The sequence below is a fragment of the Neopelma chrysocephalum genome, unplaced genomic scaffold (genome assembly GCF_003984885.1).
Source record: "Neopelma chrysocephalum unplaced genomic scaffold, ASM398488v2 Primary Assembly neopelma1_25, whole genome shotgun sequence".
Lineage (NCBI taxonomy): Eukaryota > Metazoa > Chordata > Aves > Passeriformes > Pipridae > Neopelma > Neopelma chrysocephalum.
In genome coordinates, this window is record NW_020897694.1 from 36,871,343 (window position 1) to 36,943,431 (window position 72,089).

General features: G+C 37.9%; 3 long non-coding RNA genes across 3 annotated transcripts in view; 2 read left to right on the forward strand and 1 right to left on the reverse strand.

Annotated features, from left to right (window-relative positions):
* The window catches only part of LOC113963630, a 3,242-nt gene extending 3,054 nt beyond the window's left edge, over nucleotides 1-188 (reverse strand). The window contains exon 1 of the long non-coding RNA XR_003532878.1: nucleotides 1-188. This exon is cut by the window's left edge and continues 337 nt beyond it. This is a non-coding gene — a long non-coding RNA (uncharacterized LOC113963630).
* Nucleotides 189-29,515: 29,327 nt separating this feature from the next.
* LOC113963631 lies at nucleotides 29,516-45,302 on the forward strand. The gene is made up of 4 exons (XR_003532879.1): nucleotides 29,516-29,679; nucleotides 30,301-30,388; nucleotides 44,533-44,590; nucleotides 44,737-45,302. It is a non-coding gene; the product is annotated as an uncharacterized LOC113963631 (long non-coding RNA).
* Nucleotides 45,303-48,990: 3,688 nt separating this feature from the next.
* On the forward strand, nucleotides 48,991-68,104 carry LOC113963632. The gene is made up of 7 exons (XR_003532880.1): nucleotides 48,991-49,046; nucleotides 54,452-54,492; nucleotides 55,314-55,379; nucleotides 61,140-61,191; nucleotides 61,707-61,889; nucleotides 66,539-66,703; nucleotides 68,084-68,104. It is a non-coding gene; the product is annotated as an uncharacterized LOC113963632 (long non-coding RNA).
* The last annotated feature ends 3,985 nt before the right edge of the window (nucleotides 68,105-72,089 follow it).

The window sequence follows — 72,089 nt, forward strand, 5'->3', positions numbered from 1 at the left end:
CAGGGGAGATGCCTATGCACACTTCAGCCTGATAATAGTAGCTGGTTGCTATGTCCTGTGGATTTGCCCAAAGGTTGCATACTAAAACCATTATCTCATACAAACCCTGTTAAACTAACTGTGTCCTCTGGCTTTTAAGGAGATTGCACTCCTAAAGAAAACATCACAAATAAGTCCACTTACTAAAAATGGTAGCCTGTTATTTTGCATCTTTTCGTGCCATTTTATGCCTCCATCCCAAGGGAAGAATTGAATTAATGCAGTATACTTGGGTGCTGGAGAGAAAATACGAGAAATGCTGATGTAATCAGGCAACACTTGCCATTAATATTATTGCTAATTTGGTGCAGGACTCTGAAAAACTCCTGTTACTCTTTGGGGAAGAATCTCCTCTGCAGACCAGTGACACCTGAGATCTGAATTTCTTGGTTCCTTCTGACAATCTCTCATTTAATGTCACTGTTGTTTTCAAATTCTCCTGCAGTAACATAAAAATTGTGAATATTAAGACTATATTAAGATAAACAGGATTAAACAAAACAGGTTTTTTTAGTAGCTCTTTGGCATTTGGAAGTAAATTAAACCAAATAATATCTAAATATTTAGACTGTATTCATTAGTAATGAACGTTTTTAAAAAAACGTTGATCTCATGTCACAGTTATCAACACTCATCTTAATTGTTGTGACCAATCTCAAATCTGGTAGCCTTTTTATAGTTATAAAGTGCTAAAATTTCAAGGCTTGTTTTAGTATACTTAGTAATGTCACGTGGTTAAGGTCTACTAAGAAAGTGTGAGTGCTAACATCATCCTGACAAAGTAAGCTCAGCAGGCTAAAAGATAAAAAGAGTAGCATCTATCTATATGTACCAAGCAATGCCTATTGCTATGGAAAAAAAAAATTAAAAAATCCCCAAACCAAAAGGAAAACAGGTTGGGTCTAAAGGGGCACCAAGCAGAAACCTTCACTCCAGAATTTTCTACTTTTTTCCTGTTTGGAATGAAAAATCATCTCTGTAAATTGAAGGACAGCTGGACCCAAAGCTTCTGCCTCTTATCAGTGTTTGGTTGGCAGGAACTTGCTTTTGGTTGTTATAATTTTTTTGTCCATGCCTAAATAAAGATTTTGTCACTGAGAGGGAAGGTTACAAAGGGAAGTAAGGGTTAATGCTTCTTGAAATAAAAATCCAAATGAATTTCTGCAGTGATCTTCTGGAGTCTCCTGAGGGATACCACAGATGGCATGTGATCCTCCTGCCTTGGATGGCACCCAGCAACCACCTGTGGATGGGGCTGAGGGGTGAAAGGAGAAGTGCCAGGAAGAGCATCGGACAGAGAGAGTTTTTTTCCTGCAGACTGGTTGTAAAACAACACCAGTAGCAAAGTAAAACTTCCCTGTTACAAACTTAGATGATTTCATCATGTCTTTTAATACTTCATGCTTGTAATAAGCACCCTTCTTCTCCCTTCTCATCCTTACTTCCATAGTCCTGGGAAACCAATTTATTTAGTGTCCTTTGCTATGTACAGAAACTTCAATTGTGGCTGTGTGGTTTTAGTCAAGTTTTTCAGTGTGTTTCACCCTGCTACTATAGAGTGATTTTAGCCACCAACGCGCTTGCAAGAAACGTGGGTAGAGCCCTTCCTAAATCTTCGTTCGCGAAGCCTAGCCATGATGATGATGATCATAAACTTCATTATGAAAGAAAATGTCAGGTAGAGAATTCAAAGTCCTCCTTTTAGTGTCTGTCTTCATGAACTTCCGACAGTGGATAATGCCATAAGCTCTACTGGTAAAATGGAACGTTATCAAAGGCAGGCATTAGCAAATCAACAGGGAGGTAGAGACTTGGAAGGCTTTTTGTTTTGTTTTTAGGTTTAACTAAGGGTTAAACTAAGCTGGTTGCAAGTATCTCTACGTTTTAGGCTTGTACTGATTCTGGCTTGACTAAAACCATGCTGAAGTGGTGAGCATTATTTTTCCCTCTTTATTCCTAAGAGTTATGACCTGTAGTTTTTGCATGAATCAAATATCTGGACCTATATATGTGGGGAAAAAGAGAAAGTCTGGTACGTTAGTGGGGATCTTTCTGACTATATGCAGAATTCTTCTATTTTGTCCTTGCATAAGGAATACTTCAGTAGTCACAAAGCAATGAATAGACACATTGGATTTTTAAAAGAGAGTTTAAGATTATTGAACACTTCTGAAATCAGATTCACTGTGAAATCAACATTTTATTGCTTGCTCACACAACAAACTTCGGGTCTCAGAATTAGTCCAGTTAGACACATTTTTCCTTTCTCATTTTCTGTCTTATTTTTTTCCCATTTATTTTAATTTCTTTTCTCTCACACTTTTCTTTTTGGTTTTCTATTTTTCCCTTTCCCCTTCACCTTTCTTTTCTCTTTCCCTCTGTCTCTTCCTCTCCCCTCTGTCCTTCACCTATTTTCAAGATAAACTCTATCCTTACAAATTCATAACTGACAGGGCTGACAACTAAAATATTTACTGGAAAAACAAGAATGCACAGCAAGACTTCATGATTCTCTTTCTCATATATATTTCTTTATAGGACATATTTTGCAGTATTTGGTGCATGTGTCAGTGGAGATGAAAAGATACTTTACAGGGAAACTGAAATCTATTTCCAATATCATTGCTATAGCACAAAATGGAATACTATGTGTGACAGTTACTCAGATTTCCATAAATGTGGCTCTTCTATAAGCAGAAGTCTGAAGTGATTTTTATTGTAATGTCACCCTTGGAGGCTCTGCAATGTCATTCTCATTCTTGTCAGAATAATTATATTTAATTTTGGGGTTTGGTCTGTCAGAGGTCTACAAATTTGTTTCATCAGTTAACACAACTCATTTGTCAAAACCTGGCAAGAAGCAATCACTTCCCTGTTTCCCTTCTATCCTGTATGGACATTCCTTAATGGTTAAAATGTTATCAGTAGGGGAAGAAAAGAGAAAACATCTTCTATGAGTCTTTCCCAGTGAACACAACAGTCTTTGTTTGCCTGGTGTGGAAGGCCAGTTGAACCCTGTGCCGCATGAAGATCTGAATACCTTGCGGTCAAAAAGGAAGAGTTTCCTTTAGGGAGCACCATAGTCTTGAAAGTCTGAAGTGTGTATCTAGAATCTAGATTTAGGGATTTTTCTTTAGCAACACATAGTGTAGAGTTTCAAAGTGGAATCAGCGAAGTAAAATCAACCTTCCAAGTCCATTTCAGGTTTTCTTTTTTATTATTTTTTTCTCTTTGGACATAAAACACTTCAAATAAAAGTTCTATTAATAAAGCTCTAACCAGAGATTAAATATTTCTGCTGACATTATTTGACTGATAATATCAATTTCAAAGTTCAAATTTTAATAAGGTATTACAAAGCATAGGAAGAAACAAGCTAATCAAGCCAAGTTTCATATTTCCTCTCTTTGTATAAAATGATAAGTGAATTTAAAGCTATGCTTTGTCTCTTTAATATCTACTAAATATGGATGAATTACTGAATATATATTTATTCTTAGCCTCATTTGAAGGCAAATATTTACAAGGCTTTTCTCTTTTAATCTGATTTTAATATCTCAACTGAAAATGATTCATAACATGTGGCTTCAAATACCCTGTAGTTAAAGAGGCCAAAAATTAATTAGCTGATTCTAGCAGGGGTTTCTTGGAACTGACCTTGAGAGAAAAAAAAAAGCGGTACTGTTTATCAGATCATTGTATATTGTTGTTGCTTGTGCAAAGAATTTCAGGGTAAATAACAGAGAGTGGCAATAACTTGTGTCTGATCCTTGGTGCTGATGTACATGTGGCTCTTTCAGCAGGGCTTCAAGGGCCAAGTATCTTCTGTCCTTTTGGCATGGAAATTGTTCAGACAGGCATCAGTATGTGAAGTGGGTTGTTGACTATTATGCAAGAAATGGAAAGCAACTCCCTTTAATCCCTTGTCCACATTAAAACGCAGTGAGTGCGGAAATATTCGCAGGTCCTTTTTTTTTTTTTTTTTGCATCTTATAAATATACTCAGGAAGCCATCTGGGACCAGAAATACTCTCTAAGTACCGCTGACCTGAAATGCAAGTGTCTTTGTGAAGTCAGTTTCTCTCCTTCCTTTGAAAGACAATCTTGCTGATGCTGACTGCTAAAAATAAGGACACAAAATCTTTTCCAGCATCTGGAGTTTTCTGTGCTTTAATCTGTTCATTTCCTTATGTATTGTTATATAGGTATTTCTGTGCACCCTCTGATTAATGTACAAATATATATTTTACTCAGTAGGATTAGAGTCAAGCGGACCTGATTCTCCACTTCCTTGCAACTTGCATCATTAGCTATAAGTGTAGGTACAGCCCTTTTAAGAACTGTCATTTTTTAAGGAGCTTTAGGGAATTAAATTAACTCTTGCTTTGCCACTGTAGAAATAGTATCCGTCTATTGTAAGATGAAAACAAATCTTTCCTCTGCCTTTTTTTTTATACATGCTTTTCTAGAAACCTGAACTGTGGGCTATCTTCCCATTGAAGCAGCTGCTTCCAAAGGGTATGATGTGGTCCAGGGCTTCCTTGGGGCAAGAGCATTTATGTAACTGTGTAGAGGTATGTATAGGGGTATTAGATAGGTATTTACAACATCTAATTGCTAACCATAAAGGTGCAAATAAACTGTTTAACAGCCCTTGCATAAACCACCTCAGAAACCTATTCTTCAGTTCCTGTCATGATTTGCAGTTTATTTTGGAAGGTCTCCAAATTAGAGGGTATGTTGACTGTCTTTGTGTTTTGATGTGTGTGTTTGTTCTGGACAAAGCTTTACTTGTGTCCATACTCCTCCTCTCCTATGGAACTGGGCATCATGGTATGTGTGTTGTCCTTGATTGCTACAGCAAAGTTTTCTTAATAAAGTTGTGTCAATGGCAAACACTGCAATAGTAGGTGCTCTCATATAATCCTGTATTAGAGTTTAAATATGCATAATCTGCATATTTCTGATACTTCCACTGACATATTAGGTTGGCAGTAATCATCCTTAGAAGAGTCAAATATTAAAAAAATATTTTACATCATTTCTCCAGCAGATATGAGCCTTGGTTTGCCATGAGAAAGATCTTCATGATCATTCTGACTATGGCAGGAGTCTGGTACCAGAGAACTAATTCAGCTATAATTTCATAAATGTAAACCAGGTCAGGAAGCCTTTCAGTATTTCAGTTTTTCACAGAAAGGAAACTGGGACAAGGTTGGTGTATTTAGCCAAACAGGAATGTGGCTTCATCTCTGGGGTTTGGGTTTTCTCAGCAACTTAGCATCTGCTTTGGTCTTGATAACATTAATTAATTTCAAAAAAGCTGATAGAATTTGCTCAGTATTAAAGCATGAGAATTATATATGTAAATACATACTCTGTGGGATTTTACCTTTCCCCGTGGGTGTGTATGTGTGCACATGTGTGTTGTGTGTCTCAAAGAGCCCTGAATGCCCCATCTGCAGGCTGGCAAGAGGGTGTGCTGAGGGTACAATGATGCTGATGAAGCTAAGATGATGTGCACACTCCTGCTATTTGTCCCAGTGTGTCATTCATCCTTTATGTTTCCTATTATAAAAGTCCTGGTTTTTCATGGGTAACCTTTCTTACAAGTCTTAAAAGTTAAGGTGTACTTGCACGACTTTGACAGTTTGGTGTTGCTCAGCGTTGCACTGTTATTTCCTGAATTAATGCATTTCAGTTTTTCTGGCAATGATGGGAAAAGTCAAAACCTTGCCGCTGCCCCTGACTTATTGAAGGTTTTGTAGTTCAAGAAACATGAGGGATTGTAACCCCACATTTAGCACTTTGGATCAGGTTGCATCTAACAGAAGTAATTGTGTTTTTATCAGTGAATGGGTTCACTTTAAATAGATTTTCCTCTTTCCACAAGGCTAGCTATTTCTTGGTATATAATTTGTAACTTTTCATCTTCTTTTAAAACAGTTTCTGGAAATGCAAGATGCATTTTTCCTGGGAATGAAGTTGAGGTACAGTTTTAGGCAATCTCATATGGTTAGTTAAGGGTTCAATATTTGCTCTTTAAAAGCTTCTACTGTATACGATGTCATATCTTGCATTTTATCAGTGTGATGTGATCTAACAGCCACAGGAATGACAGATTATCCTGAGCAAGCAGCAACTGCTACAGGGTGGTATGATTTGGCAGAGTCCTACTTGTAATAATTGCTGATCCTGAGCTGAGGAAATATGAATAGAAAAAAAAATAAATAGAAAATTATTTGTGTCTTGCTTTTTTTTTTTTTTTTTGTAAAAATGTCAGGCATTGCTAGAGAAGTCTGGACTCCTGATTTTTCAGTTCTGTTGCTTTTTTTGAATGATGCTTTCTGTGTACATACTATCTGTGGTTTAGATATGGTCTCCTCATTATAGTAGCCACATCCTTCCCTTCTCATAATATCTCTTTTGCTCACATCCATAACATCTGCATCACTGCTTATGTCCTCCCTCTTCATTGTCTTGTGTAGTCGACTTAGAGAGATCCCTTCTTTACCATATAACTAGATGACCTGGCCTGGGCTCGCAATAAAGAGCATGTGCTGTGCGAATAGTGGAGAGCTTACTGTGACCTTTCTCCAGTGTTTTTCTGCTGTTTGCTACTGTATAGTCCATTTTTCCATAACACACCCTGCCTACTACCATTACCACCATAATATAAAAACCCTAACAAAAATATAAAAAGCAAAGAAAAACAAAAGAAGAAAATATTTCACTGCAATGCTTTGAAAATCAAAGTTTAGAATCTAAGGATGTAGCCACTGGATGGTAAAACAACATAGCTCCAGAAATAGTGGCTAAATACACTACTGAATTAGCAGATCAATCCAAAGAATTTGCACTAATTCTGCTGGTTTTTGGTTTCTTGAATTCTCCGAATCATCAGGTATTAGCCAGTTATGCTACAGAGTTTACAGCACAGCATATAGACTTCATGGCCTGTTATAGCCATAATCCGTATTTTAATGCTTTATGTCAGGCATCCCTGCTGCCCTATAACCATTCTTTAATAATAAGACAAAAATGATATTTTAGGGTAACAGTTAATAAATAACGTGACTTATCCAATCACACCCTTCACTAAAATATTATTATCTTTTGACAGGTTCATTACTGTAGAGACATCAGGGACTGATGAAACATTGTCTAATTCTACCACTAGTACATTTTCTTTAGTTGTCTTTCTTTTAATTTAATTCTCCTACTCTGAAAGCATACTGTCCATTGCAATTATTGAATGAGCATTTAATCTAGCATAACTAAGGCGTTTTAATCTTTTCTTATGGAAAAACGATTAAATGGTCATAACATTGCTATGATGTGCACTCATCTACTCCTGACTTTGAGAATCAAAGTTTTCTCCTTTCTGATAACCGAACCTCAAGTAAGATTTTAGCTTTAGTGCAGAATGTTGGCTGCCTGAGCAAGAAGAGGACTGTTATTTATTTCATGATATTGCAGAGTCAGAAAAACAACTTGTGGTTTATCAGTCACTTTTGGTAGGATTGTTTCTGGGCAAATTCTGCATATGTTGGTGGCTTTTGCTGGGTAACATTTTTAAAAAATTACTATTTCTTAAATTGGAGGTGTATGAATAGTACAAACCCCAAAAATGACAGATTGAAACAAAGGAAGAAGAAAAAGAACTATGCCAAAACTACTTCCTGCATAGTGATGTGATCATATGCCAAGAAATCTATTTCTTGCAGTCTGGGTGTTCTTTTTCTCTGATATTTCATGTACAAATTTAATGGGCGTTCTTTTTCTCTGATATTTCATGTACAAATTTAATGGGAAGTGGATTTCAAATATAGAAACATACATGAGAAAAGTAAAATACTGTTTTCCAAGTTTGCATGTAAAATTTAGCTGGAATCAGAGTCCATCCCTACCAAAAAGGCAATTGGATAAGAAACCCAAATTAACTACCCCAGAACAAAACAACAGCCCTCAAACCTTTTACTTACTGGGATACGCCTGCTATCTGTCTAGGACAGGAGTTCATGTTGACATCATGGAAAGGGACAGTAAATTCGTTGCTCTTTCAGAACATGCTTCAATCTCTAAATTCTCCTGAAGAGAGTGTTTTAGATATTCACAGAGCTCTACTTCAAATCAATTCACATACTTTAAATGAGATTTTAATAATGGGTAGAATTGTGAAAAAGAGAACTAAATTTAACAGGGCAATTTACTGCTCACTTCAGTCTCCCAAAGATCAATTTTTCAATTGCTCATTATTTGGCTCTTAAATAACTAAATTTGTACGCTTTATAATAAACAAGGATATGTAGTTCCTAACCTTCTATCCACATAATAAACTAAAACTTAGGTAAGAGTGACTGTTTTTGCTCAGAACTATAAGTCATACTTCTAAATTCAAGAAGAAAGTGCTGGTACATTTACATACCCTCCAACAGGTATGCACTTTCTAAAAGTGTGACTTGACCAGACTGATATTCAGGTTGTCACCATTCAATAACTGCATCCCAAGCAAGGATAAAACATGTTTTAGTCCACCCTCGCAGTAAAATACAACTGATTACAAAAAAAAATCTAATATTAATGCTTTTTTTTCCAGTTACTTAAGATCTTGATTTTGAAATGGAGTGATCAATCTGAGACAATTTGTGTAGGAGACCATCTGCCCTTTACTGATAGTTCCCATTGCAAGTGGCAGCTGATTCTGACACAAGAGCAGCACTAGAGATTATAATTCTCCAAAATCCAGCAGAGGTAGTAGTGGCCAAATTATATCAGCTCCTATCTTCCAGAAGTGTCTTTTAATTTCTCCCCTAAATTCTTAGTTTATGGTTTTGGAAGACAGAGATTTTTTTTTTAAAAGATGCTTCCCAAGCAGTTTTCCTGCCATGTTAGGCAGAAAAAGGGAGTCAATTCCTTTTGCCATTGAAGGATTCACCTAGTATTTGTCTTTCCAGACAGATAGTGACAAAAACTGTGTTTTCTGTGATAGCAGCCTCATGGGGAAACTGGGTAAAATTTAGTTTTAACAGAAGCTGGAGAAAATCTCTTCTTTAACTTGAAGGTAAATATTCATGGACATCTTCTTTCATGCTGGCAGTGTAAAGTCTGGAAGACTCCTCTATTCTTCTATTGCTATACTAGCAACAAATGGAAAAGAGTATTTCTGTTCAGTTTTGAACCTGCTCAGTCATTAGGAGTTTGCAAGTTCAATTCAGACTTAAAGGTTATAGTGCCTGCATGCTACTGGGAAAAGATCAAAGAAGGGAAAGGAGCAAACACCTAAGTCACATCATGGAGGAGGGACACTTTACAGGCTTGAACATTTACTATGGTATTAGTTCATGATTTTGATCTTTTAAAGAAAAGGGTGCATGACCTTTAAAAATATCAGGGAAAACATGCATTAGCTTTGCATTAATTGATTTCTTAAAACCCAAAATTATTATGAAATAAGCAATAATTGCCCATATCTTTGCTCCCACTAATACAGAGAGTGCATCTGCTTTTAGATCCATGTTGCATGTTTAAACAGAAAAAGGTCTCTCTTTATGAGTTATGTAAGGACACATCAGAAATGGGAAGATTTTGTTAAAAAAAGAACAGGCCCTCTCTACCCCTTTAACTGTGGCAAGGTGAACATCCCAGCTGTCTTCTTTCTTAACATGGAATAACCCTGTCTTGGAATAGACAACTGGGAAAACTGTTCACAGTGTTGGATCACGTAGCTGGAGAATAGGCTTCCTAGCCATGGGCACTGGAGAGAAGGATTTCTTGCTGTCTTCTGCCCCAAAATTTGGCAGAGAACCAGTATCTCTTCCCTTGGTATGTGGTGGACATAATTTTTCTGTTTTTCTCCCCATACTCACTCTTCAGGCAATCAGTGGTCTTGATTTTTTTTCATGCCTATGATCAAGAGAAAGATGACAGATCACTTATATTTTGTTATTGTAATGATAGATGGACATTGGTGGGAAAATCTAAAAGATCCGTACAGCTCTCCACCAGTTAGTAAGCCATATCAATGGGAAGATGCTCTGACTGGTTCCATCATTCTCCACAAAGCTAGCCAAGGATTTGGTGCATTATCATTTCATTCACTGCTCAGACTGTGCTGTTGAAGCAAATCTATCCCTGGCTTTTCTTAGAGCAGATTTTGGTTCACATCATGGGGTAGGGTCTGTGAAACTGATCCTTTTGGTTAAATCTAAACCAGGAGACACACTCAAGGAATGACCTAATGCATTATATGTGGTAATGGGTTTGAAATCACAGGCCCAAATACAAAATAAGGGCAGAGATTTGCTTAAGTCATGACAAAGTACGAACTTCATATTTTCTCTCTTTGCCACAGGTGAAGTCACAGTCCTTACCAAAGCTCCTTTTCTTTTGTGTTCTGTGCTTTGACATTCCCTATTTGCTTATTTTGCTTCTTCCTGTGTTCTGTTCCATGCCTGATTTGAAACCTCTGATCTTATACAAAACTTACCTCTGTCTACCTTCCCTCTCCCACTTTCACATTTTGCTAAGTCACTTCCTGTACTAAAAAAAACTTCCAGTCAAAAAGCGTGCATTATGTTTGTTTGACATGACTTGAACAAGTTTTCAACTGAAATAGCATTTATTTGCTAAATATGCTAATTCATTCAAACTTAAACTTTTCAAAAACCTGTAGATTATCAGTCTGTTCTGACCTTATCTGCCTTAAAAAGATCCCTATTTCCAGCACAAAATAAGTGATTGCTTAGTAAGCTAGAGTAATTTACTGTAAACTTTTGTGAAAGTCTGAAATGTAAAGGAAGAATTTTAACTGCTTTAATACAATTTTATCCCCTGATTCTCAATGTGGGAAAAATTTCAAAAAGCTGACATTTGTCCCAGCTTGAGGATGAAAAAAATAGATATCTAGAAATATTTTTCTTAACAGTAAAGCCATATGGTTAAGAGGAGCAAAATGCGCATATGGCAACAAGATCATCTCCTGTAATTCAACCCATTAGTGCAAGAAATTTGTTCAGACAGGTATGGAGTTTGATTCTCATTTATGTTGCTGCCATCCCATTCTTATCTGGCTATTAAAAACAGGTCCTGAAATGCTAAGGGCAGATATAGCATATGCTCCCAATAAAAGGTGTCAAAATCTTCTTGTTTCCTTACACCAAATTTGTGTGTGTGTGTGTGTGTAATGTACATGTGTTTGGGCAAAAGCTGAGTATATTTCTTTTAAAAATTTTATTTTATTGTTATTTTTCTTGGTCTGAAATTAAACAGTTGTAGAAAAGCCACAAGCTGATTGCGGTATTTTTTTTGGTGAAACAGAATGAAAATCAATGTATACTCTAACTTGTGCATACTCTCCTTTTCCTACAGGGAAATCCCTGTTTTGACAGTTCCTTATGGTGCAAAGGCTTGATCCCAATGCCTGTGGAGAGACTTCTTCATAGTGAAGCATAAATGCAACAACAGATTTATATCTTTAGTTTCAAAGGGTTTTTTGGTAAGGATGCTCATTGGTCAGTAAACCCAACAAAAATTATGTATTTATTCTTTACGTCTAAGACCTACTTCTGGCTTTGAAGACGTTTCAGTATCTTCATCATTATTTCTACATGTTTATCCCCAGTTTCCTGGAATACTGATGATAATTTACCTTGACAAGACTGAAAGATTTGCTAGGTCAACTGTCAGACTGCAGAATACTGTGGTTAGAGAAGCTATGTGGCAGAAGAAATAGGAAAGAGTATCCCTCAGGTCTGATGAGGGGTCTCAGGTAAGTCCCTCCAACTCTGTGCTTCAGATACTGTGATACTGCCTGTCTCTCTAAAACACTTGCAAAGCTGGATAATATTAATGGAGAACATTAAGTAGACCTCATATAAAGTCATGGTCATTGCAGATGGCAATAGCAGTATTGTCTCCCAAAGGGTATCCTCAAACAAAGTTGTACTGCTTACAGCAGGAAATATATATTTCCACTGAACTCCCATAGATTGGGACTTCTACATGCTCTATCTCCAAGTTTCAGCAAATCCCTGTCTTCCAACCTCTGCATAGGCAGATGGAATTAAGTTTTTATTGTTAGAAGTGTAATACTAGCATGTATTAAGTAACTTCATTGCAGAGAAACCAAATGAGAGAAGACAGAGTACTTGACAAAGTCAAATATGGAGAGCACAAGCAATACATGATGCTACCAATGCCCCTCCCCACTCAGTGGCAACTGAACTGGTGGTTAGTTATAGTGACTGTAAATTTTGTGTATTTAGATTCAAAGACTAACCCTTCTTCTGACTTTATATTCTCTATAATAAACTTCCTGGCTGCTGCGAAATTAAAGGCTGAGCTGAAAATCATAAGGCTTCCTAAGCGCTTTCTGAGAAAATTCTTTATCTAGCATAGTTATCTTATTTAAAAAGTAGCTCTGAAAATCACAACAAAAGTGTTTAAACACACTGCCAAATTGTTCCATAGATATATCTAATTTCCTTTTGTTTGTTATTTATTTTCATGTTCAATAGCTTACTACCATTCAGTCTTTGCCCTCAGGTTTGTTTGGGAACACAGATTAAGAAGACTGTCCCAGGAGTAGTTTTTACCGTCAAAACCGTCAGAATCTGTGTAAATCCATTGCATATGTTTTAGGGGACAACTTAACAATACTATCTAAGTCTTTTGATAATGCAATAGCTAGTAGGTATGCATAAAGAAAACCACAAGCACTATCTGACACTATTCAGTAAATGCAGTGAATCAGAAAATGGTTGTTTAAACATAAGAAAATGATACCAAAGTTTGGCTGATTTTAAATGCCCAAGTCCACAGAGCAGCTGAGAGAGTAAGTGAAATTTTTCACAGGATGTGAAGATTTTTCTGGGCAAGAGGCTAGAATGACAAAACACATATATTTTCTGTGATTGTGAAAGATTTTTAGTGGGAGAGATGATGTATATTACTTCTACCTTACATATATATCTATCTCTAGTTTTGCCCTAATGCAGATTTTGAGTTGCTCTGTGCCTGAAGATATCAGGAGGTTGTCTGCAAAGCTTGTGAAAAGTCTCCCCACCAAAATGCTTTCAAATATGTTCACCACATGAAACCAATCAACCAAGAGAAAATGACCACAGGAACAGTCAATATTTAGTCTAATTTTGATTATTCTGTAAACAAATCCTCTTCTGACTAAGAGTATCAAGAAATATTGCCATTGATCCTATCGTAAGTCACTCTGAAGGTATTTATATAACACTGGTCCCTGAATCCTGCTCTAGCCTCTGGACTACGCCAGTTCAATGTTGTTCTGCTTTCTCCTGTTGTTTTCAGAGAGCATCAACTGTGTTTTGGCTTGCTTCCCAGACAATGGGAAGAGATCTGAGAGATCTCTTCCCATTGTCTGGGGGACAGACAATCGCAAGAGCTGAGATTTTGACCCTCAATAGAGAAACAAACATATGAAATAAAAATAAAAATTAAAAAGAGGTAGCAAATAGAACTCTGGAGATGAAGGCATGATAAGAAAATCATAAGTGGTTTGAATGGTAGACCTTACCATTAGTATGACGTCTAAACTTGAGTCAGACTTGCACACTTCCAAATTTGGATTTGCTTTTCATTGCCTGTGCTTAGTCTTGGGATGTATTGGCTTTGAATACCAAATATTCTTAAAGACAAAAATCTTTTCCCACTTCCCAGGAATGGTCACTTGGGTTAGTGGTAAAGGCCCCTATAGTAGCAGATTAAAGGTTCTGTGATGGGTCTACTGAGTCTAGCCCAGCTACACCTAAGTTAACCATAAATGTCTCTATTTTCAAGTGTCTGTCTTTGAAAAGACATTATGTTAGGTGCTTGAGGAGCTCTTCAGTTCAAGCTGTAATGTTCTTGGATTTACATGATTAGAAGCCTTAAGAAAGTCTGGGACTTAGGTGGAAGTTCAGTGCCCTCCCCCTACAATTTATAGTCTAAATTATATGATTTTCAAAAGGATTAAAGATGTCCCACCTATATCAGGAAGTAACATAGAGCAACTCAGTCCAATGAAAAACACTGACTAAGAAGCCCCTCAGCAAGGAAAAGTCAGTAGAATTGGTGTGAGTGATGGCCTTCCAACGATTTTTCATTAATCCCATAGCTGATCCAGTACTAGGAGTAACAAAGCTAGTTGTATATATACACACATATATATATTCATATATATACACATATGCTGTATATATGTGTCTGAATTAATTGTCATCTCCATCAAAAGATACCTGCTGGCACTGCCAACATTTTGAAACATGCACATAGGGATCAGACACTTCCAGGCCTTTGCCTTTTGCTTGTGTGACACTGATGTTAGTATTAGCAGTATGAAAGGTGGGGTTGGGGTAGAACAGTACAGTGTATGGTCAACTCAAGCACACACTTAGGCTCCTAACATTTGCTTTGGCGTAGGAAGATTGAAGTCAGACCAGGATTTCTAAATTTCTGATTGCTAAATATCAGTGTGGCGTGGAAAGGCATTCAGTGTCTTGTCTTTTTTTCTTCATTAGGGAATAGCCTCTGATCTTAAAAGTAATATCAGCAGGAGACTGAATGCTGTGAAGTTGGTTCCCTTTATAGGATAGACAAAGGCCTTTGGTTAAAAGAGAACAGCTACAGACTGGAGAACGGGTTGGCTGAGGAGTATGATGGCCTCCAAGGAATGGTGCCATTGGTTCCCCTCTTCACAAGCCATGCTGTCAGTTCTTCGTTTTCCACCTCTCTCTTTTGTTCATTCCAGTCATCTAATTTTCCCCTTCCTCAGTGTCTTGAGTCAATCACATAAGTTCCCTTTTGCAGCCCTTTTTGTTCATTGATCATCTCCTTGACTATTCCTATCTGCCACTGAACCCTCCAAACCCGCGCCTCTCCGCCCTCATGCTCCACGAAGCCCTCACTACCCCTTACCCTGGGCTGTCGGCATAATGAAGGCTTGATTTCAATACTTCCCCTCATTTCTCTGTTCACTGCTCTGCAGGTTAATGCAGATTCCAAACTTCAACAAGCAGCTGTTAAACATGTCATTAACACTGCTTCGGCTGCAAATGAAACTCTGCTATTGGGATTATTCCGGGAGCTATAGTTTTGTGATGAGCTTTGTCAATCACAGCTGACCTGCTGTGTACAGAATGAAACTCAGATTATCTTCTTTCTTCCTCAGACTCTTGTCATTTTTTCACAAAGAATTACTATTCTACTCCCCGAAAGATTGATTACTTGCACAAATAAGAGAGTCTGAGACATTAATACAAAATTCACAGGCTTTTCTTTATCTCAAACCTGCAACTCCCTCTACATTTCCTCCTGGTAATTATATTAGAATTGTGTACACTAGGAATTGCCATCTGATTATTATGAAACTAGTTTTGTCATGACAAAAATGAGCTTAAGTCTTGTTTTTTTGGAAAATGATCAGTACAGTGCACTGGATGAGAGAGAAGGAGATTAAATCCAACTTGCTTTCATCCATGAATGCTTTCATCTCTTTTTCAAACACAGGAAATGATTACCACTGCTATAAGCTGCAGTTCATATGAGTGAAAAAGGATAAGAAAATATTGAAAATTCTGTAACCAACAGTAGGACATAATATAGGTCTCTGGTACCCACTGAGAGACATGCACTTTATTTTTCTATGCTGGCAATGTCAAGAGTTTCAGATTTTAAGAGTTGCCTTCTACTGAGATGTCATTAAGTACTGTAGAATATGTTAATTAATTTGTCATTTCTCCAGGTTAGAATATTCTTTTATTATAGGAAAGCAAAATATTCTAAAACATTTTCACTCAAAAAGCCTGTCCTCATTAGTCACTTAATGAACCTTACTTTTATTTCTTACAGTAATTCTTGAATTTTTGAATAGCCCAAAACTGAACCCAAACTGTCCTTTTTTCATAGTTCTTGGGGTGTGTTTGAAATTAGGAAACATCTAAGATTGGTCTGGCAGACTGACTTCAGGTCTTTCATGTCCTATTTTAATACCTTTATCTAAATATTGGTTTGTTTTAATTTTAATTCCAAAGTTGAGAAAATTGCTTGACCTCTTATACAGCACTTTCTCTTTTACTGAAGGATTGGTCCCAATGAGCTCTGCCTCCCATGATATAAAACTCAGTATCAGATGCACCTTTATACTTTAAGTTGAGCTCACCTCCTCTAATATTGCAATTCAGTAAACAAAACCATTTCAAGTTTCATTGCCTTTGCCCAATAGATTTCCCTTGACAAGGCCTGCTGAGTTTGTTTTGAAAAGTACCTCCTGGTATAATTTCCCCCAAACTATCATTCAAAGCATTTGGGTTTATTAAATGGTGCGCTCAAGTCAATAAGAAATTCAAACTCTGCCTGGCTTCTAAGCCAGGGAGCTGCTAAATGTAAGGACATGTTCAAAGTCAGATCATTGCCTCATGAATCATGATCACACCCAGAACAAGTTAAAAAAAAAACAGAGAGGAAAGAGAACATGTTTCAGGGAAGGAGCCAGCGAGCAAGCAGCAAGCATAAGGTCTGAATCCAAGGGAGAGGCCAGGATGATGAAGAGCAAAGGGTTGGTGAAATGTGGTTCCTCTTCACTCCTGGAACTGGAACTTGAGCTGCTAATTTTCTTTTTTAACCATTCTGTCTAGAAGAGAAAGAAAGGAGGAGGATGTGAAGTGTAGAGTGAGTGACAAAACGCTTACCAAACAAAACCCCACAATTATTAGTAATTGAATATTTCATATTTTGAGTCATTCAAGCTGTATGAGCCCCAAATAGCACTTTTAAGTATTCAATTTTTTTCTCCATTGACTTTAATTAAGTTTGCCCCAGGCTGGCAATCCTGATGAACGTGGAAAAGATTTTTTATAACGGAGTAAGCTTTCTACCAGTGTGGATTTTTTTTCCTGAAATCATCCAGCTGTTATTTAAACTCAAACTCTTATTATGTCATCAGGTACAATCTTAGAAATATAAAATACAGATATATTAAACTTCTGCACCATAAATATTTTCCACTTGGTGACTGTGAAAATTACCATATTATTTCCTGATTCAGATATGCCTGACGAAACCTAGTATTAGTGATAAGTGACTGTACGTATAGCAACTTCTGTGTAGGGACTGGAATGAAATGCTTTAATGATAGGATTCATGTATATACCTGCATTAATGCACCTGGTCTCACATTTTCTTCTTCTCCGTTATTTAACCACTACTACAGCCTTAACAGCAAAATATCCAAAATGACCATGGGGTAAGACCAATTGGAAGCAAGTTTTCCCCATTATCAGTGACATTCTTTTGCTGGCACATGGTGAATTTATTGTGCCCTCCAACTGTTGAACTCACTGACTAAACTGCTCTTGATGGCAACACACTTGTGTCATAGAAGCCATACAAATCCATGCTGACTGCATTTATCCCCCTATCTGTCACCAAAATGCAGCAATTTTGGTAGCTGTGATCTTTCCCCTGAGTTGTTAGATATTCTGGTGTTAAAGCACGGCCTTAGATCACATAGGGGTCTTATGGAGGCAGTGACACATATATATTGGAAAAGCACTGTCTTCATGTCAGTGAGTTGGATTTACTGTCTGGATTCTCTGTCAATATTATTTGCTAGACTTCAGTCTAGCTATAACTGATTTATAATAGTGGTGAGTTAAGATTTAAAAAGCACCGTGATCTGGAGTGCTAACAAAACTATGGTTATGACAGAGTGAGACATCAAGGGGAAATAATCCCTGCAGTCATGCAAAGCCCAGTGTAGAGACCAAGGGCAGGCTGTCATGCATTTACTGAGACAGTGCTGAGCCCAGTGCTTACTAAGTAAATAGGTGAATGTCTTTGGGGGTCCTAGAAACCCCAAATTCCCCATGAGATCGATAGTAGTGATGTTGAGGTATATGTTAGAAATTGTGTGTTTGGATGATTGAGAAATTCTAGGGACAATGCAAGATGCTGAGGGCTTCAAAAGTGGTACTGGTGACAGCTTATTCTGGTGACTGTTCTGTAGTGAACAGGTAAGCCTCAGCATCTTGTAGCACAGAAGGCTTGCTATGAAGAACTGATTTGTCTCATAGCTTCCAAAATTATTCTTGTTTTACCTAGTTTTATGTTGAGGTAGCTCAGCAAACAAGGGAATACTCTAGGCTCCTCCTGAGATGCTTTCGTATTACATTAAAGTCAGTCTGAATAATTCTACCCCTCTACTCTTTCCCACCTCAGTTCACCTGCTGCAAAGCTTCAGCTCTTTCCAGCTAAATGACATGACATATCAGCAATCACTTCCTCTGGAGATCAACCTCAAACCAAACTCCCTTTATTTGTGACCATATTGAATAGCTTCCTTTGGGCTTCTGAGGCTATGGATGTTTTCTACCCCTGTATTTAAAAACCTGGACTTGCCTTTGCAATCTTTCAGAGACTCTTTTGGCCAGATTTCTGCCTGTGTCGAGGCATTGACCCCAAAAGGGGAAATTAATATTTTCACATAACCCAGCAGTATTATCTGCAATAATGCCACTTACTAAGAGGATCCTGAATCACTGACTCCTCCAGAAATTGCCAAAGATTTTGCTGCTAGAGTTTTGTTACCATGAGCCAGGCAACCTGTGATTGGGCCTCCCAAATGTGGGCTGCATAGGATGGTCTAGCAAAATCTGCTTTCTGCACAACCCTATATGAGTGCTTCTCATTCTGATGTGGGAGTAATCAGGGTATAGAGGCTGTGTGGGGGTCTTCTCCCACAAATCTAGCCTTGTGTTGCATTAGTAGGATACTGTATTAGTAGTAATCAAAAGCAGAATTAACTTTGAGTGGGTGGCTTTGCAGCTCATCCATGTGAACTCATTTTCATCTGTATATCAGTCTGAGCTATTTGCACTGTAGTTAACGCTGCTTGATTTTCATAGCAGGCAAAGGGGTCACACCAAGCATAACACAGGGCTGCCTTGTTTGGGGGTTGTCTGTGCAAGACTGTGGGTGTTTTGCTCAGAAGAGAAGTCCTTGAGCATGAAGTGCTAAAGGTGGCTATGAAAGGTGAGTATGAAAATCTCACTTACTATATCTTTTTGAATTTTTTTTTCAGGGAAATGGGGCTAGTTTCTTTCCCTTGGCCAAAACAGGAGGAGTTCAATGATCCCCAAAGCCTCCTTTTCCTTTTTCTGAAGCATTCAGGAGCCTGAACATTCAATTTCTCATCTTTGCAAGCCTCTAAACTTTTGAGATTGAGTGGCACAGTCAGCAGCAACACAACTCATCTCCGGTATACTAGGCGGGAGGCCAACATAAGAGTCTGAGAATCCATTGAGCAAGCAGAATTTAAATGGCCCTGCCCAGGTTGCAGACAAAAATAGATACAAATACATTCAGTGTGAGAAAAGGTAGGGTTTTTTTGCTGTTGCCCCATGCTAGTTTTGGAATTTTGGGGTTACCCACACTTACAGATCTCATCATACCAAAATTATAAAATGCAAAATTATTTGACTATTTTCTATGTCAAAAAGACAATGAATTAAAAACAAGTCACAGACAATTCTTTTCCTGTAAAGGTTAGGGATCCTCAATGTACATTCAGAGCCATACACACAAGTGCAAATAAGTCAACTACCACAGCTATTTAATCAGGAGCGTTTGTTGATTTGAGCAGAGCCCCTATGCTGTGAAATGAAAAAAGAAAACCAAATTTTCTTGAGCAATCTTGCTGTTCCTGCTTCAGGTGCTAGGCCATTTCACTAAAGCAGCTCAGACGAGAATGTCATTAGTTCCTAAGCCCCAGGTGAATTTGCCACTGTTCCACATGATTAAGCCAGATAATTGTGTGTTGATAGCGAATGTGGTTGGTGAAATACAATTTCTAGGACCTTCCTAAACAAACACAATGTAGAAGTGAGTCAAAGTGCTGTCATTTCAGTCCTTTGTCACAGGCTTTGCACTTGCAGACATCTCTGGTGAGGACGGGCAAATAATTCTGTGGCGTGTCACTGTGCTCTTAAAGGTGACCTGGCTCAGAAAGTGGATCATACGTCTTTTGGCATGCAGTTTAGGGGAGGAGAGGGAAAAAGGCCTCGCTAATGTGCCAAGGAACAACGCAGACTTCTAACTCTAGCCCATTTTAAACTATGCCTGCTGGAGATTGCTTTGTCTTCAAATAACTTTACAATTCCAGTCAGTACTTTCAGAAGTGATTAAAATGCCACAGCAATGTGCAATTATATATCATGAGAAGCAAGTAAGTGAAAAGTTTTTGAGAGCTATTTGAAAGTGTTTCTCTATCAGGGCGATGCAGACCCAGTAAACAGACTTCTGGAGCTGTATCCTGTCTCTGCTTACTTTCTCTGTAACCTTGAGTGGGTAACTAGAGATTTGATTTTTGACCCTGATTCTAGAAGAGGCAGAACACTATATCTAAATTACTTTTTTTTTAGATTTTAGGTAAGTATTCAATGGCAGTGATCACTTTAGTAGGCACAGTACCCTTCTGCTCTCTTGGCCACTTGTTTCTTCCCTGGTGCTGTACTGGCACAAACATATACATGGTGAGTCACAGCTGGGGACTGACTTGGCTGAAACACAGGTTCCTTTGTGCCCAAAGAAAGATATTTTTTCAGCATATTTAGCTCTCTGATCCTGTCTACCGCATGGCTCACCAGCATTTGTGCAAGATGTAGGGGTCAGAACAAACAAACATGTTTAAGGCCTTGGAAAGGGAGAAGGGGAAAGCAAGGGGGTTAATTATGTTGGCACTGCTGCCAAAAGCCGGTTGTGATTTTACTTGTAAAAAAGAGCAGCTAATACTCAGGTTGTCATTATGGGGATTATATGTTGTAGTAGCATCCTCTGACATCTCTAGGTGGAGGGCATTAGCGGGTTGATTCTACACACAATGCTGGTTGCAAGATGTGCAAAGTGACTAACTCGTCATAAAAGAATCCACTTTTATAAAAGGAAAAAACCAGAAAGAGGCATAAGAGAAGCTGATTTTCCTTTTTACCTATCATATACCTTCTGTATCTGGCAGTGCCAGGAAGAAATGGTCTTTGATTTTTATGCTGCATTTTTTCCCTGGTTACCATGCTTATTGGAAGCTGGGAAAGGTGGAATTGCTTCTGGGACAAAGTGGTGCCTCCAAAACACACTCTGTGTGTTTATCCTAGAGATGCACATAATGAGTCCACCGGACTTTGCACAGCAGCCTTTAAAACAAATATCAAATTAAAACACGTGTGCATGCACGCACGCATGTGTATTTGTTTGTATGTGCATACATACTTGTATCTGTATCTCACCTATAAAGACGTGTTTGTCAATTAAAAGGAGAATATAAGCAGGGAAAGGAAAGGACTAGACGTGCAGGAAAAAAAGAAGGCTCCTTGCTTTTTTGAATACTTTAGAAACATTTTTCAGATCATTATTTTTAACTCTCTCATTTAATTCAATAAGCAGTCATATATTATGTACAATCAGAATCCTGTAGTATTACCTGGCAGTCATTGTGCCGGATGAGGAAAGGAGTTTTGTCTTGTGATTTATGATGCCATTAGATGTTGGTTGTCTATCTGTGCAAACTAAACATTTCCACTGTGCATTCCTCATTCCTGCGTCTGTCTCCCCCATCTGTTTTCCAACACTCACTTTCTTAAATCGCACTGATTGTGTATCTCTCAAGACACTAAAGAAGGAGTCCCTCAAAAGATCTTTCAGCTTCATTTCATGACCTGGCTGGGGTTTCTGGGTAGTATGACTACTGTTTTATCTCCTGAAAGCATTTTTCACAAAAAGCCAAAGCAATGAGTGAGAAAAATGTTCTCACCTGCCTTCTCGGTAACTTATTAATATTCAAAGGCAAGTGAAGAAGCCAGAATGTGTGTACTTTTACCAAGCAGGTATAGCTTTATCTACAATAAAACAAACTGATTACATCGACAGTTTGGCAAGCTGGCTTAAAGCATGTGCTTTCAATTAATTTTAATTAGATTGGAGTAAAAGGAAATTTTAATTTTGATGTGATTAATGGAAACTTTGTTCTTTTTATTTTAACTCTGTTCCCTGATTCAGAACAAATGAGATTTGGGGGAAAACATTATTGTATAGGTATTTTTGAGCAAAGGTGCTCAGAACTGCCACAGGGGTTGATAAGCCATATAGAACATAGATAAATTATGTTATGTAACAAGTATATGTTTAATTAATTGGGGGGGGACAGAAATAAATTTTTGGTTTTTACCCTGAGCTGAACTTTGTGATCATTCCTCCTGCTGAAGAGAAAAAAAATTTTGCTAACAACAAGTTTTTCTAAAGACAACTTTTTGTTGGTAAGATTTTGCAATGTAAGTATAGCCATCAGTGTCTTCACACTATTCTTCACAAATTGCTACTAACAATTCTCAAAGGAACAAGACAGCTGTGGATCCAAATGACCAGAGTAGAGTTCCTAAAGCAACTCCAAACAATATTAAAAAGAAAAGAAGAAAGGGAAAAAAAATCCATTGTCTACATTCCTGTTAGAGCTGCCCTAATGGCATCACAATGTGCATTTTAGAAAAAGCAGAAGCGGTTTTTAACAACTTCAAATAAGTGTGTGAAAATGGCCTTCATCTCTCCTTAAACTGTTAAATCTTTTTAATGCTTCTCAAAAGAAAAAAAAAAAAAGCAGCTCCAAATGGTTTAATGGTTTTAAACAGCTTTGACGAATGTGAAACTTATCTCTCTGCTTGTAATATTTCCAGAAATAGTGCTATTAAGTTGATTTGTGCATGGACACAGATCATTAGCAAATTGGAGCCTTTATGTTACAAAGGTTCTAGTCGGTGTTTAACTCTTAGGGTGAAAATCATGTTCTAAGCAGGTGTTTAGAACATAAACCTTGAGTTCGATAAAATCAGGCATTGATCTCTCTTGCTTCTAATATTCAATGTCATGGGTGTTGCATGTTAGAAACTGTGTTGGTCATTGACGCAAACTTGCCTTTTGCTTATGCCTGAAGGCAGTTAGCACCCACGTGCTGAACAGTCTCCTGACACCTTCCGCGGCAGAGAGGATTTTTCCATCTATCACTGACAGTCTTTTCTGCTTATTGGAGGTGACTGTATTCCTTGAATTCACATGGGAACCAACCACAGGACCATCCACAGATACTGTACACAAGCCCACAGATCTGGTCCCCAGACACAATTCAGAGCAGCCATCTACTCCCGTTCCTTCTTGTTTTTCTTTTAGTGAGATAGTTTTAACTTTGGGCACGCAGAAACCTACATTTTCTCTTCTGTGTCTCCTTCTGAATTCTCAGAAGACAGGCTCTTTCAGTGCCCATCTAGGGACCAGAGAATAACACAGTCCACAGCTGCCATGTCATTCTTTCTTATTGCTGTTTAATTAGTCACTACCTTTTTTTTTCCCCCCTGTTAAAGAAAAACAGTCATTTGGCTTCCATAATATTTCATCAGAGTTCCATATCAAAGCCTAATGTCACAGTTTCTTGAATATAAACTAAATGAGCTAGAGCCACACATCTAGTCTGCTACCCTTTTGTCTAGCAGATTCAGACAGATGGTATCAACCAGTTGGAACACTCTTAGTTATAAGCCATTAAGATGAGCAGTGGGTCAGAGCCTTAAAAAATAGGTAAGTACGTATTTGCTTATAAAATGAGTTTCTAACTACTGAACAGTATAATTTAGTAAAATGGAGGCAAACCGATTTCTGTTATGAAACTGTTGGAATACCAATTTCTGACTCTGGTGATCAGAACTATTCTCATTTTCAGTTAGCTTTACTGTAAGAGTGAGTGAATTAGCAGAGAATGCCTTCCTTTCACTTATGGTAGGATATTTCTTAGACATCTGGATAACTGAAACTGAATTTTTAAAAGCATGCTCCAAAACTTCCACGGATTTCAAGAGGTTTTGATTGTGCCTTTAAATGCCTATCACCACTGCTGATTTTCTTGGGTTTGAGTGAAAAGGAGAAAGAAGAGACTCTTACAAGCAAAAAGCAATTCTGTTAAGCTATACTTTCCTCTAGATTTATATTGATTTAATTCAAGCTCTTCAGGACAAAGACTATCTTTCCTTATCTGTCTGAAATGTATGTACAAGCAGTGAAGTCCTGTGCTTGTTGAGGTCTACAGCTTCTGTTATAAGGCAAATAATGAATCCTACTTGGTTTACATTTCTAAAACATCTTGACTTGTTGTTGCCTTTTAAACTGCAGGACCCTTGGGGCAAGGGCTGACTTTATTTATGAAAGATAACATGATAAATGCTGTTGGAGATTAATTGTGAAAAAAAACCCAAAATGTAATGAACCCCTCCAGAGCAAGGAAACAATTCTAAGGAAAATTTTGCAACAGTTTTTAAATGCTGTATAGTATTAGCAGTATTAACAGCTTTATTATAGCCTTGTATTAACAAGTCTTAGTGCAATATATTAGTAGCAGCTGGCTCTGCATTAATTATCTACTAGTTTAAATGTGACAGCAATATGTATTTATAGTGGTCAGAAAACTTGTCATTATCTTAGCTAACTTTATCTCAGTCAAATAATTTATAGTATTCTAATTTGTAATGATAAAGTGGCACTGGTCATCAGTATAACTACTTAGTAATGCACATTATTTTACCCAGTGGAGTCCAGAGTGTCTTTAGGAATGACCACTGTACAGATACACGTCATTCAGTATAACTTTCAACAATTACTTCATCACCTTTAGAAATCTGCGAAAGTGTGTCTTGCTCGCGGTTGGATCAACATGATTCAAAACCCTTTATCTTGTTGAACTAAACTAAATATTTTGTTTCAGATTTGTTTAACATTTTTCTCTGTTGCCCTGGACCGTAGCTGTGCCTTACACCCCGGTGACCAAGATCCATATAGAAACATCTCATCAGTGGATTACACTTTATCAGATGCAACTGGAGGTCTTATCTGGTGATTCGTATGAGAGGTGATGTGTACCTTGTGGCACACTCAGCAAATCTGTCCATAGCAAAAAATTAATAATGCAAGGCATCTAAACTCTAGCTTTTGTGAGGTATGAAGATCATGTCAGGGAGACATACATTGGTATTGAACTGAGCTAAAATGAAATGCTTTGGTTTCATTCAAAAAATGTTATTCAGTATTGCAGTTTTGTTATATTCAGCATTTCCTTTAGATCAGAAATACTAAAGTGGCATGTTTTGACGCTTCTGAACTTTGTGATTTTCAGAAGTTTCAGTAGTCAGTGTTTGACTTTCTGTTCCAAATTGGGATAAAAGCAAATATGAAGACAGTGAAATTTTCAGTGGGACTGAAAACACATGTTCTTTGAGCCCTAGCTGTATCCTCATTCCACATAAAAGAGTTTCAGATATTTACCAGGGATACTGAATTTTTATTAGTTTCACTTTATTTCATGACAATATTAAACAGTGGGGATGCAACATTTGTACAACTGTAATAGGTGACTTTGTTTATTAGCTGACCTTCTCAGAAATAAAAATTTAAGCATGTGAAAATTAAAATTCACATGCTTAATTTGAGTTTTTCAGGAGATATATAAACTTGAACCTTTCTTTTTGTTATGATTCCGCTTCATTTTCCTCAGGGGATTCAGTGTTTCTGTCTGTGGCATCCCTGTCCCTGCACGCTCCTCAAGCAGAAAAAAGGGAGTGGGCGATGACACTTCTCCTGAGAATATCTGTGCCATGTGGGGATGTACCAGCTGCAGGCCTCTTTCTTGACAACATCCTTGGGAAAGGTTCAGCCACAGGGATTCCCGTGGAAGCTCCGGCCAGTTGAAAATCACTTTCTGATTAGTCTGTCATGCTTAGGTGAAATGTATAATCTGGTCTTCAGTGTCATGAATACTGGAAAAGAGTAGAGGTTAAATGTCCGTACTCCGTCTTAAGGGAACAGCAAAGGAAACTAACCCATTTCAGCACATCTTCCTGGTGTGTCCCATCCATGTTTACAAAGAGACATATTTGCAAACAGTCAAGGTGTTGCTCTAGATGAGAAAGAACTTTTTCTCATGCCTGCCTAAAAGGTTGGAAACTTTATCTTGCTCCTGTAGAAAGAAGGATGAGTGCAATACATTTGATTCCAGTGAGCTGTTACCTGTAATATCTGCCATATCCTGACACCATGACACTGATGAAACTATATCACATCTCCAACAACCCCCACCCTATTCCTAAGATTTCAAGATACACTGTGTTATTCTTCATCTCACACACAATACAGAGTCTCATAGTGCCAAGGGATGTACAACAGTGTGCAGCAACTCACAGTGTGCTGGGGAAACCTGTGTGATTTGCTGTGCAGACACCTCATTTACCCCTGGGGCTTTGCTACTTGGGAACATTTCAGACTCCACTGCAGCAGGCAGAAATAATTCCCTTCTCCAGTGGAGATGCTTTTTTGCCCATCTCAGTCTTTGTCTCATATCAGTCATCTCTCCAGCATGACAGGTAGACTTCCTATGTACTGGCAGGAAAGAACAGAGCTGCTCAGATGATGAGATGCCTTTACCTTTGAAAGGCTGGAAGTTTGCTTTCTGAGGAGAAGAGGGGCAGCTTAAAACTGCCTTAGGCTGTGTTGGTTCTGATGTGAGCAGTGTGCTTGCTGTATCACTGGCCTTGTACATCTGTGGTGAAGCTGAGGATGCTGGGGGAAAGCCCTGCAATGCAGACAACATATACATGTATGGGTGAGAACACATTGTAGTCATTTTGGTCACCCAGTGCCTTTTGTATTGTTTTCCTTTATTTATTTATTTATTTAAAAATAAACAGGTATATTCAGGACCAATGCTTACAGATAAAAGAGGGAGTATGACCAACTCAGCTGTGTTCCCGGCTGTCTTGATCTGTGTTCAGTGAAAAGTGCTGGTGGCCTGGACACCTTAATGAACCTTCTTAGTGGTGCTATATGGAGCTGCCGTGGTACACCTAGCACACACCTCACATTTCCCACAAAGCAGGTGCTAAATTTTTACTAATGCCATGTTCTCCCTGCAGAATTTCAACATGCAAGTGTTGCAGTTGCAGAAATTCTCCTGCTATGACCCCTCTGGTAAGACCTGAGCAGCTTGCTTTGCTCTTTGACTACCTGGGAGGTTCACCAAACAAGTCAGTGGCATGCAGCTCTGCAGGCTTCCCGTTTTTATCTTATTTTAAGTATCACAGTGCTCTCCCCAGACGTAGAGCATGGGTATAGCCAAACCTCAGTTTTGTTTGGAAAGTAGTTTTTAATATCCATCTGGAGTCTGGGTGAAGGTGAAAGTTGTCAGGCTGTGAAAAATGGAATTGGTGTTGGCTGACCTGAAATAGGCTGTAAAGTTCTATTCCTCACAAAGGCAAGATATATTATTGCTGTAACGCCATTATTCCGCTCCATCACTTTTAAACCTTGTTCCCATTATCTGCAAGTTAAATATAACCCTATGTAAAAACAGGAAGGACAGCGCTAAGTTGTCCAGCTTAACAGCACACACTTAAAACATAATAGAGCACTTGTTACTGTATTTTATGGAACGGAAACTCCAAATGTAAAGATGTATTAAGGAAATATCTCAAAGTTATTAGGGAAGGATATTTACAATTACAGATTGCTTTATATTATGCTTTTATGAACATCTCAGGAAATGAAATAGCCCTCAGCTGTAGAGAGTGAAGAGGGAGGTAATTTTCCTTAATATGGGTGATAAAATTAATCTGATTGAAATCGCTAGCGATTATTTCACAGAATACTGAGTGGCAGTACAATCACTTACACTCTTTTATATTTTTTTAGTCAAAGCTCGTGTAGATGAAAGCTAATTACAAAGTAGTGATGTGAAGCGCTAAGGAAATAGTTTGTATAGCATAGAACAGGCACAGCTAATTGGGGTTTGTGATTACACAGATTGTTGTTAGGGAGAATTAACTACCAGCAGTCTCTCCTGCAAAGCTTCTCATCAAGGGAAAGTAAAAATAGACACTGGATCTGTTATTTATCTAATTATGCTATGAATATTTTCACAAGCATGTTACACACTCTCAAATGGTTTGTTGTTCAAAAACTTTCAGTCTCATGTTGCTTCTGATCAAAGTATCAATATGAAGTTTCTGACATTTGGGTTTTTTTCACTTTATATTGCACACTGAGTCCTCCCATGAAATTATGCCTGAATGGAACTGAATGGTATGAATTTAGGCATTTATACCTAATGCCGTGGCAACCGGAATGCATCGAAATGATTATTAGAAAGGTGACTGGACAGAGAAGATTGTTTGAGTGACCAAAGTGAGAAAAGCCAAGATAGGCTTGAGATGGCACTGGGAAATATTTTCTTAGCTATTGTAATTTGAATCATTGTACAAACCTATCAACAACTACAACATTGCAAATATGCAAAAAAGGCAGGCCTTTGTTTTATGCTGCTCTATACAGAATGGGAAAGGCTTGAAGGGAGGAGATATTCCATGAGGAGATCCTGATCTTGTAAACTAATCTGCATGGGATACTCCTTATGCTATATGGAGCCTCACTGAAATCACTATGACTCTGGGTGGTGCAGTGTGTAATCAGGCTGATAATAGATGCCCATTGAATTTGTTACGTGTTTTGCTTCGCTTTGTTATTGTCTTTCACTTGCTGACCTGGAGGAGCTTGATGAGATTGAAAACTGTCATGTGATGAAGTTTCAGAGAAATCCTTAAGAGCCAATACAGAAAGCCACTTAGAATTCTGATTTTTGGTGGATTATTGAATTAATGGCTCTTACTTAACAACAGATTCAGCAAACTTTGGTCATTAAGAGAATATCTGTGTGTATTTTGGAGGAAGGCTCCTGAGGATCTTAGTGGTGTGTTGTAAAGCTATGTATTAGTAGTCCCAGCATAAATGTTTGTCAGTCTCCACAATTCTTGGGGATGGAGAAAGCAATAATAAAATGCTTAGGCAGTAGCACTGAAGGAATTAGCAAACATTAATATCACCTCTGAAAGGAGCACCACACCTTCCTGTGAGCATCACTTCCCGGGATTACTGCCTCTTGGATGAAGCCTCAGATACTCCTATCTCCATGCATATAATATCTTCCTGTAATATCCCTCAAAGAACTGCTTGAATGACACCCAGCTGCATTCTGCACAGGAGCTGATGCTCAGTATTTGTAAGACATCTTAGAAGACTGCATCAGAGAAGTATTTTCCATCTGCACAATCTTAATTTTCTGCATTCTGTAGAATATAGAGTTTTTCAGACTCAGTTTAGAAGCCTGAAGTTGAATGGGTAATTCACAGCAGTTTAATAATTCATACACTAAATAAAAGAAAAACATGTTAGAAGCAGCTTTCTGACTTTGGGTGGTCCATTTAAGACACTTGGGTTTGGATTTGCTTTGTGAAAATTCTAAATTCCCACAATCTCCTCTCTGAGTTAAAACTGAAATGCCCTGAGTCAGAGGACCATTTTAGCATAAGTTCATATGGTTTTATTTTGCTCTCCTTTTTTCTCTAATTTTTTTTTCTGAAAAATCATCAGGCATGATGCTAAGCTGTGAGCTGTCCTATAATCCAGGAGTTTCCAAACTTATTTGAATTAACGGCTCTGATGACTTCTGTCAGTGTCCAAAAAATTAATCCTGCCATGGAAATGACCCTGTACCCAGAGGTACTTCTGGCTGGCTGGATGTCATGGTGGGAGCCTATATCTTACTGTAGGCTCCAGGGATATGCTATAATCAAGGTTCCTGGGTGTTTAGGACCAGGTGGCTTGGGGCTGTCCAAGCACCAGCCCTCACTGACAAGTGTAACCCTTCCCACAGCCTTATTGACTGTGCTTCTGTGGAGCACAGTGGGAAAATCTCAGGGCAGGTGATTTATACTACCTTCGTGCAAATAAACCAAAAAAATTTGAAATGCAGCTTACTAACCATCAATATAAAAGACAGTATTTCATTTTCACAGAAAACAATAGATGTACCAAAATCATTATGAAGAGAAAGTTATAGACTTTTATACCTATATAACAACATGAAGGCTGTCATACCTTTAAGTAAAAAAGTTGGCAAGCAACCGTATGTACAGAACCAGACTAAAATTCTTCCAGAGAAGCATTTTGCCCTGGATAGTCAATTTAAAACAAGCTGGGTCTGATTTTCCAACATACTGAATTCCTGCAGCTTTCACTGACTTCACACTGAGATGCCCAAAATCAAAGCAATAAATACAGCAATAAATGCCTGTAGTAATGCTGGTTCCCAAGCCCTCACGTTCCTCTACCCCTTTTGAGGAGCAGAACCGCTGTCCCAGTGGAGAACCCTAAGGAGGAAGACTGGATACCCATATTTTGTAGCTGACACCCTCCCCTTAAGTCTGGGGTATGGCTTCCTGATATGTTCCCCGCCTGGGTCCTGGGTGGAGGGAAGAAGTGTAAGATGCGTGTTACAGCCTAAGTGGACCACATCCACATATAGTACTGTTGGGGACTTCAACATGCAGCTCCCATGCTTAAACCCCCCCAATTTGCATAGACACTGGAAAAACACAGCTTACCCTCTCCTGCTTCAGTAGACCTGTAGTTCTGCCTCAATCCTCTGAAATGTTGTGCCCCCCTGATGGGGGTATGTAGTGAGTTTTAATTAAAGACACCTTCTCATGGAAAATTACTGCAAACACAAACATTAGACAGGTAAAATGGAGCCTCAGGTGAGTCACCCAGTGCTAGGGGGGGAACCCAGCAGAGCCTTGCCTCTGGTCACTTTTTTCTGTTCCTGTGGTACAGCCAACACTCTGCTGAGATACAGGTATTGTTTCCCAGACATGCTATATGCCTGCAGTGTAAGGAGATGTCAATTTACATTCTTCTGCAGTGGGGAGAGGAGTAGGAAGAGGAGAAGGTGTATAGAAAAGGAAACCTTATCCACCAGTTGGTTTAATTTACATTTGGAAAAGTATCAAGAACAGAGTTATAGCAGACAAAACTGCTCATGGTAGGCATAATATAAGAGGCTTTCATTTTTCATGTCAGTACACAGAGGGTATGCTGGATCAGATAAGCTGACCACCTTCTTAAGTAAAGTGTTTATTAAATTGGCTGTCTTCAGATGAGCATGCTGGAAACTCTGCAGTAGGTTGTTACAGAGACTACTTGTCCACAGGGGAAATTTCCTCCTAATCCACAAACTCTTTTATGCCCTGAAGCATATGAATATACATCCTTTCCCTAAAGTTTTGGAATCTTTTTTTGTGTGTTTCTGTTTCTGCTCTTTACTACAATAATGGTGGATACTCTGGTTATTGCCCAGGGAAGTTCAGTATGTGCAGTTATAACAATATCGTGTCACACACTTGCACATAAATATATATTTTGTACATTTTATCCAGAAAATGTACTCAGGTATAATGAAAAATTATATATGTTTTCATACTGTTATTAATGATCTGACACTAGCAACACACTGTATTCAATACATATTAGCAGTTTTGCTGCCATTATGTATAAGCAGAAGACAAAAATTATATATGTGTATGCAAATGATAGAGGATCTGAACCTGTGCTAAGTAATTTTCCTGTGCTACTCCACTTTGTCCACTCAAGTGACAACTACTGAAAATTAAATGGTTTTCAATAAAAATTCTGTAACCTGAAATGAATGTCTACAGAATAATTAGAATATCTTGCACATAAAAAGTAATCATGTGTCCTCCACTCATGAAGAATCCTTCATAGCTATTTGACATTCATGGATCTTTAATGCCCATGAGATGTAACACTCAGGTGAGAGGTGTCACCATGTCACACTGCTTAGGGACATATCTTTCCTCAAGCACAAAGTTTGGTTTGCTTCTCTGTGCAAACTGTGCTCTACCATTTTTACTCCTGTAGTTTGTGGCACCAACACCACCATGACTTCTGCTTTGCTGTCCTGCCAGTCCACCCTCCCTAGCAGTACCTCATCTGGGACAAAGTGGGCCTTCCTGTATTTGGTCACCTATATTAAAAGTTCTGTCATCACTAAGGGTCTTGGCGTTCATTTGGTGGAGACAGATTCTGTTCCAGCCAACTCAAGTCTTAAGCATTTCAAGACCTACTTAAACATACAATTTACAGGATGGCTTTTGAGAAAGCATAAGCCTTGTACCTGGCAGAAAACTGAGAATTCCTACTCCAAAAGCCACATGTTCATAAAAACACTACACTGAGCCTAATTCTCAGTAACACTTATATCTTGGGCTCCCATCCCAGTAATGGGCACTTTCAGTTCAGAGTAAGAGCCAGAAAAATCTAAGTCTTCCCTCAGTCTGCATTGCAGAAATCACCCAAATGAAACAACCAAAAAACCAAAAAACCAAAAAACCAAAGATAACTTTGACTTTACATTCTTAAAGAAACTCTTTGCTATCAACTAATGGGCCAGAACTCAATAAATCTAATGAACTGCAATATTGATATTAATTGCCATAATTCCTGTGTGTTACATAAGCATCTAATTAGGAGAGTGTATGCGATATAGTAAAGACATTCCCAGAGGCTTACAATCCACAAAGGACACATGTGAAGGATAAAGGAAAGAAAAAAATTTATTATCTCATCTCATTGCTTTTAAGATGACAAACTGAGGCAGAGGACTGAAATACTTATATTTGAGCCATTGGCTTGGGGAGTCAGTTTCCACACCCAGTGATGCACACAGAGCTCAACACGTGGTACAAAACCTAAGGAGGATCACTGCTTTGATTTTTTTTCCATGTGCACTTCAGGATCAACATTTCTCACTGTTCAATACAGGTAGTTGGGGTATGACTTTTTTGTCCTATGTGAAGTTCTTAGTGTTTTGGCTTTGCATGGAGGTAACTGTGAGACCAGCTGAAATTTTTTCCAAAGTGTACTTACAGCTCTTTTTCCACTGAACTATAATCCACTTTTGCTCTGTTTTAATTTCCATGCTGGCTGACCTACCCCTATATCGGTCTCTCATCTGTCTAGGGTGGCTCAGGGGAACCTTCCTGCACCAAAAGCCACCCATTCCCAGCAGGGGGTAAGAACATAAATTGTTTTCTTCTGTCCTGGATGCTTGTCTCAGTTTTGCTACAGCTAATTTACAGGTAGTAACTGAGCCATTTATGAACATTATAGAGATTGATGCATACACTTGGAGGATGGCAGGCTGTATCTTAATGTAGACCTTTTTATGATGCAGAATACTGACTCTGTGAACACATGAACCTCCAATTTATTTACACCTTTAGTTTATTTATAAAAAATTCCTTATGCATATACTTTACAGCAGTACTGCTTTTAGTTCACACATATAAATTATCTACTAGCTAGCATGCACCCACAAGCTCTGTGGGATTTGTGTTAGTGGTGAGAAATATTACAAATTGCATCCCCTGAAGGTTTGGGTTCACAATGGGCTCAGACCTGAGGTTTTGCCATGATGCTTCAAATACAATAATATTCAGTAAAAAGGACAAAAAAGGGAAAAAAGCTGTCAGTGTCCTGTGGGAGTTTCTCTTCAAATCTTTGCCTGTGGTGCATTTTGCTTGAACATTGCTGTAGTAAGTTTTATCTACATGTTTATCTAGCTGTCTACACCAGAGGATATATTGACCAGGATATTACTCCCAACCTGCATCTAGCTTTGTCCTGTCTCTTAAATCTTCATTGTTACCTAATCCCTTGACAAGCTCTACAGTGTTCAGCTCCTGAGCACTGCAATACTACAGTACACAAGAGATTTGCATACAGCTAAATCACCCCATGGAAAATTCCCTTGGTACCCGTTTTCTACTTAAACTGGTGATTAAGTACCTCTATCTACTACAATTTGAAAAGCATCAGCATGTTCCTAAATGCATATTTTGGCTGATTAAAGAAGTAATTTAGTTTACATGGGAAATACCAAAAAAATATTGTTTTTTCCCCTTCAGTGTTTTCCATGCTGCTTTGGTTTTTGCCCCCCCCCTTTTTTTTTTTTGGTTTGTTTTTTTTTTCCCCCCTCTAGAATAAAAGGGAGGTAAGTCATATATTTCAATGATAACAAGATTAATAAAAAAGGATAGATGGGAGAAGGATGCCCCTTCTTTTGGGAAAAATTAAAAAAAATCACACCACAATTAGCAAATGAATGAAGAAAATATAAGCATTTCTATTAAAAGCTTAACAATTTCTCCTTTTTTTTTTTCCTGTTATCTCTTTCTGGTTTTCTTGTCAATAGCCTGTGCAACCAGTAGGAAATTTATATCTTATTAAAAATATCTTCAGAGAAAAATTTTCCAGCGTCCCAAGAGTAGATATACACGTATATACAAAGATAAGGTATTAGAAATCCACTTATTTAAAATTATAAGCTTCATAGTTAGAAAATATTGATCTTTCTGAACGCTAAAATTAAGATTGCACATGTATTCTTAATTAAATTATCATATGTATTTGCCTAGCAGGACAGTCTTACACTGACTTTCCCTCTTTGGTCTTCGTACCCATTCACTGGAGCAAAGCAGCAGTAACTGCGGTAGATCGAGACAGATGAACATTTTCTTTGCCTTGAGGGAAGCACAGACACTGTTCAGAGCTGCTCCTATTCCATTTCCCTTTCTGCTTCATAGCACGGAAGTGTGGCTGCACAAATGGGCACCATCAGGGTTCTGCTTCTGGTGATGGCAGTGGGCAGGTCAACCAGTGTGAGAATGGCTTTCTGAGGTGGAGATATTCATACCTGGCTCTGGACAGGACCATGGAAAAACATTTCTATTATATCACAGTGCCCCTCATCAGTTTTTAAGGATGATACAAAATAAAACCACACTTTTTTTTTCTTATTTTACTGGGTAGCATTACACCTCAGATACAGACTTTCCTGAAAACTCAGCCAACTGGCCAAAGGATAAAGACCACCTTAACGTGGTTAGTATGCTTTTAGTACCTAAAGTAGTACCAGGCATGGCTCTACGATCAAAGTCTGTACTAATTAATAAAGTGATCAGAGGCTGTTTTTTGAGATCAAGTAGATGGCATGGTCATGTCTACATGCACCATTTCTCTTCTCCCTACCTTGCCCCTACTGTCACCTGGAGACTGTCCTTGCTCCAACCTGTTCCTTGAACAGTGCCTGGGAGACTAGTGTGCATGTGCCTCAAAATGTGCTGAGGACCATATTAGCAATTAAGCGGTGTGGATGATCATAGGTCTGGTCCCAACCCTGCTTTGTAGCAGAGAGGCAGCTGCTGTGAACCATGTGGAGTGATGGCTTACAGCTGGCTTGTTGCTTTCCAACACAAAGCTATGACCTGTCTACCATATATTTTGTACATTTCGTACATTTCCATGGCTCAGTAGGAAAAAAATTCCCAGGATCGTGGCAGCAAATGAAAGCAAGGAATGAAGACTGTCTTCAATCTTCTCTATAGCCCTAGTCTGTACCCCAGAATTTGAATTTATCCCATGTGTTGGCCTACTTTAGGTACAGACCATTCCTAGCTAAGGGAAGTGGGACCAAATTGACTTCTATCTTCTTCTTTTAGGAACCAGATGATCCAATATACTAACCTGATCAGCAGAATATTTGCAATATGAAACACATAGAGAAAAAGGTGGTATCTGTGTTATTTGGATTTCAAAACAATTGCAGATATTTAAGCAATAACTCAGACTCCACTCAGAAGGCAGCAAGCAGCCAGTTTAGATGTTGACTAGCTAGCACATTCTGGGCTGCTGATTTTTTGTGTGTAGATATCCATAAAATATTTTCCACTTTTCCCCACATTTTCTGCAGCTGTACTGCCTTTTTTATCTGCATACCACCCACTTCCCTCTAATGATTTTTGGACCTGTTGAGTTCAACAAGGTTTTTTAACCAAACAAATTCAAAAGAAGATGATGCCTCAAAGCCATTGAAATACTTAATATTTTCATAAATATTGGCAGCTGAGTAAAAGAGTGTCTTTAACCCCCTGTAAGACAGGTAGAGTTCAGTTCATACATCCCGTTTGATATCAGCAGCTTGCAGCTGATCAGCAATGATATACTGTCTAACAGCTTTGTTGTGTCTTGTCTGGTGTTGGAAAGACTGTGAGGGAAAACCGGGTTATTCAAGGCAGAACCTTAAAGGAGCAAAACACACCAATCTATAGGAAAACTCATTTCATTAATCTGACTGGTCTTAGTCAGCATCTAGTCTAAGCTCTAGAGATGTCCTCAGGGGACAATCAGGTTATGTAGGACATACCAGTTTCTCATACATTGCTTAATTTCATTATGTCAATTAAATGGCCTAAGTGGCTTTATCCTAGAATATGTATTTTAATAGTTTTTCAGGAAACACATATCCTTCATCCCACCAGCTTTGAAGAACTGCTTTGTTGTGCACACTTGCTGGGCATGCCTCCAGTGCATATAAGTGTCATGTTAGCTTCAACTATGATGAAAAGTCCTGTATACAATTGTAAAATTCATTTTTAGTCACAGAGTGCATATTGAAGCTATAGAAAAAAGTATACTCTGAATACAAAACACTGCTCAGTCTGGATAGAAATTATTTTCACAGGCTATTCCTGGCACATAAGAAAGAGCAAACATTACTCTTAAAGAATGTAAAACTTATGCAATGTTTAAGGATCTTTTTCATTTTATCCAAATCAACTGTATGCCTGCACATTGTTTAAGGATGGTATACTTCAACTTAGTGGGAAAAAAATACCTGCTGCATGTTCCCAGTCTCCAACTTGCTTACGGAAAATCAATTTATCCAGAAAAAGATTATGTCCTTCTTCTCCAAAAAGGCTATTTTCATGCCAGATTTCCATGTCAAATCTGAAACATTTAAGATATAGGATTACTTCGAAGACTGAAAAAATGTTTTATATGAGGGAAAACTGGATTTCCCCATGTTCAAAGATGCCACAAAACACATATTCTAGAAAGATGTTTAAAATGTCAAACTATGCCTACCCAACTCAACTAACCCCCCACCCCCAGAAAGGGAGGCTGCTGTCATTTTCTGATTGACATGGATTAATCTGAATTTCCTCAGGTATGTTAGTCCAGGAGCAGCTGAGGCTTACCCCAGTGGCTGCAGCTGCAGTCGTTTCTTACCTCACTCATGTGTTTGCATATGTCAGTGGGAGACAGTGTAGGCGCTACTTCTGACAGCTTTAAACCAGCGTTTCTCCTAGAGTAATTAGCTAATGCATTATTGTGAATTAAAACCAGCTCATTCTAACATTGAAGGATGTAGATGGGAAAATAGCATAAACACTGTTTTGACCTCAGCAATGGAAAATTTCAGCCCACACAGAAGCATTTTAATATGCTTCAGTGGGGTTGGCTAGAAAGCAACAATTCAGTCTAATGAAAAACCATATCTGAATATTTAGTTGATTTTTCACTGGGATGAAGCCCATCTTAGAAAAGTCAGAGGAGAGCAGCTCTGAGCTAGGGAGGTTGCAGAGCAGCAGGTCCGGTTAGAGAGAACTTGCCTTCCTCTCCGCAGGGTGTTTGGCTGCTTCAGATCTTGTGCTTGTGGGGACTAAACCAATGCTGCATTCTGGACATGGGACTGTTCCCATGACAGCTCTGTTGTTTCTGTAAATGAAAACTGAAATTTGAGTAATATTTAATCCCTAAATGTCTCTCAATGTGACCAGTACAGGCCAGGATCCAAAATAGTCATAGTAGCACAGGCACACAAAAGAAAACTCCCCAGTTAACGATGGGTTACATTTTGCCTCTGCAAAACCTATGTAAAATACAAGCTCCAAGCTTGCTTTTTGGAGGTGCAGTAGACCTATCATATGTAAGTTCATAGCTCTGAGACAGGCCTGTGATACTTGATCCTCATCCATTGTAAAGTGCTGTTTGCTGCCGCTGATGATTTGTGGTCAGGTAGAACACATGTTCAGATAACATTCTGTGCTTCTGCTAAAGCATTTATTTATATAATTTCTGGTTTAGCCTTCATTTCTCTTTTATATGTTTCAGGCTATTCTCTAACTTGCAGCCAGGTCCCAGACTGAGAACATACACATATTAAGAAATGGTGTGTCTGTCAGGTATTTATAATCCTGCTCTAAATGAAGTATTTAGGGTTTTGTCTTGGCTCTACATTCTTATTACTTATTTTACAACCTGCTATTGTGTCATATCAATTGTGATCAAAGAGTATCCTTCTGATAATGTGCTATTAATAGCTATGCATTAATGATAATAAACCAATAGCTGAAATCACAGTTTTTATCTGCAAATATTCATGCATCAGCAAGCTAGAATCTCATTTAATAATTAATATGTGAACATTTCAAGCAAAAATGTAAATAATCATACAAGCACTCAATTGCAAAACACGAGTACTCTGTGGGGCATGGAGAATTTAGATACACTGTGTTTTATTCACAGACTTAATATTTTAAATAACCGGAGTTCTGAGTATGTATGCCCACTCATTTTAACAAATAAGTTGATGAGGATTTCCTCATACACTCTATGCTGCTTAGTATCCAGAAAAGAACAGGAACAACAGATGCCAGCTGCTGAATGTTAGTACTGTTCACACTGTTGAAGGCAGAGCCTTCATACCAAGAAAATGATCAAGGACAACACTTCTATAAAAATGAAAACTTTCATATTTTGCCATTCAAATGAGAGGAAAACAGGGCATAATGAATAAAAAATGCATACCACAGAATTGATTTTTATTATCAGGCAATCTAACCCAGAGTGTGCTTCATTATAAGTCACAGGCCAAGACATTGCTTCAGAAATAAGTAACATTTTTTTTGTCTCTGGAATGAAGTATCATGGCTTACCTTGGTACACTGCAACTTGGGAGCTACTGTTTCATGAAATTTGTGGGTCAGATTGGGCTGGCTTCCTCAGGGTTATGGTTACGGCTTTATTACCCTCCTTTAAGTTAGCCCTATTAGGTTAGGATCTTAATAGACTTTTTTGTTTTACTCTTCAGGATGGAGATCTGATGTTTACAAGAAAACAATAATTTCCATCTTAAATAAATTTCACAAGTAGGCATGCAAATGAGACCATAATAGTTTGGAAATATGTCCTATGTCACAACATTAAGCATTTGGATAAAATAAAAGGTGTTCTGCATGGAGAACATGTGTTTGTTTCCTGCATTGTTTGTTCAGAATTCACATTAAAAAGCAGACTTCTTGGCACTCCAAAGTAGAACCTGAACATATCCTTAGCCCATCAATAAATAAAAGAAATGAAACCCATGTGAGATGAATTCATTACAAAAGTTAGAACTTATAGAAAAGTTCAAGTGCACATACTGAGCCATTGTACCATTGCCTTCTGTCATTACGGTGAACTGCACTAAGAAACTAGTTAATGAAATTATCATACAGCTAAGCTGTACTAAAGAAAAAACTCTAGCTAAAGAGTACTTGCTCATAACATATGTAGTGAAATATTGTATGTTATTGCAAATTGCACAACTGAGAAAATAAAGGGTTAAAAAGACCCAGCAGTTCCTCAGCTGAAAAAAAATAGATATTCTTTTCTGTTTTACAGTAGGGATGTTTGTGTTCAGGATTGCATGCAATGAGTATGCATAATATTTAGCTTTATTCTTGTCATTGTTTACAGTGTATGCTGCCTCTGTGTTGGCAAACCATATTTCCCATTTGGGACAAAGCACAATGGATAGCACAGAAAGAAGGGAGTCAGTCTGGTTTTATCATTACATTTAGATTGGGAAATCCCATGATCCAGTACCTTTTTTTTTTTTTTTTTAACCTTTCTGAGTCTTCTACCAGGTAGCAGATTAAATTAAGCAAGGTAGAGAATTTAAAGCAAATCCTCTGTTCCTTTTGCTCAAGTTGCTGGCCGGGTCTAAGGCATTTTATGGGGATTGAAAGGGAACTTCCTTTGGAAGCTTTCCATCTACTTGTGTATCTGCATGTGTACAGATGGTGGGAGTTCTGGAGCTCTCCAAATATTTGCTCATTCAAACACACTAAGGTAGCTCTGCTGTGACTCAGTCCTCCCTAGGCTACAACTGGAAAGAGCAAGGTTTCTCTTATTGCCCCAAATACCTATGATTCAGTAGGATACAAAATACATCCCCAGGTGAGCCTGGTAATTCAGGTAGGAGTAGAAGTGCTTTGGCACAGTGTAGGCTTCTAAGTAACCTCTTAGACTGCTGCAATCTCATGTCAAAGCCCTGCAGGTTGGGGTATACCATCACAGGGGAAATACCACACTAATCCATCCATTGTGCCACCTGCTTCAGAACACTGAGGAGCTTTCAAATCACTGAGTCAATCTGTGCCCCAGAAAACCTTTATAATCTAACCAGACAAAATCAACAGAGATGGATGTGACCAAGGAAGCAATATATGCCAAAGTCACATCGCTGGCCTGTGCAAAGGCAGAGAGACCTTACAGAGTGGTCAAGACAATCCTGCCTGCTCAGTCACACTGTGCAGACAGTGGCCATGTTTCCAGCACAGTCTATCAGAAGTTTATTACTGCATTTACACTATCTAAGTAATAATATTGTGCCTTGCACTCAAAAAACCAGCTAAGGTATTTGCAGCCAGGTATTTCTAAGATGGATATCTAAAAAATTAGATTGAAATTCTCTTAGTTTTGATTTCAAAAATGCAGCTTTTTAGAAGCTTTCAGAAGAGGCACTTAGGCAGTCACTGCCTAAGAAAGACGTGTAGTCTGAAGAAATATGCCTTTCTTCCAATGGAATTATGCTATATGATACAAGTGTTCCTTGCAGCTCACTTATGCACTTACACTCCCACAGTTTCCACAAGTTTGGTCTGCAACCAAAAGCAAAGAATAAATTCACAATTCAATTCTCATTAAACAATGACATGATTTAAATAGATAAGGTTTACTTGTTAAGGAATCCTCCAGATCCTCTACTGGAAGGGAAGATGACCTTGTAAAAGCACGTAGATACATTATACAAAAGGCCTGAATTTGTCTCCTTTTTCCTCACAGAATTCAGTGGAAAAATGCAAACTGCTGTAATGAGGGTTATAAACTACCATTGCTCAAATCTGACTTTAAAATTTGGTTTATTTAGAACATAGAAATACACATGAAATTTAATCAGCATCTCAAGTCACATTATGTACTCTCTGCTGACAGAAACTGAACACATAAATCAGCTGAACTGGGAGCTAGTCCCAGATCCATCCCTACTTGACTACAGCACCTCTTGCTAGGAACTTCCAGCAGGGGAAGCTCTTAGCACATCAGTATCTTCACACTTCTTCAGGCGAGAGCAAAGTTTAGTCAAGACCGAGCTGGGGAGGGGTGGGGGAGAAAAGTGAGTGAGGGGGAGGAGGGGGGTGAAGGAAGGGAAGAAAATAATCAACAGTGTCATAAATAGTTGTATTAGAAAATTAGAGAAAAAAATATTATTTTGATCGGATGCTCTTCTTGCACCTTAGAAGTTTAAATCACATATAGACAGGGTATGCAAGAGTGGGTGGCAGAGTATTTTCGTATGAAACTTTGTGGCTTACAATGCTCCTTCTGTGAGGGAACGGCATCCAGTTCGGGACTGACAGGCAGCCTACAAGCTTTGTGCCAGCACACTAATCCCTTGTCTGTAGGTTACTGAAAAAATACTTGCATTTTTGTTCCCAGTTCACCTTGGTGAAAAAAACCAATTCCACATATGATAAATCCAGTGTCTGCAGAAAGGCAGTCACCTAATTGCACAGCGAAGCAGAAGAAAGCCTTGCAAATGGTATACAATTTTCAAAGTGTTCCAAGCCTTAGGCAAAAGCCTTTCAACTATGTCTAAAACTGAATGATAAAATATGTTGTACAAATTATCTGTGAACAGGAAACATGTGGTAGTGGCAGGGGACTGAAATGTAACACTTGTAAAGAAATGGGAACTGCCAGTCATTTATACCCTTTTACTTTTCCTTCAGTCACAAGTTCCATCATATTTTTTTTCACCATCAGTTGATGTTCAAGTTTATAATAAGACATTTATCAGATCTCACTAGGCCAATTACAGCTTTGTAGCAAAAACAACAAGAAATAATACTCCATATGAAGCTAAAGGTTTAGTTTTGTCCCTTTCTTCGTACTTTTTTAGAATTTCTGTTTTATCATTGTGAGGATGTGTGTGGATGGAATTTTGAAAGAGTTTCAGTACTGCAGAAATGCCTGAGATGCCAGTCATCTGCACGTTAGATTAAAGTAATCAAAAGTTGAGAAAACTTTCTAAAGTCCTGTCTATAAAGCAGTATTAAAAAATGAAATAAAGAGAGAGAGAGGATGAAAAGGGAAATGTACAATTACTGTTCAGCAGGAATAAAGAAACCCACACCAAAACACCTTCTATTCTGAAAGCTCATTTCTGCTTCCTTGCTCTTAAAGTTCCTGAAGTAGTGGTGTATCTTATACCTTCTGTTTTTTAAAAAGTAATCTTTATCACCAATACCAACTACTGTGCACTTTGGTCCCCATTGATGGAATTTTTTGTAGATTACCTCTAGAAGAACACTTCGAGGGGGAGACAAAACAAAAATTTTTTACATTTTGCTTCATCTTGCACAACAAAAGGAAACAGTATTGCCAGGTCTCAGGAAATGTTTTGGCATAAGGTAAACATGAAATTTAAATGTAGTGCTTAAAAATGCCACCTATAAGCAGCTAGAAAAACGAAGACAAAACCACAAAACAACAACAGGATTTTTATCCATGACATTTTTTAGATAACCAGATATGTTTATGCCTTAGTTCTTAAAAATATTAGAATACATAAAAACATAGAAAAGTGTGTGAAAACCCATCAACAAAGAAAACCTCTTAACTGACTAGCTGAAAGACACCCTAACCCTCATTTAAGACTGTATTACTTCTGTGCACTGCTGTCCTAATTAGACCACATTAGGTGTCCTCGGTTTACTGCAGGGCCAGAACCATTCATGCCCATTGTGATAACATGGCTGTTGTAATTGGTGAACTGGTGAACATGCAACATTAGTGTCTGTCAAATTGATTTCCTGCTGATATTTCCCATAACGTATATGGCACAGGGAAGTACTTGAGAAAATAATTAAAATTTTGTTCATATTTGAGATAAAAATTCTTTCTTTCAAGTTCTGCTAAAAGAATCTTTCAGAGGTAAAAGAAATCAAGGTCTTGCAGCATTCTGAGAGACTAATGAAAAGGTTGTGTGATTTGAAGGTTAGCTCATTGGGCTGGGAATCATTAACATAACTAGGCAAACAATCACATGGAGTTTTTTGATTCGGTGATCAAACGCAAGCACTGGAAAAAATCTCAAGCTGATCTTTCAAAACAGTTTTTTAGTAGTTAAAACCAAACCATAGCAAAAATTTTTAAAAAAAATTTGTTTTACTTCGAGCTGTCTTTTTTTACAAATTTGGGTCAGTCTTCCTGGAAGACTAGAAATAGAAAATTTTATATAACAAGGGCTAAAAATTTCATTCTGGACTACTTTATGAGTTTTCAAATAAGTATTTAATTTAAAAATACTGCAATTAAATCTTAGCAACCAACCAATTTCAGTGTTTACCTTCCTGTCCTATTTTTTGGCCATGAATATTTACTGCTGAGAATTTGAAACTAGTTTTGCTCCCTGTAGCTGTGCCTGTACTGCAAACCAGTAAAAACTCCTCAACCTTGGTCTCAAGTTCAGGCTTGGGTCTGATAGAGAACAGAGTGTCTGCTTCCCATGTCTGGACTTACTTTGCATGAAAACCACGAAAGCATGAAGTGGTGATGGTGTCTGTTTGACTTTTGCATTGAGCTAGACCCAGGCAGATCCGAGAAGCATTCCTGGCTTCCCCACTGTCAACATAGGCTTTGAAATACTGGGATTTTTGTTTAGCAGCTTTATTATTAAGATAAAAAATCCCGCTTGTTGAGTTTTGAAATAAATGTCCAGTTCTATTATGTGATAGCTACATGACTTCTGGTCAGTATCTGTATATTTCTGGGCTTAATTTTGCCTGTGTGTACATTGGGAACAATAATAACTGTCCTTTGAACAAAGCTTTGAAATCTTTAGAAAAAAAGGACCATAAAACTGTATTTATACTGTTCCAAATTATTTGTGCCCTTTGTCTTTCTCCTGTTAATTCCCTTTTAACTCTAATTTTTTAAAAGAACAGAGTACAATTTCTGCTTCTGAAAACTTTAAGTCCTAACTATCTCTTCCATTCCCTAGACCTAGGTTCCTAAATCTATGGACAAAAAAATTCATTGAAGACTAGCAGATATAAAAATATCACCTTTAGCTTAGGAAATGTGCGAGCAGTTGAGTGCTTAAGTCTAGAAGAATATTTAGACTTCAGTTGTGATGCTTATCCTGTTCTGACACTCTTCCCTCAGCATTTCATACTCTCTACTTCTTTTCTTTGTAAGGATTGAGCAGGGGTGTATTGATCTGCCACTCCAGAGACTGGAAACATCACGTAGATGTCCTCAGTCAAATTTCATTCTCAACCACTCAAACTTCCATCCAAGTAAGCCCTTTCCTGTTAATTTCAGAGTAAGTCACTCTGGCAAAGAATCAGCATTTCCAGAGGATGCTGGGATTTGTCCTCAAGTTGGTGCTTTGCTGGAGTGGTAGGCATCTCCAAGTATCCCTTTACCAACCCATATGCATAGTGATGCTCTTCTGCTCCACTTTTTCAGTGAACTCACTGGCTTCCCCTTGCATTTCCAAAAACATTTGTCCATTGTTCTTTGCAGGAGATGACGCACCTTCATCTACCCACAATGAACCCAGGGTCCAGCTTTAACTCTGCATTGAACTGTCTGGAATGGAAGTACAAATTGTCCTCCTTCTGGAATAATATTGTCCACTGCTTGAGACAGGGTATTGGATTTGTTGAGTCTTGGCTCTGACCTGGTATGGATATTCTTATCCTCCTTACATCAGGTTGCTCTATCATTGGTGGGTCCTTTAGGGAATGGAGATAGAGAAAGCAGAACATGTTTCACTTGGAATTTTTTGTATCTAAATTTATCCCTCAATGCACATGAACACATGAAATAAGGGGTACCAAAGTCATGTTCTTTCTTTGCAGGCCATCTTCACTTTAAAAATATCATGTCTTAATGATCCTAACAAATAATCTCAAAGTAATGGCATCCTCATGTAGCAGACTGTCTTTTCTTTCTCCTGAGGAGTGCAACTACTTTCAAGCAAAAAATCAGCTTTGTGTCATAGGGAGATAAGTAGCAGAAAAACTGCATATACAGTGCAATTGCTAGTGATCGATTGTTAGAGTCATTTTAGAGGCCAAATATATCTTGTTTGGCTTCTGGTTGCCTGTAAAGAAAAGTGCAGTGCACCTTTTTCTGCAATATCTATCAACCCCATTAGGATGTTTCTAGTACCACAGCTATTTGTTTTTTATTCTTTGCAGTCTTCTGTTTTGTAATACAATACTTAATAACGATTGTCATTTGTTTGGGTTATTTTTTTTTAAATTGGAACTCTCAAACTGTGGCACATGGACCAGTTCTGGTGTGAAAATCACTTTTCAGTTATTATAATGGATCAAAGGACTGTTTGATGTTGTCTCTTGACCTTGTTCCAGATGGTAAGTGTCACTAAAAACATCCAAAACCTCTAAATACTTGCTTAATATCACAATTGCTACAGTTGCTAGTGAGATGCTATATGAGCACAAATGGGAAGTGAGCTGGTTCAAGAGTCAACCTCTATAATAGGATGTGTCATTGCTATGATAAATTCCTGTATGGTGTGTCATATGTCCAGTGAAGTGAAAAATATTATGAATCTATTTTCTGGGGTCTGCAGGTGAGAGGAATTTCCTTGGTACTGGTGAAGATGGACTAACGCAAGTTTCCACAGAAAAAAAGATAGCTACTTTAAGTGGGATTTTCTGAACAGATAGATAAATTCTGTCTCATGCAGACTCTGCTGAAGGAAAATGGAGAAAAGTATGTGTGCCATTAGAAGGGCACGTCACTATAAAACAAAGACGAAGATTTTTTGTAAGGATTTGCCATTGCTCCAAATTGTCACCTTGTCAAAGTGAAAAGAAGGAGTCCCATGTACCCCTGTGGGATCTGCGCTAGGCAGTTGGTTTATATTCCAAGCTATCCTAATAATGAACAGCCTACACCGCCATTAGGTAATTCAACAATAGAGAATTTCTCTTTTGCAAGGTGACAAATTGTTACCTGTGTGCCACATATTCCTGAAATTTTGACCCAAACTCCCTCAGCAACCTGAATGAGTGCTTTTGTTCTCTCAAGGCGAACAATACTCTTCCAAAGCCCCACCACAATCACTTAACAGTTGAATTATCAGGCCAAAGTATTGCTAATCCACTGACTCAGAGGGGAGCTAAATTCAGACCCAGTGAGGCAGATATCTCATGCTGTGGATATTATTTACTTTTCCTGGGTGCTCCTTGCAGTGCCTGGAATATCCTGCACTAAGTTTAAGCATTCTCTGTTGGCTACTTCATATATTGTAGCATCAAAATGGTGTTGCTTCAAGCTCAATAGGAAGCTGAAGCATTACAGGCCTTCGAGAGGAAAGGGGAACTAAGAAACAGGAAAGAGTGTTGCTGCATAACCAGGAAACTCCCGCATGAATAAGATTAACCAATGTTTTCCCCAATTTCTACCAAGTGGCTTTGATAAATTACTAAATACATAATGTCATTTGATTCAAGCTAAATTTGCTGTTTTTCAAATCCCAGTGTGAAAGAATGCTGCTTCTGAGAATGCTACATGACACAGTGGGCCAACATGTTTTTACAATAATAATAATTTACATTTTTATTAATAATTTACTTTTGAAGTATCCCAAAATGTTTCACAAAAACCATACATAGAGTGCTGCAGATTTGCTGTCTTTGGATGCAAGACAGGGCAAGGAGGGAAAACCTTGTGAATAAGCTTCAGCAATCCCTGTTTTATGGAAAGTATATCTGGTCTTCAGTGCTTACATAGGCAAAATGAATTCTCAGTTCTTTGATGATCAAATTTTTAAAAGACCAGTGGAAGGGGATGACTAAACAAAATCTATTAGGAAAGGAGGAACCTTCTTTAAAACTGCTGCTTTAAGGTCAGGAATCGAGGTTTAAAAGGAATATATATTCAAGCTTGAAACAGAGGCTTATGGACTAATGTTTATCCAAAGTTTCCTGATAGGAACAGCCAAATTCTTAATCCTTTTGCTCTGCAATGTTGTACTGAAGGAGAAGAAAATAGGTGTAAGGTGACGTTTTTAGCCTTGGATGAAACACTGTAGAACAGACACATGCTTAGCTGCTGCTGTTTTAAGTATCATCCTCCAGCTTCTTGCTGAACCCATAGAGGATGGTGGATATAAAAAATAGATATTTGTGCTACCTTTGAACTTTGGCAGGAAAAGAACATTTTGAATCATTCCTCTAATTCCCCATGAGCACCCTAGAATATCTCCATGCTGTTCTGCTCTTTATCTGCCATATGTGTGACCCCGGATGCCTGCCCCATGCTTCTGCTTATGTAAGTGACTCTATCCTACACACACACACACAGAGTCCTCCATTCAGATAAGTTTGCCAATGTGACTCCCTCTTTATTCAGAAAAAATCTCATTGAAGTCACAACTTATATAAGAAGCCAATACAAACTGGTAGTGAGATAATATCTTCCTATGAAACCAAGTTTCCAAAATCCTCAATGAAATGAAGATCAGTGTAGTACCTTGTGGATTCCTTCAGGCAGCTGTACACCAGAAAAAGACAGGAAAGTGTTGGTCTATAAGTAGGGTTTGTTCATCTAGCTTGATCTAGATCTGCTCCCACTGTTTGGCCCCAGAGCTTCACAGCTCTGGCAGCAAAATTGTCCTGCCAGGGATTTCTGAGGGACAAAATGCAAGAAGTAACAGAAACCTAAGCCTTGTCCTGTCAACGCTGGCCTGTGTTGAAACCCAAGATGTGAGATTACATTGCACCTACTGATGGCCTAATGCTCTCAGACTTTTAGTCAAAACCACTATTTCTCACTTGCCTATGTTTTAAATACGGGCTGTGTAGCATGGAGGATGGAGTAAGCCTACTGTACTCTGCCCTGTCAGTGGCTGCATGCCAGTCCCCTGTGTGTGATCCTCCTACTTGCTTGCTGTTATAACGGGTGCTATTTCTATTGAGATGCTTTCCCTCATTTCTGCTGAAAGGGTTTATCAGAGTTTCCTTCAAAGTGAATCACTCCTCTGTAACCTCATGAGGTTTTAAAAATATAATTTAAAGCTAGAGCCTAGGATCGTATTGCTGTCTCCATCTACTCCAAAGAAGCTGTCAATTAGAGACACCAGGTGGGAGCAAAGATCACTGAAACCAAAACTGAATCAAAACATGGATTTTTCTGCCTGCTGAGGAGTTGGTGAACATGTTTGCTGTTCTTCAGTTGGCACAAATGATTTAGTGTGAGGGGCAAACTATTGCACTCTTAGGAGGTGAGGAAGATTGTATATTATATTCCCATACAGTGCTATCCGAGAGAGTCACAGTGAAGGTCTGAGGGAAACAGGGAGTATCAACAGCTTTTCAGTTTTCTGAGTGGAACAGTTTAATGCCCAAGAGGGCTACCAGATGGCTTGGAGTTGGTCCCCAAACAAGATGTGACTTATACTGTCAACTGGTAGAACCAGTTCTTCTCCTAGAATCTCTATTTTCATTTCCAAGGTTGTTTAGCAACACCATTAGTTACAATAGAACACCCTCCATTTTGGTCACCTGTCACAGCTTCCTCTGGGACAGTGTAACTTCACAGCAGTGCTAAAATAGTGTCTTACACGCACACAAACACACACACACACACACACACAAACAACCCAACACAGTGTATTTTTTTCAGGTTTCCAAGACAATAAGGATAAAATCACAAAATATCCAGAGCTATGAGGCTTAACAATACCTTTTTAAAGATTTCCAAACTCTCTTCCCAACTCCTCTGTCCTAACAGGTGAGTTCTTCTTCTTCCATGGCTATATCTACTCTCTTTTTCTCATGTGTGTTGACTAAGACTAGGTAAAAATCCAGTGTGTATAGGTCTAATTCATCTAAATTACTCCTTTAGAAAGTACAATTCCTTTCTTATAGGCTGTAGCTTTTGGAAAAATAAATAAACTCTTTTAAGTCTAGATGGAGCATTGTTCATTGTTCAGTCATTGTTATCTTAACTCCATTGTTACTTGTAATTTTCTATTTTACAGCTTTCTTTTATTGCAAATGTAGGAAGACTGATGTCATTTACATAAAGTGAAATAAATTCATATTATTCTGATGCATGCAAGATATATTTAATATCTATATAAAAATAATGGAAATGTTTCCTAGATGTTGTCAATATGTTTGCTACAAATTTATTTTTCTGGGAAGATTACTGTTAGAGCTATATCATTAACAAGCAGCAAAGGCTTGTTACTTTTTCTGGATCTAAATTATTAGACTTAAGCAGCTCTTGGAAGAGGAAAAAGAAGATCAAGATACACAGCCCTCAATCAGGAAATATCAGGATCAACAGATATCAGTTACAGACAAGACAAAAGGGATGGCTCATGTAAAGCTTCAAGGAGAGAGAGTTCCACCACCCATTGTGGAATGTGTTCACTCTTGAGGAAGAATAAAATTTATTAGGCCCTTCTTATGCTGAGAAAGAGACAGGAATAACTACAGAAAACACTGCTAATGATGCACTGTTGTCACAATCAGAAGAACCCTAAATATGACGCATTCAGTAGGCTCCAGTGGCAAAATGGGAATTTCATTTTCATATGAACAGTAAAGAGTTTGTTAAGCAGTTACAGCTGTGAATAACTTTTAGTATTTGAATAGTTCCACTTTCTATATTCAGATGAATCATGTGAGTGATGTTACCCACAGGCGTATATAAAAGTATTGATCCTAAGGGCATGTCATGAATTATTCCACTAATGTATAAGTTAATCATTAGAAAGTAAGTTTCTTTCACTGATTTAAGTACGGGTTTTAAAACACAGCTTATGAGTGAACCCTAAAGGAAAAAATCCTCTAACTTTAAATCTAGATTGAAAAAAACCCCAAACAACAAAAACCCAAAATCAAAAAAAACAAAGAACCAAAGAAAAAGACACAGGGGAAAAAAACCCCTAAACCCAAAAAACAATGAAAAAAACTGATTACCTATTGGGTTTCCCCTTCCATTCCTTTCTTTACTGGAAAAAGTCTGCAAGTTCTGTGAAGAACCTGAAGATTGATGACACAACCCCAGAAAAGCTATAACTAGACTCACAGCTCTTTCCTTAGCAAAATGGAGAAGCCTGCCACAACATACATTATTTAGTATGGATGAAATGTTCTGGACATTACTTAGACTGATCTAATGTTCATCCAGAGTCACAATGTTGGAGAAGTAGTAATCATGAGCATTGGTGCATGGAGAACTCGTTTATCACTGCAGAACCACAAAAGAAAGAGCCCATTTGAATCTTATTTTCAAGTGTGCTTTGAAGCGCTAAGGTTAACAAATCCTTTAGTCACATACTGTACAGCCCTAATCGAAGCTCTTTCCACTTGGTCCTGCAAAGTATGTCTTTCTGAATGAACCCCCTACAGAAATAAAAGGGACAGTGTAACTCTGAAACTGCACTTCTGTTTGAAACTGATTTACCTGCTTTTGAGACAAGTAGTTCTATGACAACCACAAATGACACAGATGATTTTCTTGGTTGTTCAACATGTGTGTTTGATAGGTCTTTCTATATAGATGTTGTCACCCTTTTCCTTGATAGTATATATCTTTTGCTCAGTGACCACCGAGAGCAAACTTATTTTAAAAAATCAGTACAGGAGCACATTGACAGAAAGACAGCAGAGAAGGCATAGACCTACCTGAAATGATTTTCTGTTATTATTCACACACACTTTTACCTAAAACAAAATCCAAACCTCAAAAGATCTGTCAGTTTAATTTTTTTTAAACAATGTTCAATTTAATCTTTTTTATAAGCTTTGCTTCAGCCAGAACAAAGATAGTACTGCAAGAACTCTGTAATAAAACTTTAATATTTAAATTCCCTCCTCAGTTCTTTCAGATCAAGAAGGCTGACTAACATCTGAATGTTTGGGGTTGAAGTCACAGCAAACCTTATTCGTGCTCCAGACTTCATTCTGCTTTTAGTATGCTAAAAAGACATTTGGTGTCACTGATTTATTTGCTTCCCCTCTTCTCCTGTAACTGAGGATATTTAGCAAAGCAAATGTTTTAGAAGAAAAAAAAAAAAGAGGCTCTTAACTGTGCTTTGGTCAAATTTTGAATTTTGCATGTAATTAAAATTACTGGCCAAGTGTGTCAGCACTCCTTGCCTGGCATTATGTTACATACCTTGTGCCTGAAGATGACTTCATATTGGTTTTATATCAAATAAAATTTCACTTATTAGTCACCCAAAGATGCAACACCATGGTCTCTCTTTCCTTTTCTTCCATTCCTTTCTCCCACTTCAATTTTTTTTCTCCTTTCTACTTCATTACTATTTTTCTTCCTTTTAAAGACATTATTTAAAGTTTCTCATGTTATTCAGTGCTGATGAAATATGCATTTTTGGACTATTTATATACCTATTTATATACCTAGTAATCAGGTAGGTCAGGTGAAAAGGGTACAGTATTTAGTGGGAAACACTCAAGAGTGCGATTTGGGCATGATTGCGCATGTCTGTGTTCAGAAGCTTTTGGTCAGACTCTCCTTGTGAGTGAGACAATGTGTTGCTAACAAGCTAACAGGGTCTACAGAAACACTCAAGGTGAGGGCTGACTCATGTACTGATTTTGATATTGTGGCTGTGTTGTCTGGGGAATCAAAAAACCCACTTCCATTATAGTCCTGCAAACGTCACACTTCAGAGTTTCATGGAAAATAGGCTGTATGAACTTTTGCACCCTGAAATGGTATCACTTTACAAGTGGCAATATAATTAATGTTAATTGTGAGTGTTTGGGTTGTGCTCAGAAAACATAAAAATTTATATAGATGGTAAGTATCATTAAGTAGTTTTGGAAGCATTTGTTCTCCCTGGGGTTGTCTCTGACAATTAATTTCTTGGGGCATATTTTCAACAAGCATCTTTTACGACAGCTCACTCAAAGAGAAAACTGAATCTAAGCTTCAGAGCTAATAAATCCTCTAGAGAAACCTATACTGAAGAGGAGCTTTTTGTTTCTAGAAAAGCAAAAAAGGGTGTGTCTAGCCATGTCACTGACAGGACCATAATGCCAGCATCTCTAAACAAACAAATGTAAAAAGAAACATTTCGTGAATTATAATTCCACTTTCTTTTCAAGGCAGCAACATCCTCTGACAAAAAGAGGGTATTGCCAACCTGCATTTCAAGGCTGAACAACCATAATAACAATTTAAGCTGGAAGAGATCATTTAGTCTTCTCTCTTATGCATTACACACCATTAAGTTTCACAGAGTAGTAGCTGTCCCTTCACTGAGTCCAACAGCTTGAGTTTCACTGAAATTGTGTCTCCTGAAGAGAACAGGTGATAGCAGGGTACTCACAGTGCCCAGAGACCTGTGATGTCAGATGATTAAATGCATTATACTTGTGCATTCCTACCAAAGACAGGGATATACCAGTCTCTTCACAACTAAATAATGTTATCTGCATATGGGCTAAGTACAAAAGCTTCCACAGAAAAGCGGATTTAGTCCATACTCTTGAAGGTGTCCAGGAAGATCTCTAAAGAGGCATCTACTAACATTTGTCAGCTTAGCTATGTCCTAGCCTCCATGAATTGTCTAGGTTGGTGGAAGTATAGAGGAAACTAATAGCTTACATGTAGACATATATATTTAAAATCCTAAACCCCATAACAATCTGAAGAAAGTTCTCTGGGAATTCCATATTCTGTGTTGCAGAGAGAAATAAATGCAACTAATACACCTTTCACAGAACCATAGAATCACTGAGTTGGAAGGGACCCACAAGGATCACCAAGTCCAACCATTATCTCTGCACAGGACCATCCCCAAGAGTCACACCGTGTGCTTGGGAGTATCATCCAAACGCTTCTTGAACTCTGTCAGGCTTGGTGCTGTGACCACTTCCCTGGGGACCCTGTTCCAGTGTCCAGTCTCCCTCTGGGTGAAGAATGTTTTTCTAATATTCAACCTAAACCTCCCCGACACAACTTCAGACCATTCCCTTAGGTCCTTTAACTGGTCACCACAGAGAAGAAATCAGTGCGTGCCCCTCTTCTTCCCCTCACGAGGAAGTTTTAAACTGCGATGAGGTCTCCCCTCAGTTTCCATTTGTAGAGAAATACTTTCCTTATATCAAGTCTAGCAATCCTAGCAAACCTATGGATAGGAATATATCTGGCCAACTGACAAGTCCTTCCAGGCTTTTGTTCCTACCAGCATGAGATTTCCTTGTAGTTTGTGTTATAAGGGAAAGTAAAAAATGCACTGTCCTGATGGCAGTGCAAATCTTCCCAATCTATAAAAAAGGGAAAGAAGGAAGAGTTTCACAGGTGTCTGTTGAGAGGTGCCAAAGGTGAGAAGAGCGAAAACACAGCCATGTCATCAGAAAGCTCAGGCAGATTTTCTTGTGGAAATATTATTCAACACCAGCGTTTTGAAAGACTTAATTTTGAAACATTCCAGGCAATGTTGACTCTACTTACACCTATTAAGCCATTCAAGTACATAAGTATCTTCTCCACTAGGATACTGTGTCTTATTTCAAGGCTGAAACTAATATAATCTTCCTGCCAATATATCTTTTAATATCTCCATTAGTTAGATTGAAAAGCCCCTCACCAGCCCCAATATTGTTTATGTTTTTCTATAAACAGTGTTCAATTCTTTCTTATCTGCCTTTTTGATAAATTGAGTACGTTGAGCTGCTTGACTTCTCATTGTAGGAGATATTTTTCAACTACTATCTGACTGAAAGAATTGGCCTTTTTTTTCTTTTACTTGCTAAATTTATTTAATTTTCCTTTTTTTTCATATAATCAAATATTTTTTTAACCTTTTTTTAAAAGAACTGCAGTAAGTGTGTTAATGACATTTTCAGGATCTGGGTATTGGCAGCTAGCATTTGCACTTTTATATTTATTAAATTTATCTGTACATATGATAATAATGCATACTATGAAATAATACATGATGAATTGCTGCTGTGGCTACCACATCTGTATTTTTGTTGTGTAATAAAGCACATGCATCCTGTGTGTAAGAGGCTGGCAAACTCATCGTATAACTGTGCAGTGCTGCAGATTACGTGTGGAGTCTCTAGTAGTTCTGTGTGAAATACAAAATAGTCATTGCTTTCTACTGCGGAATAATTTCCATGTTTATTTTAAAGGATAAATAAAAAAATAAAAGTCAGTAAGTAGACTACAATGTATATTTAAAAATTTACCGTGTTTATACTTTCAGCATCAACAGCTAAGGTCCTGGAATTGTTTCAAACGATTCAGGTAATCAGAAAAGAAATTCAAGCTGAGATAATTTTTGTAAATATTTTGAAAACATTTTAAAACATTTATTTACTGTCATAGAAGACTCATAATATTTGTGTCTCCCCCCCAAAAATATCAATTAGTTCCCATTTCTATTAATTTTTTTTCATTATTTCTCAGATATAGAAATGATTGAGTACTTTAGACATTTGGGAAGTGTTATAGATGTGTCACTCTTGCAATTTATATATGAATTTCATGAACCCAATGAACTGAGTCCAAATAGGGTAATCTGCCTTTTAAGATGTCTAAAATAAATAGCTAGATCTATTTTCAGCAGGCTTTTCGTAGCGATAAAAAGTTATTGGCTTGGGTCTGGCCATTTTGTAGAATAACTAGATGGATATTTCCCTGTAATTTTGTATCTATGTAGAAATAGCGTAAGGTATAGCCAAATAAAAATTAAAGAAAAAGCATAGCAGGCAAATGAGCAGTAATTCAGCCATGAAGTTATTAACTGACTATATGATATAAACATCTATTAAAGCAAAAGAAGACAGATCACAGCTACATTCTCTTTCGCACTTCAAACAACTAAAAGCTCTTCAATGTAGAGAATAGGCTACTGGCTCAGGACTGGAACACAAGAAGAACTTTGTCCATCGGTTTGCTTCATAGTTGAGAAATTATAAAAGGTGCATTCTCAACTAGGTTGCAAATCAATCTTGATTAGACAACATCTGTAAAGTATCAATAAAAACCCCAAACCCAATATTGATCTCTAGCACTCTGGTCATGGTCCCATAAATTCTCATCTGGTTCTTACTTGCCTTTGCCAGGAGATCTAATCAAGTTGACATGGACAAGAGGGAGGCAGCTCAGCTCTAACACCTCTGCCAAACTTGGTGGGTTTAGGTAATCTTCCATTGCAATGAATTGGATAATCATTAATATGGTTCAGACAATACATATATGTGCCTATGAATAAAAGCAGTAAAGTAATTCTAAGAGTTTATAGGAAGTCTGTGTTTCAGGGTGACAGCAATTACTAATATAAAGCACTTTAGATTAAGCCTCAACTACCAGGTTTAGTACAAAGATGCTGTTTCCAGTGGTGAATATTTAAAGCCAGTGGTGGAAGCAAACATTTTTCCCTTTATATTTTTCTTATAAAGAACTAGAGTTTGCTCATTAGGATAATATGGAAAAAGAAAATAGCTTCATAAAATGCCCAAGGACACAGAGATACAAAATATGAAATCTCTCATATGAAGGTGAAATTTTACTTTTGCCATTTTTCTGAAGAAAAAGGAAAAACAAACACCTAAAAAACCCATATGCAAGATAAGAAATACACATGAAACTTAGAGGGAGGGTAAATTGGTCTGTTGTGCCATAGGATTTCATATCTGCTTTGCAGATGCCATGCCTTGAGATAAGCTAAACTCGGAGCTCAAGTATAAATTACACTATTGCAGAAGTATCACCCTTCAAGCCCTCATGTGCAGGACAGGACTGAATATTGTGTAGTCAGAAAAATAGAATATTGCTGAGCTCTTGCAAACAACAAGACTACATACAGCTTCATCGTGTAAAGCAATCACAAGGGAAAAATAAAAAAATAAATTCTGGCCTCAGCTCAACAGAAATTGATTCAAAAACCTGTCTCAGTGCAATAAACATAAGTCTTGTCTCCAGTTTTGAAGTAATTAACTAGTCAAAAGTAAAACAATCTTTATGGCAGAAATTTTTGAAGGTTTTAAGAAGTGTTCCAGGGTTCTGAGACTAATGGCAAAATGTGTCATCTGAGGTTGAACATTTGATGGGACCTGGTGAGATCAAAGAACCGGAAAGAAAAAACTACATTGAATACATAGGAATGAGCTCCAATTACAAGATGGACAGTCCTTAATCTTAACACAGCTTAAGCACAGCTGTAGACGGCATTGCTGCTCCTTACTTTAGGGGAAACACCACCAAGATGTCTTGAACCAGAGGCACAGTTGAGGTTCAACTCCACAGGCCTGACAACATGTGATGTGTCAGGATGAAGCCTATGGAAGTGTGACAAAGTGAGGTATTAATTAACTAATATCATGCTGCTGCTGGTCTCAACCTGCTTCTACCAACACTTGACTGAAGGCCTCAGCTTGCAGCTGCCTATGTCAGATTCTTAATTTCGGTTCCAAACAGTCATGTTATACACAATTATATCCTTTCATTAGGAGTGAGCTAGAAATTATGAAATTGAGCTCTTGGAAACTAATTTCTGAACTGAGTAAAGGCATTTCACTTGATATGTCTTTCGGTCTATTCTGACATCTATAAGCACCCAAAACGCAAGGATGCAGTTTCACATTCTGTTCTATCTAGTGCAGGTGTTGCTGAAAATGACAGCCCAATCTTCACAGCCTCCCTTCATGTAAATTTTCATTCCCTGAATCTGGAGAAAACTAAGTCCAAAATAAGACTAGGTCATTCAGCCATTTTTATTATCACCATGTAGAAAATAGAGGAAACGCCTGGCCCAAAAAAGAAAATGATTAGAGGAACAGGAAAAATCATCCTGGCTCAAGTTAGGGCAAACTAAATAGAGTGCAATACTGCAGCCTGACTATTCACCTGCTTCCTTAAAAAATGAGGAATTATGCAAGCTCATTCATATATACATCAGTAACGAAGCCATTTTTAGCCCAATGGCAATAAGTAGCTAGTACCTTAAGTGACAGTGCAGAATTTGTGCTGTCCAAGACAAACAAGCGGGCACAATCAAACACTGGATGTGAATGAATTGCCTCATTATATTTTTTCCCCCTCTGTGTATTGAGAGAAGCTTCCTCTCCTGTCTAAAGGAGTTGCATAGGGAGAATTTTGAGGTGTTGTTTTCTTACCAGTTGAATTCTTGATGCTGTCCTAATCAGGGAAATTATGTGGATCATCAGATCTTGTCATGTTGAACCTAAATTTGCCATAACGATGTTGGTTGAAGTGTCACATTTGTACTTTGATGTTCAGGTCCTTTTGTTTATTGGAACCCATTCCATAGTTCACAGGGATTTTGTATCAATATCCATTGCAGCTGGAAAGAGGTGTGAGGTTAATTCCACGTTTGTGTTTCAGGGTAATAACATATATCTCAGTATAGTAAATACTGATGTCTGCAGGCTCAAAGGATCTACAGTGTTTCTGTTGCCATATTGCTCTTCATAAGCAGAAAGACCAAAGACCTCACCAAAAGTTAAGATGACTTTAAAAAGAAAGTAATTTAGCAATATTTCTAATACAGAAATCTTTAATACAGGACCTCAAAATAAAACTGGTCTAGCTGAAAATGATAAATAACATTGTGCCGAATATTGCAACATTATTCTTTTCTTTTTCTTTCAGAAAAGCAATTATCTGTAGAAGCTGGCTGACATTAGACCACCTGATTATATTCATTTTATAATATGTGAGAAATTTACATAGTTGGAACGTTGCACATAGAACTCAATATTGTGTAATCTTGAAATGCCAACTTTTTCAAGCCATGTAGTCACTCTGTATGGAAGGGTAGGTGATATTTCTGCTCTAGTAACCTTCCCAAGACTCAGCAAATAGACTCAGCAGGGGTTAACCTGCAGGATGTCCAGAACTGAGCAGAATTTCTACTCATCTGTAGTGATAAAAAGTCAGCAGAATTTTCCCCTTTTCATATGTAAGGGAGAGTGTGAAGTCTTCAAAAAAATGCATAAGGACAGAAGGAGCTGGAGTGCAACAGACCTTGTCATAATTTGTCCTCCTGTGCTGCATGAATATAATGCTGAGTGACTGGCAGATATTTTAAGATCCACTTCTTCATTTTTTTTTTTTATTAGAAGAAATTGTACATGGCCTTCCTTGGTATACAGCCCTTGATTTCTATCTGCTTAGGAACTCTGGATAAGAGAAAAATTTCTTTTTAATAAAGTCTTTAAGGATACCTCACTTGTAAGTGACCGAACAGTAACCTCTATTCTAAAGTTGTCTTATAAGCACATTTTCATTTCTTTTATTTTGCTAAAGTTTCTTGCAGCTTAAAGTTTCTGAGATTTCTGTCTAACTTAAAATGATAGGTGACATGTATATCTGTATACACATACACGGGTGGAAAACTTATACTGCTTACGGAGAAATTTAATTCTCAACCTAAATGATGAATACAGAATTCCAATCCAGAACGCTGGAGAGAACATGCATTTGTAAGTAACCATCCTTATCCCAGTTAGTTGTAATCAGGTCTACTATGAAGCTTTGCCTATGCTATTCTTTTAGATTATCATTATACTTACTGCTTGTGATATAGCTGCATTCCAGATTGGGACTCTCTAACCACAAATGCAGAGACAGTCACAATTCCTGTTCTCCAAATACACTTGGTTAGACATAGAAAATTACACACTGGCAGTGCAAAATAAAAAATATATTCACTAGCATATTCTAGCAAGTTTCTTCCTTCTCTGTAATTTCTATTTGCTAATCTCAAAAGGCTCATAAATGGTTATGAGCCAGAAAACTTACTCCAGGTGTAGATTATTTGTTTGTTAGCACTTTTCACTTACTTGTTTTTTTTTTTTAATAAAGTCTACCAACAAGAAAAGAAAAACTATGACATCTGCTCATGATGGCAATTCATACGTTATCATTTTCTGAAGAAATTGATTTATGAACCAGTGTTTTTCTAGGTCAAAAGAGGTTTGTCCAAGTATTTGTTGAATACTTATAAGCAATGAATATATTTGCAGAATTCAGGGTTGCCTCTTGAATCATTTGTAAGCAAAATAAAAAAAATAAACTGGCTAAATTCACAATGAATATTATTTGCAATGAATAATTCAACCAGTACTAATTATTTAACACCTGTAGAGGAAAGACAGAGAAATAGATATGTTAATATAGTGATGCCTCTTTTCTGCCTAACTATCAGATATTGATGTAGAGAAGGGCAAATGTCTGTCACAAAGCACACTTGCTGGCAGATGTGTTATCAGCAAGGGAAGAGAATTTAATTTGTCAAAATTATCCATCTATCTGTCTCTCTGCACATTTATACAGGAAATCTCACATATGATTTCTATATATTTAATAAACCTATTGTATGTGAAATTTTTAGCATTGCTTGACAACTTCGAAATGCAGGTGTTGACTGTGACATGCAGGACACATACGTAAGAGCCAGATGCAGACATATTTTATGTACATTCTAGGACAGGAGATTAAGGGCCACATTTCTTCTGAAATGGCAAAACCTCAGTTTTTTCACATGTAATTAGGTAGATGCACAAGACAAATCCTTATTTGCTTCAGTCACCATATTTCAGGTATCCAATATGTGTTTCCATGTAGAACTATTATGCTTGTGTTGTTTTAAATATGGGGCTTTATATTACAATTAGAAGAAGAATATGAAAGACAAAGATTCCAATGATCTTGTGAAATAATAATAATTATTTTTAACATTTCTGTTCTTTTACATTGCCTTTATACAATATATGTGTTTATTACACGACAACACATGCACATATTCTACCTTATACACCTTAGTTTCTTCTGGGGTATAATACTGGATTTTGTAGAATGAGATAAGGTGTCAATGGTTTTTTTGAAAATGACTCAATATGTTGTGATAGACAATCAGTGGACCACACACTGTTCCCATTATAGTTGGCATATGTATGGATTGTTCCCTGATGTTTCTCAACATTTTGCATTCACACAGAATTCTGCCATGCATTTTCACTAAAGCAGCATACAAAGACTAGTATGTTTTTATTCTCTTTTGTTAGGAAAAGAATTTTGATTTGATGATGTTACTCAAAAATAAGAGTTCTGCCCTTGGCACCCTGTTTTGAGAAGTTCCAGAGAGAGAGAGAGACTAAGCTTACATACAATGAGAATTGACCATTTACATTGCAATAAATATATAATCTACACAGTAAGGGGGAGCACAGGTCTTTGCTTTGGACATCCCAGTAATTCATGTGCTGTGAGTCTCTCAGGTAGACCAACATACTGGGCTTTTGTCCCTTTTCTTCTAAGCAGTTGGGAGCTGCAGTACAGCATTAGGATGCACTATGATAGGATTTTCTAAACCAAATAAGGATTCCTTTAAATGACAGTGTGTAGCTGAAAAACCTAACCAGATTTGGAAGACCTCTTTTTTCTTTTTTTTTTTTTTAACTGGAACATGAGATTTTGGAAACGGATGTGTGGAATTGAGAAATTGATTGCAAGAGGGGGGAGACAGGGGGAATCTGGATGTTATGAGGAATTATCAGAAAAATATAGAAATGAATTATCAATTACCAGGTAGTTCTGCAAGATTGTACTCCCACAGTTCCATTACCAGAAAATTAGGTATAAACTATAACTGAGCAAGCTTAATCTGTTCTCACATAACTTTCAGTTTGTTTGCTGTTTTTCCTCTCTCAGATCTGAATCATTGAGAAGAAAAATTGGCCCAGGCTCTCTGTGAACACAGGTTGAGTTAGTCAGTGATCCTGTGATGGTTTTTGCCAGTCCTTAGCAACTTCTGAGTATCACTAAATAAAACTGGATGGCTATGATTCCAAAGGGAAGACATAATGCTTGATGACTGCTGAAAAGTAGAACATATCAGTCATGTCCCTACTATGTTTGTTTTCCAGATAGAAATTCCTTGGAAAATAGTATTGAAGAATGCTTATCCAGGACATGAAGGTCTGAAATTTTACATTTTTGAAGCTAAGGAGACAGGATCCATCATGTCATTCATGTCCATCATAGCATTCTATGTTGCAGCTCCATTGTGCCAATAACCTGCATGCATGGAGGAGGTTCTGGCCCTGCACGTTTTATTTTGATTCTTTCTTTTTCTTTTCCTTATTCTGTTGCCACTATTTTAGCATGCACCATGGTTGTTTCTTGTTTCAGTGCAGAGCTGAACTTTCTCAGATGCAGGATGAGTCCTGAGAAATGAAGCTCTCACAGTATTGCTATACTTATTTGAGAGCAAGGACAACCTCATGGCTATTTTGTCTTTGGAACTGTCTGTAAATGCAGCAACAATGAAAGTTGTGAAACAAAACTGAAAAAGATATGCACTTCCTTATGCTGAGTGCTTTGCTTGCTGCTCCAGGTGACTTAGCATAGACAAGGGTAAATGGCTTAAGAAAACCCTTGATATAAAAGAGATTTACAAGGAACTCTATCTTTTCTGTTTTTATTTTTCTCAGACATATCATATCTGTGGACCATCAGGGAAGCTTTCCCATGACTTCAGATTTCAAAGCTACAGGTGGTCTGCAAGCATGGCACTTCAAAGTGTGTTTTGATTAAATCAAGCAATGTTTTCGTAATATGGATCCCAGATCTTTGAACTTTTTTCAGATCAATTCAGCCAACAAAGATTCAATTAGGTGAGATCAGAAGACCCGCTTCCATCCTTTGTTTTCATCTGTTGTTCAGCCCTATCTTTTCAAATAGCTTTAATACAAAACCAAGGCAAATAATTTATTTTAATGAGGACCACAATCATAATGACGGTAGTGGTGACGATGGTCCTTGTACTAACAGTAATAAAACACATTTACAGCTGGAAGTACTGGTTGCTTAAAAAAAAACAACAAAACCCCCAAACCAACTCATATAGCCTAAGTAGTATTTTAACTGAATTAGCACATGTTGGCACAAGCTGGGTCTGTATCCGCTACTGAAGCTTACTTAACTGTATGTATCTCGTGGGTTGTGTTTTTTTTTCCCTTCAGTGAAAGAAAAACTGATCCTAACAGTTTTAAAGTTGTTAATTCAAACCATATGTCATAAAGCCAGTCTCCATATGGTGCAACACCACCTTATATTTACAGGGTGCTGCTTTTCCAAACATTATTCTAAAAGCTTTATTTGCCCCAAATGTAATAGGTGGTACTGAGCTCCTGAATAGAGCTTTTAAAATACCTCAAGTGTCTAAATCTCATGCTGTTATAGCAAAAACATTCTGATTATTAAAAGGTAATTACAGCCCATTTTTTGGCAGAAATGTGCTAATCAAGGCCTTGGCTGAGAGTGCACGCTTAAGAGAAGAAAAGCATGCTGTCAATCCTCCATCTCCACACATGGCAACAAAAGATAGGTGTAGAAAAAAAATCCATCACCTAGTAGAAAGACTTTCTTCTGTGGTTCATTGTTCAAAACTATGCCTGAGTTACAGAGAAGATGTAGCCTCTGCTCCTTCTGTCCTCAAGAAAGGTAAAAAAAAAGATCTGGATTTCTGAATCAAAATTAAAATGGAAAGTATGAAGAAGGTTAGAGAGATGTTGAGTTTCATGATTTTGGTTTGCTTCTGTATACTTCTAAAAGAAAATTATGTGGAAATGTCTTTGAAATGTCTGTCTTTACTATGGAAAAAAGCTGAAGAGTAGCAAAGGTTGCTTTTTGGTGTCTTTGAGGTCTGTAGAACTTTAGTCTGCTTATTTGATTTCACCCTTCTTTCTGATGCACCAGAAACTACCGACATTCTTATCCACCTTTCTTAGTACCAACCAACTCTCTACACTGCCAAGCTCTAGGGAAGAGGTAAATGGAAATAGATGTGCATTCCTCATTAAGCTTTCTTTGGGAGAACAAGGGGGACCTTAGGCAGGCTTACCTGATAATCTGAAAATAGAGCTCTAGGCAGATGGCACATGATTATATAAACTTAATTGCTTGATCTATGTAGGGAAGAGTTGCTATGTTGAAACATATGCTACCCATAACTTGTTCTAGATCTGCTCTTTGCATCCAGTGGCAAAAATTACTCTGTTTTGCTGAGTCTAAAAGAGGAATGGTGTACAATTTCCATTTCTTTCCAACTTACTCAGTAGATGCTCTATCCAGACTCTGTATAAACTGTAAGACACTATGCGGGAAAACATTACCGAGTGTGTTACATGCATCAGTCTGAAAGGAACCCTGCAGCCAGAGGGAGGATGGTAGATTGAAACCATTATCACTCACCATTTCTCATATGTGTAAGCCTGACTCGCAATCAGTCTCTCATCTTTTTCTTCTCTTTTTGTGCCATATGATTAAAGTGAGACTTCCTTGCTCCTACTTGGAAGGTTCTTGGCTGTATAATTTTAAAGGCCATACAAGTATATAATTTTCTGAAGAAGGACCCACAAACCACAAACAAGCCTTAAACTATTGACACATGTGAAATCAAATTCTCTGATCATTTATACCACAGTAACTAAATCTACCATAGTGAATCTAGAATAGCTCCAAACCATTTTATGATTGGCATCAAGGGAGTTACTTCTGGCTTCTCACTGGTGAAGCTGGAGGCAAAATTTGACCATAGAGAGAAACATTATTATTTAGCTCATTAATCACCAAGGAAACTTGCTAGCTGAACAATCCTACCGGTTTTCATTATTTCCTTTATAATCTTATTAGAAACAGAATTCCAAATTGCATGCAGAGAATTCAGTGGAAAGAAAACAGGCAGTATTTAGCAAGCACTTCAACCTATTTCCAATCTAATAAGTTAATAGCAACATTCTTACAGAAACCCATGCAAATAAAAGCAGAATACAATAGCATTCTGAAATGAAAAAGAGAAAGAGAAGCACATAAATGAATGAAATAGTTCTATGTATAATGCCACTGGTTAAAAAAATGCTTATTATCTGCAACAGACTCCAACTTAGATTAAGCTACCAACCAATTAACCTGTTCAGAGTACACAATGCTTTCTTGATACAATAGTCATGAATGGATCAGCTTAAGAATGATGGATTGTCTATCATTTGAATATGTACTGAAGAGAATGAACTCAAATACAGAAACTAAACTCAAGATATAAACAAAATATAGTGTTAACGTGCCTACTTGTTCAAAAGGAAACCAAAGTGCTCACCACATGATGTAGTGCCAGATACTTGAAGATGACCTCTAATGAAGACCAAGGAATAGGAATATGTTGTGATTTATGATGGTAGATTAGCTAGGTGATTATTTCAGTCAGGGAAGGTGTCCTTTCTGATAAGAGCTCTGTGAACTTTCTCCTTGTGCTGTATGCATCTTGCATGTAAGTTTTGGTAATTTTGTTAGCAGTGGAATTAAGAGGTGTGATACTTATGCCACTACCGATAGAGAGCAAATCAGCATAGTAATGTCCTACAGACTGCTCTTATTTTTTTGAAATTCCTGCCTCAGACTTTTGCAGATTTTTTATATTTTTTTTCTAGTCCTCCACTATGTTCAAAGACCTATAGAGCTTACTAAGCTATCAGGAAAATAACTCCATTCTAAATCCTGATAGCTTTTTCATTGGATTTTTTAAAGAAATGGTTATTTCTTTACATCCTGCTCAGACTTTACACCATATCAGTTCTCTGCATAAGCAAGCTTTTGTCCTTGAGAACAGATGGTAAAAGTGCCCAAACCAGGCAAAAACGATCCTGGACTTCAGACCACAGAAGTGCAACATGAGATGGCTGTGGTGACTTGCTGTCTTTACCACAGACTTCCGTTGCGCAGTTCAGCAAGTCACTTGATTTTTCAGGGCCTTGGCTGCTCATTGATGACAGGAACACTAAGTCATTTATCACACACTTTGCTTATCTTCTCTATATAGTTGAAAGTGCCACAGGATAGTAGGATAGTAGCTGAGTCTGCAGAGTGTGTGTTACGATGGAGGCTCAACTTTCACTGGAGCCAGTAGAAGTGACTGGAATGCAGACGGTAACAGCAGCTATAGAAATAATAAATGGGGGGGGGAGGGAGGGAAGAAGAAAGGATTATTGGCATGATTTACACATGGACTGTTTATTCCTAACTGCTACATATCCCATATGCCTTTTGCTTTATCACAGCATGATATTTCCTGAGACCTACATCATTCAATCATGGTTTTACTTTGAGTTGAGGTATCTGATTGGTAGTATGCCAGAAAAAAACCATTATCTTGCCAAATCATTGGTATGAGGAAAGGGAGGCCATTTCCCTATCTCCCATTCAAGAACCCAAGCTTTTAGGTCTGTGGGTGAAGAGAGATGCATTTGTTTAGGTTACTTATTATAGCTATTTAAAACTCTGGAAAGTTTAATGGTGTACCACAACTTTTAACTGTTGTATTTGCCATTTTGGCTGTATAAATTATATCCTTTATGAAAACCAACTGTGATGCTTTACAGGGTAGTTATTACAGAGAAATATGCAACTAGGAGGAGGTGGTTTTGTCTCTCAATTTGTCAAATGAGAAACTGGGGATAAGAAAGCCTACGGCATGTTATCAATAGATTCGAGTAGCATAACTACAGTTTCCTCAATAAGCAGAATTTACCAAACTGCTCCATGTAACACATCAGTCCACTGTGCTTAACTCTTAATAGTTAGCTCTCCCTACCTGAGCAGCACTGCTCTCCCTGTGCCTCTGGACTCAGAGTCCCTGGCAGGGACAGAGAACCTCAAGAGTGTCCTCTTCCACGTGCCTGGACAGCTGGCTCGCAACACTGCTCTTTGCAGTCTCACAAGACTCCTGAGCAGCTTGGGTTTTCAACTCTGTGAGACACAGAAGGACTCAAGGATTTGAGCTGTGGCTTCCTCGGTCAATTCAGCTCTTGCTGGAAAATTGATAAATTATCTTTTAATAAGCTGAGTAATTTAGGTTACATTAGGTTAACTGTCCATCAGCATTTATTTCATAACGTAAATTACTTATATTGAACTGATACAGAGGTTTTAGCATTTGATAAATAATTAATAATAGAACAGAAATAAAACAGAGAGATTGCAGAACACTTTTCTGTTTCACAATTTCAACTAACTGCCTATTTTTTTAAATACAAATCCTCTGAAGTTGCAGTTATGATTATTAATGATGGGGATAATAAAACATTAATCAAATCTTTACAACTTTAAATAAGAAATTGTGTCTCATTAAAGTACATAACAAACTTAAATGGAATCTTACTTGCATGGCTTTTCTCTTATTTCTTCTTTAATTTTAATCATATTTGTCTTTTAGGAATTTAAAATTTCATTATATATAAATGAATACACTTACATATCCTTGTTTCAGTTTCAGCTTTAGTTTAAGAGATGATTGTTCTGATGTGAGATTTTCTAAAATGACAAAAGGAACAGACTGATGTGATAAATGCTACAATGACCTGTACAGCTGCATTCCACTTTACCAATACAGAAATCATTCTACATAGTCCATCAAGTAAAAATATGGCTTTATGTAAGGATAAATAAAGCATTTGTTTATTCATTTTTTAAATAACATGATTTTTAAATAATCAAGATAAAAAGGTCACATATTTATTAATATGTAGCACACTTCTCATTACTCTGGTAAAATTATGCAACTGTTGCCTTTCAGCTGCCAGTTCTTTGCATTCACTTAATGTGCTCCTATATCCTTGTGTGTGTCAAATGTTGCTATGCTTTTTGTTTTATTCAAACTGAATATATTAACCTCTTCAGGGCTTACTAGAAGGCAATGTTTTTCCTCCAGAATCTAGAAGGAAGAAGAATCTAAAAGGAAAAAACCCAAAACAACACCCCAAATTTGCATGGCCACCTCAGAAGCTTCTTTTTAAACTCACTTTCTAAGTGGTAAATTTCACTTTCGAGTCCTGATATTTTTTATCTTAAAAATGCTTAAAGGCTCATTAAAAGTTTATGTTTGAGTCATTATTACTCATTCAGAGACCAGCTTCTCTCTCAAGAGACTATACATTTCTGACAAGGGATATACATGCAAACATGGCCTTCCCTGACAACATTTTGGGTAACCTCAACAAGCTAATGATTATTATATTTTGCTTTTAGCTTATTTCCAGAAAAGAAGTTTATATTTCAGTGAGGAACACATCTCAGCACTTGGCACCTCTGGTTTGGCGTTATTCTAAACCCCAGGAAAAGGCTTACAGAGGGACAGGACAATTGGAAAGAGGTGATGTTTTTGTTTCTTGAGTTACAATCTGTGCAGGGATGCACAGGGATGTAAATGTGCTAAATGGATGCTTTTAGACACACTGATATTAATGGACTTGTAGAAAAGGATGCTGAAGGTGAAGCATATCATTCAGGTAGAGCAATTCAGTACTCTAATTCAGAGTAAATCATTGAAGTGACAAATTGCGTAATTTTCCATAACAAAATTTGAAATAAGACAACAGCATTTGGGTTTGCTGTGATTCAACTGCAAAATGTTTGTTAAAAAAGTTTTTTTGATCAACCATCTTAAAAAACACAGGCCTTGTAAACAGTTGATAATGATACAAATTAAGGAGGCTAATAACCTAATTCACACTGGAGCTAATATTGTCAGAGACATATTAAAACTTTCTGGACTCATGTTGAATATTGCCAAGGTCATGGAAAGATTATATATTTCCACAGTTCTGGCAGTTGTCTATAAGTTGTTGACTATACAAGTAATTATTTTTGACTGGGTTTACAGGGACAGTTGAACATTTCTTGAATGCATCTCTCCTCTCCTGATCTTTGCCATCTTGTTTAAATATGATTAGTGTTACTGCAGTTTAAATATAAGATATTAAACTGGAATAGCTGAGAATATATGGTTAAGAGGTTCTCATATCTTTGGGTTTAGATGAGAAGAATCTGAAAATCCTCTTTAACTCTAAAGTGACATGCTACAGAATTTAACACCTTGATTCTGTACTAGGTCCAATATTTGGCATCTGCTGAAAAATTGTCACACCAAGCTGCAAGCAGTCTAAGAGTCTCTTGGAGAACATTGAGGATAACCTAATCCTGAAAAGCCCAACCAGATGAGATGTTTTGCTGGAGCTGTTGCTCACCAACTCAGAGGAACTTAAAAGAGAGATCCATATTCATGGTAGCTGGAGCTGCAGTGATCATGCCCTGGTGAAAAAAATATGATCTCAAGGGATACAGGCCAGGCAAAAAGTAAAGTCAAGATCTTAAAATTTCAAGGAGCAAACTTTCAGTTCTTTAAGGAAGTAGTAGCTTGTAGCCCTCAGGAAATTGCCCTCAGGAATGAAGAAGCAGAAGACAGTTTTATTTTTCTTAGAGTAAAAGAGCTCCCACTTCCCATTTGCAGGAAATCAGGCAGCGAACACAAGACATCGACATGCCTGAGTAAGGTCCTCCTGGTCAAACTGAAACACAAGGAAAATGTATATACAATGGAAGCAGGAACACGTGTCTTGGGAAGAATTTGTCAAGCTTTTTGCTGAATAATAACAAGGGCTTCCAAAATTATCTTAATCAGAAAAGGAGAGCAAGAGAAATTCTACCCCATTAATAAATGAGACAGGAAATCATGTGGCAATTGACATGGAGAAGGCTGGCAACTTTCTTCCCCGGTTTTCACTGGCAATTGCACTTCCCATATCTCTCATGTCCCTGAATCTCAAGGCAAGGACTAGGGGAACGAAATCCCACGTCATAGGGAAAGATCAGACTCGTGACTATCTGAGACACCTGACCATACAAAGTCCATGGGATCCACTGAGAGGCAGTCCAGGGTCCTAAAGAAATTGGCATAGGTAGTCACTAAGCTATTTTCCAAAATATTTGAAAGTCATGACAGTCAGGTGAACTACCCAGTGACTGGATAAACGGAAACATCACATCTATTTAAAAGAGGGTGAAAAGGAGAACCCTGAGAATTACCCACAAGTCAACCTCACCTCTGTGCCTGGTAAAATTATGGAATGGATCATCCTGGAAACTATGGAAACTCTTTAATATTCTTTAATTCTTTCTATTAAATTCTTTAATGTCAGGTAGGTGAGCCACTAGAACAGGTTGGCCAGAGAGGTTGTGAATACCCCATCCCTAGAACTGTTTAAGGACAGGTTGGGTGGGGCTTTGAGCAACCTGGTACAGCAAAATCCACCACATCCATTGTAACTTGTTCAATTGATAAATTAATCTAATTTTTAAAGAATTTTGCCTTACCCACAGGAACTCAGGGAAATTCAAATTCCAGTGCCTAGAGGTTCTCTTTCCTTTTTAAGACAGCTCTTCAATAAATGTGGAGATTTATTTCCAGCACTTGGCAAGAGTTCTCCAGACATTGATCTTGATGCATGTTTAAATACACAAAAGAAAGTATGGGTTTAATAGGTGTCTTTCTTTTTCAGGAGGCAGATTACAAGCATAGTTGTACAGGGAGTGGAACCTGGTTAAGCAACAGCAAGCAACAATTTCTGATGATATAGATAACCATGATTTTCTCTGTAAATATGAAGTTACCTATTTCGGTACTTGAACAGTCACAAACTGTGCACTGTAATGGACCAGACTGTGCAGGTAGACAGTACCAATACCTGGCTGATGTACTTTTTTGATGGAAAACTATTTTTTAAATGCAATAGATATTAGGTAAAAGCAATCTTTAAAACATTATAACAAATGGAAATAATTAATCCTCAATAAAAACAAAAATAGATTTAGTCTCAATTATTAATAATAAATATGTTAATTATAAGGAACAAAACTTTTCAGATTATACCAATATAAAATGAATTCAAATTTGCCAGCAGGTTGATAATGAATATTTCAAAAGCTTGTGTTCAAAATAAAAATGTTTATGTTTCTATTAAATACGAATTTCAGAAGTGTACTAATGGTGTAAAGAAAGAGAATCAACATCAAAACTACTAAAATGGGTAAATAAAAGAAGCATCTTGATACATTGTATTTATTAGAGCAATGAAAATAGATTAAAATGTACATTGAAATTAATAGAATCTGATGTTGTTTTTTTCTGGGACTTAAACATGCTATTTTTTTTTAATTGTTAGAGTAGTGACACTAAAAATTACTTTATATGAATAATGTCTGAGATATACCAAATCATTTTAGTGAGTTTACTGACCAAGAAAGATTATTTCTAACTTCTATGAGGCTGTCTTAAGTCTGATGTTTAAGTCATTATGTTTCTTACGTCAATGGTAGTTTACAGAAAAAAACTAAAGCAAAAAAATATTTCACCTAGAATTTTGTTTAGATGGTAGATGTACCTTATCACACACTTTTGAGAGAAACTGAAATAAAAATGATAGTTTGTATGACAGCACAAAATATGCAGGGAAACAACAATCAGAGCAAGAGTGTTGTTCTAGCTTTCTAAATAACTACTGAGAAAGATGGCATTTGCAGTGGCCGAGAAATTAATAGCCTGGTGATGATCAGGCACAGCGTGCCTCATTTTTTATTGTGGGTTTTGCCTTGGCCTGTGATTACCTTTGTTCTCTTCATGAAAAGAGATGGCCTCTAAAGGCTTCTGGAGCTAACCCTGCCTGTATAGTCCAGGTATGTAAAAGAGCTGCTCAGAAGCTTCTTCAGAAGATTTTGTGAGTACTTACCTTTTAGGTGATATTTTCTGTGCATCAGTTTCTGACCATTGCCTCTTGTCCTATTGCTTGGTACTACAGAGAAGAACCTGGCTCCATCCTCTTGACACCCTCCCTTCAGATACTTATATACGTTGATGAGATCCCCTCTCAGTTATCTCGAGGCTGAACAGGCCCAGCTCTCTCAGCCTTTCCTGACAGGAGAGATGCTTCAGTCCCTTAATCATCCTTATTGCCCTCTACTGGACCCACTCCAAGAGCTCCACATCTCTCTTGTACTGAGGAGCCCAGAACTGGACACAGTATTCCAGAACATGGCCTCACGGGGCTGAGTAGAGAGGCAGGACCACCTCCCTCAACCTGCTGGCAATGCTGTTCCTGATGCTCATGCCTTTGTTGAACTTCAGAGAGTTCTTCTCTGCCCATCTCTCCAACCTGTCGAGGTTCTCCTGAAGGGCTGCACAGCCCTCTGGGGTATTGTAAAGCCACAAGGAGAAGGGGCAGGAGTCCCGCTGGGGACTATGGCCCCCCCAGCCCCTGGCTGGGGGGCTGCAGGAACTTGGAACAGTGTTAGACTGGGCCAGGTATCTGTAGCTAAGAGCTGGGGTAAGTTTCTCCACTGTAAGCAGCAGCAGGAGCAGAGGCAGAAACAGCACTGACCGGAGAACAGTGGCAGAGAGCCAGAAAGGGATAAGAAGAGGCAGCAAAGACAAGCATGCAGCAACACGGAGAGAACTCCCGCAAGGAGAGAGAGAGTGAGCCAGCAGCAGAGAGAGAACTAAGCTCTACAGAGAGAGAGTTGGGGTAAGAACTGAAACAAACTCCCCAAACCCCTCTGAGACCTCCTAGAGAGGAGGAGGAGATGGACTCCTATTTGAGAGGAGTCTTGGAGTGCAACGTTCATGGGAGAGAGGAACTAAGAAGCTCAGACATCCCGGGGCTGGACCGGGACGGTCAGACGGAATGCGGAGGGGGTGACCTTGGCCCTCCCCCGCTGCTGCTACTAAGCTGGCAGCCTGAGGCAGAGCACGGGAGCTCTGATAGAACTCTTGAGGCAAAGGCTTTTCAACTGAAAGCTGCCCGAGACGTTCTGACTCAAGGGAGCTTGAATCCCCTGAGGATAGGGACCGTCACAAAGACTCCTGTGCTTTGTGATATGACGTGGTGAAGTGACCTTTGTCCTGGTTAATGCAGCCCATGGAAGAGAAAGACCCTCGCTTGGAGTCGAAGGGCCAAGAGGGGCTTGCAGACTCCCCTCATGTATAATGG